This window comes from Pseudochaenichthys georgianus, chromosome 3 (genome assembly GCF_902827115.2).
Source record: "Pseudochaenichthys georgianus chromosome 3, fPseGeo1.2, whole genome shotgun sequence".
NCBI classification, from domain to species: domain Eukaryota; kingdom Metazoa; phylum Chordata; class Actinopteri; order Perciformes; family Channichthyidae; genus Pseudochaenichthys; species Pseudochaenichthys georgianus.
Genome location: NC_047505.1, coordinates 43,212,260 through 43,265,337, shown reverse-complemented (window position 1 = coordinate 43,265,337; position 53,078 = coordinate 43,212,260). Strand labels below are relative to the sequence as shown.

Genomic DNA, 53,078 nt, shown 5'->3' with positions numbered 1-53,078 from the left:
CCTCCAGCAGTGTCGCTCATCTCAGACATGAGGAGAGAGAGAGAGAGAGGGAGAGGAGATGAGAGGAGGAGAGAGATGAGGAGGGAGAGAGGAGAGAGGAGAGAGAGAGAGAGAGAGAGAGACGAGAGGAGAGAGAGAGATAGAGGAGAGATGGGAGGAGATAGAGGAGAAAGTGTTTGCTGAGGTAGGAGGAGCCCGATCTCTCCCAAGAACCCACTCTGAGTTCAGCAATGCATTATTTCTATCACCACAGAGATGGGGGTGTTACTTGGGCTGGGATCAGCCAATCAGAGGGTGGCCTGAGCCATACATTGCAAATGCACTATTGAACGTGCCCAGTATGGAGCCCTGAGGCATGCCTTTAGGGCTTGAGAACAATCTAATGATATGGCTTCAAAGGGCAAGAAATGGATGCATGACACTTCCCTTACTAATGCCATAATGGATGTCATGACATGAACAATCCAGATACAAACATTACATTTTACAATACATGTTACTTGTTAGACGCTTTTATCCAAAGCGACTTACATGCTCAATACTGTGGACAATCCCCACAGGAGCAATTTGGGGTGAAGTGTCTCAGGGACACAACGACATGCTGACTGCAGTGGGGTTTGAACCTGATCCAACACCAAGGCTTTATCCACTGCGCCACACGCCTGCCCCAAACAGTTGCTTTATGATTAATAATCATCATGCCACGCTATCCATTGACCCAAAATAGGGACATTCGTCACCTATTATAACGAGAAAACCCCACACCACGTGGCCACCAGCTCACTTACAGGAATAACAACATCTTATATAATGTGGAGTAGTTGTTGAATTCTAAGGGTTATTAGCTCCATAAACAAGTCATATTTTTGTCTGTGTAAATATAGATATTGTGACATTGTTTATCTGAAGTTTCTTGGATGCTTGAATTAATTATTAATTATATTATAATAATTAAAACAGAGTATGACTGCCTGACAACATAAAGTGCTCGATCAATAGGGTTACATGCAGTTTGCTGTTCCACAGTTTATGTTTGCATTGATCATTCACATCTTTACCTCCAAATTGTAAGACTATTAAAATAATAAATATAAGACTGATGTTAACGAGAAGGACAACATGATGGAAACTTCAGGCAGATATAATCTAAATGAGGGGAGGAAATGTGGAGGTGCTGCCTGAGTGCACAGAGACACTAACACAGGCCTCTGCATGGTGGGACTGTTATGTAATAGCTTGGCTAGCTGAGGTGTATGCCTTTAAAAGTACCCATGTGGGCTTGAGGTCATGCAGAGATATGAGCTGTTGATTCAGCATATGGTCATAGTGTACACAAACAAAGGTACACAAAGTCCATGAACCAAACTGGGAACTGGCATTTAAGTGAAGCAGAAGGACACACTCAAAGACACACACTCTTTCTCACACTTACACACATGAACTGAATGGGAGGGTCATTTGATCACAGTGTTTTTAAGGACATGGGCTTTATTCTTGGAAAGCAACTTAAGACCAGTCAGGTGGACCCTCCTCATCCTTCCTTTTCTATATTTAAAAAAAACCCTCATGACAAAGTTTTACTATTAGAGATTATTCTTAGTAACAATTTACAGTACACTTATTTTCTTTGCCTCTCTCTATAAAGTCAATCCCATAATTTCCCTTAGTTCCACTTTTCTTTATAGCTCTTATTTAGCTCTGCTTAGCTCAGCATTTTTCTGCAACTACTCCAGTGGAACATGGGAAAACCAGGACAAATTCCCTGCCACCTTTTTTATGTAGTCGTTGCATGTAAGTGCAGTTTTCTACATTTAGACAACACAGGTACAGTGATGCTTTTCTATCTTTTATGAGTGTATAGGTAATAGGGCTGGTAATAAGATTGGCAAAATACAAATGAAAAAACCAACATAAAATGATTATAAGACAAAATACTGTTATTTTAATTGTGTTACCCAAGTCCAGCTGCCGTTGAGGCTGTCCTCCTCACTGTGGCTGCTGAAGTCTTGCTCTTCCATGTGGGCCATGGCTCCATATCTTGACTGATGCAGATTGCTGTTTGAAGATCCTACTTCTAATTCTGGTTAAAATCTCTTTAAATGACGGGAAAGCTCTGCTCTTTCTGGACGAGTCCCCTGACTTAAGACTTCAATCTGAGTAGTTGATGCTTGTGCAACGTGCAGTGAGTGTTTTAGACTAAAATTATCAACAAGTGGTTTCTTGGAATGGAGTACTTGGAGGAAATTGAGAGGGTCAGGAGCTGCTGGACTATACTACTGCTACTGGTACACACACACACACCCCCCCCCCGCCCCCCACATACAAACATGATGGATTTGTGGAAATTGAAAACATATGACAACGGCATGCTGCATATTTGTTCAATCTGTTTATTTTTTTATCTTGTAAAATAAACGTTTTTATTTTTAACCAAAGAGTTATGAAATCACTGTTTTTCGCACTCAGGGATCATCTCGGTTCAGCAAAGAGGTCTATGATTAAAGGACTTTGGTTCTATTTGCAGCCTCAAATCTTTCCTTCAAACTGGCGCAGGCCCTGCAGCACCAAGCTCCGTCTGACAGGGACAATATCGTTTTTGTACACTTTAGACAGTTTTGACCAGGCTGCCTTCTATTGTGTATCTTGAAGCTTGTCTGGCAACTGCACTTGGCGGTTATCCTGCAAATAAAGTATTAATTGGAGGACACATCAATGTTGTTTCCATCCTGTTTTTACTTTAAGTGACAATGACTAATTGGTCCAATCCACCCATGGTCTTCGGGCTGCAAAACCTCAAGTCCAAAGTATAAAAGTATTATTAGTAGAATAGTGACTCTTTGTCTCTTTATCAGGAAATTCAGAGTGATTTGTTAAGGTCTGTTTAATTCTTTGTTAAAAACGTAAAAAACACACATGGAAGATATCTAAAATTCTGTACATTTATACAATTAAAAGCATATAAAACTGTTCATTGTTTTTGTTTCTTCAACAATTACATCAATATACAATCTATGAAGAAAAAGGCATAACCAATGTTTTACGTTCAAACAACAAAACAATTTTTCCATAATACAAACTGACAAAATATATTGGTTCATATGAAAAAACATACATGCAAAACAAACCTCTACAAAAAGGAGCCAATAAAAAAGATTGTGGCCAAAAATCGGCTACCATTGCACACAAATGATTGTGTCTACCCTTTTCAAAACTTCTCATATTGTGTGCAGGTGCAAAGAAGTGTGCAGAACTCGATAGAATACAATACAAACTTAAATGCAGATAAACCTGCAAACACATACAAAGAAAGACAAAAGCAGTGCCTGCAATTACTGAGATTATTTGGTTCTTTAACCCTTGTTAAATTACTCAAATTCTAGTAGATCATAAATATGAATCTTTTCAGGTTACAATGAAAGTGATTAATGGGGTGTTGAATAAACCACACTAACTTCAACAAAACCATATCAATAATAGGAAAAGCTTCCTTAAATATCCTGAACGTTTACTGAACATCTCTTGCAAACTCATGGGATAATCATGAGTCAATAAAACCACACAACAGATACATTTTGAAAAATATATTCCTCGTTTCCTTGGCCAAAACATTGTATTGTCCATTCAGAACGTATGTTAGTGCATGTCTTCTTTTTGGCAATTAAAGTGATTTTAATCCTGACAGTGACTCTGTGGAGCCCAGTGAACACATGTGTTGAAGTCATATATGTTTTCCTGTCAGGAAGAAGAGCGGACGGTCCTCCTTTGCGTTGGCCGTCTGAAATTCATCGCTGAGCCTGAACCTCCACTCCTCCTCCAGCTCCAGCCTGCCCACCGTCTGCCTCAAAGAGCTGCGGTCTGCACTGATGACACACAGGGTCGCTCCTACAGGAAGGGAGGGCGATTACAACTTTTATATGATACAGAAATAAAAATGTATGATTTATTACACGATTTATTGAATGACGGAATAGACGGAACTAACGTTATTCGTCATTCTAGTCTGACCCATTAGAGCGGTGCACTCAGGATGATCGTTATGACATCATAAAGTGGTCAAAATCTGATCAGCTCATTTTCAGACATGTTTTTATATAAATGGATCAGGACAAAAATAATCTCTTTACGCAGAGGGGACACATATTTATGTATACAAAACATGACAAAGTGGAGTTTGCATAATAGGTGACCTTTAATGTGTAGCTTGCTCTGTACAGTATCGTTGCTCAAAAATTCTACATTGCGACCACAAACTGGCGTATTTTCAACAGGGTCTGTATTTGGTCTTCCTTTGTACCTTTGAGAAAGGAGAACTTCTTGAGGAACCCAGCAGTCACAAAGGAGTCAGCAAAACAGAGCAGGAGGCCACTGAACAGCAGCCCTGTGGAGCTGATGTTCACAGAGTGAGGTCTGGAACTCACAAAACACACCGTCACCTGCAGGAGGAGAGAAGAAAGTGACTTTAATACACTGTGGGGGGAATTCACAAACAATTGCACGGCTCTTGCGTACGCTAGAGCTGTGCAAATAGGACACTAAGTAACCATGTCATTCTCAGAAGGGGAAAAATCTGCAAGAATGAAAACAGAATCAAAAATGTTTCTACTACTTAAATGAATCACATAATTTGTTACCCTCCCTCTGTGAAATTAGGAAAATGCACTAAAATCCAAAAACTATTATAGTGTGTTTTGCGATGAAACACAGGTATGTGAACTTTTACTTGTGTTCTGAGGTTAATAGCTTATCACAACAAAGAGCATGTGTGTGTGTGTGTGTGTGTGTATACCTCAGGTCCAAGGTTGAGATAGCAGTCCACAGACAGCACAGGGTGTGTGTAGTTCTTTGTGCTGTGTGGAAACAGCTTCTGGCTGGTGTGTTGAAGGTATTTCTCCAGGAGGAGCTGAGCAGGTGTGGCCAAGAAAAGGTGCTTGCTGTCTGGGGCACAGATGTACTGCGAGGGCCCGACTGAGGTGGGAACATCTGTCGTCTGGAGAAATAGAAATGAAAAGTTTAATACCTCTTTGTTGCCATAAAATATTTTTAACAAAGGTATTCACTTTAACTGTTGCATGCACACACACATTCACAGTTATATTGATAACTAGTCAAACGTGTATTAGTTAGCCGACATACTATTACATGTCTTTGAAGCCTTGAGCCAAAACAAGTCCAATATGTATTCTACTGCTTACATTTGACTTGATATGATAAATTATTTGAAAAGATTGTTCTTGTATACTGGCAAATTATACAGTATATGTATTTATTACAAGTAAATAAATGAAATTGTTCTTCAAACTTTTTTCTTTATTCTGCCCTGAGAATGATAATAATAATAATAATAATAATAATAATAATAATAATAATAATAATAGTTCATTACATTTGTATTAGAGCGCAAGACACTCAAAGCGCTATACAATTACACATATTAGACATGTAACAGTTATTACTGTGGACAATACACACATAATGTATGTTGAGTTGTTATGTGTCCTAAGCATCTACCTTGGTCTTGATAATAAACGTTCTGTATCCTCCGATGGCGATCTGCTTCTTCATGACGCTGAAGGCGTTGAACCGGCAGACGAGCAGGCCGGCGCTGTGCAGCCTCAGCGTGAAGTCCACATCGTGACAGGTGAAGCGGTTCTGGTCGTACTGGACGTTCTGGCTCCGGTCGACATTGAGGAGAAGGAAGTCATGAAGGTGACCTCTTGAGAAGGGCTCCCTCAGTTTGTTTTCTGGATAAGAACAAATAAATGCACGTTTATATTAATCATAAAGCAGAGATGTTTGCTTTGAAGTCTACTTTATCATCTTTGTGATTCGTGGCTAAAACATTCAGACATAACTTTGAAATCTCTTTAGCTGTATGATCGTCAGCCTCTATGCTACATCTTGAGGATCTGTGTGGCTGGTTATTTAAGGCACAATGGGGTTTTGTTAGATCTGAGATATTGCTTGACATAGAGAAGTTGTGCTTTAAAATAATATCGGTTCAATCTTTCAGGACAACAAGTTAACACAGAATAGTTGAAGACATAACAATCTGTATCTGCAGTTGAGATCTGAGGCATTTAAGGCATCTTGAGGAACATGCAGTGACTCAAATATTTGTTATGTTATGATCTTAAAGTCTGTACTTTTGTAGTAACTTTTGCTTTCCTGGGGACACCAGATAACAATGAGACTTTCTGGCTGACTCATAAAGTTATTAACATGCTATGTCAAAAGTAACTCAAACTAATCTCGGCATGAGAGCCGTTCATTTTCAAGTATTCAGTTGCAGTCAAATACAAAGGCCTTTCAATAGTTACTACATTAGTTCATCTTATGATGCTACATTATGTGTGTAGGATTACTCATATATGTTCAGTTCATTTGTATTTGCAAAGACTGAAATGCTCTCAAATCCAATCTTGGGTTTTTGTGTTTCTGTATTTCTGACATGGTGACCCCTGACCTGTGAGTCCGCGGCTGCTCCACTTCCTGACCCCACACAGTCCGTAGTGTGCCAGGTCCGGACAGGCCTCCATGTGCTGTAAGATGTGCTTCAGTGACACAGCGTGCTCCACTGCTCCACTAATAACAGCAGAAAGGAAACAGTAGTTATGTTAAAACTAACTCGCAACATGAATCACTTTACAACTACAACTAATACAAGCAACTGCAATTTTGCCTGAAACTTTTTTTCAAATAAATAATGTGCTTGTATGTACTTGCGCGCGTCGAGGTCCACTGCGTTCCACATAACGCAGGAGTCATCGGTCAGGATGATGAAGGGCCAGACGTCGCCGGCTGGGCCCCCTCCCTCCAAACGCCGACTGCGCTCCAACTCCAAGTTGTGATACGAAAGCTCTTTTATCAGGAAGTGAGCAGCACCTAGAGACAGACGTCATGAAGGTGGGGCACTATGAGAAAAACAGCTTATACTGACTTTTGACTACTGTATGTGTCAGTGTATACGTTAAGAAGTCTCACATATATGTAATTATAAAGCAGTAAATACCTATTCCAGCTCCGTTGAAGACAGTGGGCAGAACCAGCATGATGTGGTTGGGCCAGTACTTTTTATACACGGCCATCTCATATTCTTTGACTACCAGGATATGTAGATGTGAGGCTCCATCCATAGCATGGTACAGGTTAAACAGACCATGCTCATGACGACCGGTGGTGGGGGTGAAGATTGGACTTTTGATGCAATCCGGGCTCTAGATAGGGGAGAAACATGATCAAAATATCATGACATCATATTCTAGGATATCATTATTGTGATTAGAGACATTTTAGTCACTTAAAAAAATACTATATTTACAAAACATCCTCTCAACCCAAAGCCAGCTGTGCACAAATCTGCATGAAAACAAATAGGGACCAGGGTACCACAATAAACAATGTTCCCTAAAGCAGGGGTTCCCAAACTTTTCAGCCCGCGACCCCCCAAAATAACAGTGCCAGAGACTGGCGACCCCTGTCAACTCTCGCAGGAATTCCACTTTCGATTGCATGATATAGCCCAGCGCAACACCTTCGTCACACATGTTGCCACTTGTTTGTACCATTTTCAGGCGATTTGTAATCTGTTCTAGAAAAACGATGTGTTTTTGAGGATTTCAAGAAGCATATAGAACAAATAATGGATGTATTTTATGAATAAAGAGGTTCATAAGAGGTGTAAAACTTGAGAGCTTTTTAAATCGTATTTGAACTAAATGCTTATAATCTGTAGTTGTATTTGTATTGTTGATTTATTGTGTGAACGAGGCGATATAGAGAAGGTTAAGCTGTCATCATTAGGCTGTTATGTACTGTTGGAGTGGTAAGCAGGCCTGTTGTTTTTGGATATTTTTGGAGTTAGGTGGTCCCCGAGTGGGGGTCGCGAGATGATTACAAAATAAAAATAGAAATTATTTTTATATAATATCCCCACTTTGGGAACACCTGCCCTAAAGGATGCCATATTCAGGCCTGTAGCACCATCTAGTGGCGTCTAAGGATATTGCACTGTGCCCCACCCAGCAAACCACCACCAATAGTGATGTGTTTTTTTTATGTGTGTACCTGGAAGAGTTTAAGTGAAATACAAACACTGATAATGTTTCAAAGCAGGAAAATAATTTGGTATATCATCATTGTTCTTTTGCAATCTAAGAGAGGCTGAATGGGTGGTACACATAACCTAATCTAATTTAGTTTTTAATTATTTGTATAATATCTTGACATGTTACATAATATTTTTGCAAATATACTGTCAGGGTGAATCTGAGCCTCTTGAGCTACATATATCCTCAAGTATAGTAGTGATTTTCAGCCTAAAATGCCAGTAGACTCCATCATATGTGTTTGCAGGGTTAATACCACAACTTCAAAATGTGTCTGTCCAAAACCAACAATCTAATATCACACACACGTAATGCAGCAATTCTAGCTGTGTGAGGTTTCGGAAAATAAATCTGGGCTTTAGCTACTTATGAGCCAGTTTTTTTTTGTTTCACTAAGGAAGGACTTACCCAATCGGAGGTGAGCGGCAGCCGCATGCTCTCCAGCTGGCCTCCTGATTGGCTGAAGCTGAAGTAGTGCTCTTTAGACTTGGGGATGATGAAGTACAGCTGGATCTCTTCCCCAAGCAGAAGATGGGTGAATGTGAAGGCATGTAGTGTGGACTCATACATCTGAATATAAAGTAAAAGAGGACATACATTATTGCCAAGTCCCTAACGACTTCACTACCACCGCCCTGGTCTTATCAGCAGAGTCATTTAGATTTCAAAAGCAGTGTGTGATGTCAGTTATCAGATCGTGTGTTCTGCTGACCTGGTATCTGGGGTTGATGCCCAGGTACTGATGACACTGTTCACAGTGATGGTATGTGTTGTAAGCCGCATATTTAGACAGCTTGATCCTGGATGTCCGCCTACGTAGGTAAACATCTTCCTGGCGCACAGGGTTTACTTGGAAAGACAACAGGGGCAAAGACAGATAAGGACAATAGCACAACATGCATGTCGGGTCTTAGCAGCAGGGCCGTCCCTGGCCAACTTGGGGCCCCAAGCGACATTGTGAGATGAGGCCCCCCCCCCACCGACAGGAGTTTGGAAACAAAGTACTTTGCAAATATAATTCCTGTTTATTATTATTATTATTATTATCAACAGTTACTTTTTTATACAGTGAGGTAAATGGTAAATGTGCATGTATGTCGTTCAGTATGCGTTAACAGGTGAATACGTCTGCATTTCCTGCCAAATACTAGCCTCAAAAAGATTAAAATATAATTAATGCAAATAAACTACTTCTACAAATAATAATAATAATCATACTCAATTCAATAATATAAATACTGTATTTTATTATAATATAGTTGTAATATAGTCAAGACAAAACATGCTTATTACATGCTCAAAAACTGATATTTCTTAAATCTGTATTCAAATGTAGTTCCCTCTGTCAGCAATGTATCAACTACACACACATGTCTATCAGTATTTCTCTGTGTTGTGGTTGACATGATGATGACTGTTAGAAGTTAAGGGGAGAGGCTGAGCATCACCATGAAATGTGCAAATTGACATAAAAATGAATAAGGGTGGAAAAAATGCTCCACGTTTTAAGCCAACTAGACAGAGAACTGCGCGGAGAACTGCGCTGAGAACTGCGCACAAGCCAAGCTCATAAGCCGAGGCCCCATGCAGCCTGCATGATCGGCCTGTAGGGATGGCCCTGGTCTTAGGATTTGTATTTATAAGTAAGACATTAGAGAACATCAATGTTTTTTAAATATAGTTTAATTGTGTGAGAATATATTGTATTGTGTGTTTGTGTGTATGTTCTAACTGTGCCTACCATCAGCACTTGATTTATATCCAGGGCAGTAGACAGAGCTGATTTCCTCATATTTGGGGTCATGGATGGTGTAGTCAAAGGGCATCGTCTTCACAATGTCTGGGTTGGGCCAGGAAACATTGGATGGGTGGTACAGCACACCCTCAGCCTGACAGCCTTTAGAAACACATTTAAAATGGTATGCATTACATTTGGAGTTTACAGCATGAGGAGACTTCAATATAAGCATATATTCTGAAGACAAATTGACAAAATCCTCAATATATGATCCTATGATTTAGCGGCAACAATAGTGAGACACTGAAAATTAGAAAATAATGAAAATTAAGGTAGATTGGATGGCCAGAGAAACAGTGGCAACTGCAAAAAAAATACTCACTGTAGTTGATGTCTTCTTCATCGTAGATATCCACCTCCATCAACCTGATCAGCATCCGGGACAGAATACCCAGGAAGTGCAGGTATGCTCCTGTCTTACCCACCTGACGATGACAAGAGAAATGTAAACAAACAGACTATCATGAGCTTGAGTTTGAATAAAAAAAGAAATGAAGACAATAAGAACCTGTGGAGGTCCACTGAGCAGCAGCCTGCGAGGATGAAAGTTGTCGCTTCGTCCTTCAGTGCGGTTGCTGCTGTCCATGTGGAAGGAGCGAGGGACCGTCCACTGGCGATAGTACAGTGACTGCTCTGTACATGTCATCATCTTACTCAGCAAGGGCCTGCACACAAAATATTTCGTAATGAATTTCCTCTGAGGTATCATCTGATTTCTCCGTGACACATAATAGGTGAAAGGTCTGGAAGTACCAATCTGTGTTTCAGTCTGTGTTTCAGTCTGGTAGTAATGAAATAAAACAGGATCACAGTAATTAAGCAAATCAACTCAGGCGTACTGTTCAGACTTTTTTACCCTCACAGAATTTTAATTCGAAATATTATTTCACAATGAGCCAATTTACTTTATCTTAAACAGTAAGATGAACATGTGTTGGTCAACAATTTCTGATTGCTACACGCCAGTGGCTGATACATGGTGAGCTTTTATATATTTATATCACACTGTATGTATTGTTGTGTTTCACTTTTACCTGAAGCTGCTTGCCCATGCGACAGACATGTGCGGCAGGAATGATGTACATCGAGGAAGCCCGCTGCTGTCACTGGCTGTGATAATATCGTAGAGGGCCCGAGGGAGGAGCACAGAGGGCGGGCGACTCACACCTCGCGCCCAGGAGCAGCTCAGGTGAGGAGAGGAGGCTTGCGGAGACAAGGAGCCAGAGGAGGTGGATTTGGAGTGTTGGCGACGTGACTGAGCAGAGGGAGGGGGTTGAGGGTTGGGTATTTGCATTTGGGAGTGGGGCTGGGAAAGTGTTTGAGTGTGGGGTTGGGAATTTGTTTGTGTCTGGGAAAAACTCTGCACTTGAGGTTGGTGCAATGGAGCTGGAGGATAGGGAAAAGATTGAGAGGGCTGAGGTTGGAGTTGAGTCTGTGATTGTGAGGGAGGTTGAATGGTGTCTGTTGTCCCTTTCTGGACATTTGGAGAGGTGGTGCTTTGCGCAGGGAAGGGATCTAAAGCTCCACCCTCTGGACATGACTGGAGCTGCTGGCTGCTGGACAGAGGGGAGTCCCCTGGAAACATAAGGAACGGAGTAAGTAGAAAATAATAAGTTGCGAGTGAACACACATTTTTGACATCTCACACTATAGTTCATTGTATCTCACTATTCTCTTGTCCCTCCTCCTCCTCGTTGTCAGTACTGCTGAGTTTCGCTGCGTCACTCTCCAGCAGGTCACTTCCCGGTCCGGGGTTGTGTGGGGGTCGAGACTCTGCTCTCACGAGATAAGCAGCCAGACCTAGCTCTTGTTCCAGTGTGGTTCGCTGAAGGTAGGAGCAGCTTATCACTCTGAGATCACAGTACTTCAATGACCTGAGGGCAGAATACATTCACTGTTTAAACTCCAGATTATATTTACCTCACCGTCTCTGGCTTACCTGGAAGTACACAATGGTGTAATACTTAGAGGAGATTTCATTATTCTCAGGTTTGCTTCAAATAAAACCTGATTTCTTTACATAAAGTTAACATTTCCCAATGGAAAGTGTTGGGAAGATTCGGTTGAGGTTTCTCATGAAAGTCATGGAGTTAGGATTAGAGCTTTTGGTGTGTACCTTGGCATAGATTCCCCCTGGGGCTCGGCTCCTGATAGGATCAGGATGCAGGGAAGGGCCTCCAGCTCTAGGTAGGTCTGAGGAACCCAGTCAGCATCCTGGATCTTTAGCCAAGTCTAAAGGACAGATAATATGCAATTTTCACAGTCATTCAGTGTATGTGTAATTCTCTACGCGTAAAAACACAAATCATTCAAGTATTTATCCTGTATCTCATGATATTATGACCCACTAGCCCACCTTGATCTGATCAGTGAAGCTCTGTCCAATACTCAGAGCCTGGTTTGGATTCCCCAGTATGATTTCAAAAGTGTCCTCCAGACCCAGCTGCCTCCTCACTCTGGAGAGCCGCCGGTGGGCCCATGCTGCCAGAGACTGAGAGGGGATCCGCAGCAGGACCATGTGCCCATGGTGGGTGGGACATTGCTGGGCCGCAGTGAGCAGTGATTGTACAATCTCTAGGGTCTCCACTGATGTGTGTTTGTGGAGATTGTGGGAGCTGCCGATTTTGCCGGATGCAGCCATCAGAGCCACGCAGTAGTGTTGGATCAAAACTGTGGTCCGGATCACAGAGCTGTGCAATTTAGGAAACCTGGGACAAAGAGAGACATTTTAACGGCTTTTACGCTTTTGTGTAGGCAATCAAGTTATTCAGACTTGCTTATGAATAATAGGGTGTTTGTGTTGATTAAATATGTGTTTGTTTTACCTTTCTTCCAGAGCAGATGCCATGCTTTCAAAGGATGAATCATAACGCATCAGAGGCAGACTGCTCCCTGAGCGGGTCGACTCTAAAAGCTCCGACACACCAAAGTAGCGCGTCTTCTCATGATACAGGTCCACATCCTACACAAAATCACACAATGTAACACGTGAAAACTCGCAACCAACGTGCAGATATGTGCCACAATTGTGCGTTTGTATCACACAGAGAATTCAGTCTTACATTACTGAATGCAGAAGGCCAGTGGATCTCATTGTAGGGACTGATGCGGGTATACTGTGTCTGCAGAGCGAAGGGGAAGGAGGTGACGTGGAGAATCAGGATGTTTGAAGCATCTCTGACCTGACGGGAGTTTAACAGCTGATCCACCAGACCCAGTCCACTATCTGAGTTACTGTGGGAAGAACAGAATGAGAGAAAGAGACAGAGAGAGAAAAGGAGAAAATGCACTTTACTGCTTTGTTGATGCTCTTGTTGTACCAGGTTGTCACACACACACACACACACACACACACACACACACACACACACACACACACACACACACACACACACACACACACACACACACACACACACACACACACACACACACACACACACACACACACACACACACACACACACACACACACACACACACACACACACACACACACACACCTGTTGATGTCCCAGTGGGCGTGGTCATGGACCAGGATGTGGAGTGTGTAGGAGTTGCTTTGTGCTTCCTGGATGAGGTTTTCAATTCGTGCCTGAGCGTTCTGGTCCATCTTGACCACATACCGCTCCGCCTCCCGTTGAGACACACACTCCTGGTCTAAACCCCCCAGCTCCTGAAGGACACCTGAGATAAGCAGCCAAAGAAAATAGGATCAACATAAAAACACACTATTTAAAAGACAACAAATGATTGGAAAAATACTGCTATGGAATAAAGAGCTATGTCACCAACCAGAGCTCCAGAGGTGGAAAACAGTTTGCTGAAATGTGACCTCAGAGGGTGGGACCAGGATGAGGAAGCTGACCCGGTCGAAGGAGCCAAGATCCAGGTTCTGTGTACTGGAGTCTGCTATGGCACAGACATGGGACAGCAGCTTTCTGGCCACCGCCAGCTGGATGGGACGAACCTCACGCCACTTTACGGAGTATTCTACACACAGACACAAATTCATGTCATCATATTCAATCAAATATGTATATTAAATATATTGATAGTCCTGTTAACAACTGTGCAAAATGAGAATGGGACACAACAATATATATGAAGATATCATCTATGACTATTCTTCCATATTTTCTATTGAATAAAAATGAATTCCAAGGAAGAGTTGCATCAGCAATTTGACAAAAGGCAAAACAAAGAAAAATACAGGTAAGACTAAACCAAATGGTGTTTAATAAAAAAAATATGAAATCGTTTGGATTACAGTTGTGGAAAAACCTTCTTATGCTCCAAATATCTGGAACAAACTCCCTGAAAATTGCAAACTCCCTGAAAACTGCAAACTCCCTGAAAACTGCAGGTCCGCTGCAACTCTGACTACTTTTAAATCCAGACTAAAGACTTTTCTTTTTGTCGCTGCTTTTAATTGAACTATTCATATCTTAAATGGCACTGTAACTTTTATCCATGTATTTTTTCTTTTAATGTTTATTTTATTATCTTTTCTTTTTAATGACTGATTTTAAATGCCATTTTCTTAATGTCTTTCGTTTTTTGTAAAGCACTTTGAATTGCCTTGTGTTGAAAGGTGCTATAAATAAACTTGCCTTGCCTTGCCTTGCCTTAGAGTCTTGTCAACCTTTCTGTGTCTCACCTGAACAGGTGTCTTTGGGACTTGAAGTTCTCCCTTTAGGGCTGGGTGAGTCTTTTGAATTCTTTGGACTGGGTGTGTCTTTGGGACTGTGTGTAGTTTTAAGACTCTTCTCTTCAGCTGAGTCCAAACAACTGGATAAGGGAGAGGGCTCGTTGCTGTCTAAGGTGGCACTATCCAGCAGGGAATCCAAATCACCGTCTGAGAAACACAAAGGCACACCTCAGGTTTATGAATCGTGCCAAAAAAAACCTGAACATACAGAGAAATGTGATTATAAAAAACGAAGACACACCCTGTCCGAGAGAATTGCAGTAGTGGATGAGTTCCTGGGCAGCACCAAGGGAGAGCTGGTGGTTTATTTCTTTAAGACCCTCATTGGGAGAGTACATACTCTCTGCCAAGGCACGACACTGGTGTTTACCTGCAACACACACAAAGGCAATCAAATAAAAGTCTGCTTATTATTTCTGTTTAACGCTCTGGTCAATTTAACAACATTTACATACAAAAACAAAACTCCCACCTGTGACGACCACACAGGACTGAGTTTCCTGTCCCGGTACAGTGACGATAATGGCCACGTAGTTGGTGTTTTCAAGACGTCCTTCCATCAACCTGCTGACTGTTTGCTGAAGGCCTTGAGCCAAAGAACCAATCTTCTCCCCTAAAACCACCACGCCCTCTCCACAAGACGACGCAGCCAGCTGGGCCAGCCAAGGAAGCTGACTGGGGGTCAAAGGTTGTTGGCTCTGGGGAAGTAGGGACAGATGCTGGGGGAGCCCAGGCAGGATGGAAGAGGTCTGGAGGCAGAGTAGAGAAGAATTAAGCAATGTTTTTTTTTTGTAATATATATTTTATTGACATTTGGCAGCAAACAATTACACAGTGTTTTTTCAAGACACAGTAATTGTACATCTTAAGTTTGTCTGTTTTTCTTTTTTACACAAAGATAAAATAAAAACAGTAAAAAGTACAAACAATACGAACATTAGGGAGTGATCAGGACTTCACAGTAAAATCATACGTTTGTAAAAATAAAATCTGGCCTATGAGGTTTTATGAAATCAGTCCACTTTCTCCATCGTGACACAAATAGTTGAATTTAGCTATGTTTTAATACACATGTGCTGTTACCCAACAATGACTAATTTGTTGTTTGATGTCATTTGCCTTTTAGTATTATTTAAGGATGTTGTCTCATTTATGTGACAAATGTTATGCTCCTGTCTTTGCCAGGACTCACTTGTAAAATAGATTCTAAATGTATTATTATAATATACAGGGAATATTCCTGCTAAAATATACTTAAAAACGATATTCTTTCTATATGATATCATATGTAATGTAACATTTGATAATGGGATAGTCTCAGACATCTGACCTCTATGCCGTAGTGCCTCCCTTGGCTGGCCGGTGTTTGAGGCTGCTGGTACTGTCTGATCTCGCTGAGGTGAGACTCCCTCCATGACCTCATGAATATCTGCTCCAAGTCCTCTATCAGGGGCACCTGGTCAGGACCTGGGATGAATACATGTGGTGGACAACAATGCAAAATACATTAGAGAATTCAATTCAAATTCTAGTTTGGTGATAAACAAAAGAAGGTCATAATATTGATTCATTGTTAAAACCTGCCTCCTAGTGGCCATTATTAAAACAGATATCATGAAGGGTCAATCTTCTGCCTGCTCTTTGGATTCAAGGATTCAAGGCTTTCATTATCATACGTACATAGCTACAGTGTACCGGTAGTTATCACAATGTAATTCTTAGGTCACAGGCTCCTCCAGCAGTGCAACACAATAAAACTGATAGTGCAAGTAAATAAAAAGTAAACAAACACTGAAATAAAGCGAAGAAAATGCAGAGTTGGAGAGGAGCAAAAGACACGGCAGCCCTCATCACCGGCGCCATCTTATGTGAAATGTGTATGTTTAAAGCCTTTCTTCTACAATAAGGTTTTACACGGACCTAGCTGAACAAGGTAGTAGACTGTGAGAAGAATCTGCATCTCTGTTGACAATGGCTGAATGGGTGATGGTCCGTAGTGCTGGTAGACTCTGGGGAGTGTCTGGGAGCTCAGGTAACAGCTCTGGAGCAGAGAACTGAGGAGTACTTCACTGATGTTTCCAGTCAGCTGAGGGAGAGAGCCATGCCCTGTATCAATGAGACGGATGAACAAAGTGAGGAGGCTGGAAATAACTTGGACTCAGGTGGTGGATTTGACAATACACGTTAGCCGATCAAATTCACTTCTGTATGCGTTGTAATGTTTATCCGGAATAACTTGTTCCTAAACATGACAATAGATAGCCAAAAAGACACAATGCAGACATCTTTATGGGTCAATTGCGCCTACGATTCTCTTTTTTGATAAGAAAAGACTCTAAACATTTGTATGATTTGCTATATTAGATTTTGAATTGCTTTGTATTTCTATCAGTTACTTAAAAAAGTCTTGCAATGAACCCAAGTGGAGAACAGTTGTTGTACAGGATTGAGTCGTGGGAAAATGCAGTTCTATCTAATCCCAAGGGACACAGTGGGGTAATAGTAGGAATAGGAATATATAATGGCAGGCACAAAGGGAACTTAAGTGGAACTGACAAGTTTGTTGCTTGGAGAGGTGAAGGGCAGAAACAAACCACTGGGTATAGGTGGTGGTTTGGAGCAGAGAAGATGGAGAGGATGATGAGTTGACAGGTGATACAAAGAGGTGAAAAGGTTGGAGGGCGGGCACATAGACTGAGGAAAGGCCTCAGGAGTTGGCTGACCTCTAACCTGTGAGGAGAGTCACCCTAACCTGACCATCTGTTGGGCAAAGACCTGAAGACATGTTGACCTGCTTGAGAAAGTCCAGTACTTAGAGCTGGTTGTCAAATGATCACCAAACACCAGCTGGTCATTAATGACTTTGACTGATTTGTGAGTCAACTCTGTCACAAGTACAAATAAACTTGTGTAGAGAAAGTGCATTTTATCATCCAATATCAGTGATAAAGTTGCTGATCTGACCTTTGAAGATGACAGGTTGCAGTCTGCAGGTGTGCAGCAGCTGATCAGGGATTGTTACTGCCAGCCCTGGTGGAGAAAGTGAGGTCAAGGAAGCCTGCGAGGAACTCAGCGGGGCTGCAGTCTCTGGAGAAACAAGTACATGTACCTTTAAAAAAAGACCCACTCAAACGTCATTTCTGTTTATATGCCAAATGTCTCTTCTATTATTTTACCTGATCTAGCTCCATTTGTGAGGAGAGAGGACATGGATGATGCTGCTGAGGCTGATGAAGATGGTGGGGTCTTCACAGCGCTCTCCGTCACACTGTTGGCAGAGGACTCAGGCGACCAGCCCTTATGCCTCTTTTTTGGAGGACCAGCGTTTGCATGGGACCCTGCAGAATAGAGAAAAATATCAGGGAGCACATTGGCGTAAATGTTTGTACGTTTAATGTTAACAACATACTAACGGATCATTTTTTTATTTTAATAATTGTTTTAGATGTTCCTATTACAGTTTGTACTCCTTTTTCCTAAGCAAAGGGATATTTTTGCTGCTCCTGCTTTATATTAGTCTCTGCAATTTCATTTTAGGAGTTTTATTTTTTCCCCGCTCTTTCTCAGTGACACACTTTCTACAAAACAGTTTACTGTAAGAATGATTTCCTGTAGAGCAGAGGAGTCACCTTTCTTATTCTAATAACCCATAAATCAACTGAATAAACACTAAATTATGTTTTAGGGTAGGCTTCTGTGGATACAGTAATGCAGTTGTATTTTAGTCATACATTAACCTGTCTCTTCCTCTTCCTGTCAAACTCTGTTGAAATGCAGTAATAGGCAGACACATAAAAGCTCCACTTGTTAAAAGGGTCATGAAAAAAACAACATTGACAGGAAGGAAGCTTTTCATTCAGCGGGAAAGCTAAGAAATGGAAGAGACAGAGAGGGAATTTTATAACCCTGTTTAATAGAGGTGACAGACAGAGGGAGAGGGAGGGAGAGCCGGAGAGACAAAGGACAACCCCCCACACACACTGCAGCTGCCTGGCCCTGTAATGCAGAGTTTTACAACACACACACACACACACACACACACACACACACACACACACACACACACACACACACACACACACACACACACACACACACACACACACACACACACACACACACACACACACACACACACACACACACACACACACACACACACACACACACACACACACACACACACACACACACACACAAACATGTATACATCACTTCAGGGGACATTACATTGACTTACATGCATTTCCTGGAGACTTATCCTAACCTTAACCATAACCAACACATGCCTAACCCTAACCCTTAACCTTACCCTTACCCTTACCCTTAACCTTACCCTTACTCTAACCCTAATCCTAACCAAGTCTTCACCCTAAAATGAATGATTCCCCTCATGGGGACCTCCAATTTGTCCCCATAAGGGAAGCCAGTCCCCACACGTGACTATGTAAACAGATTTAGGTCCCCACAAGTATAGTAATGCTAGAACACACACACACACACCGCACACACACGCCGCACACACACACACACACACACACACACACACACACACACACACACACACACACACACACACACACACACACACACACACACACACACACACACACACACACACAGATAGTGTTTGTTGAAGAAATCAAGGGGAGGGGCTTAATGACAACAGACCACATGTAGTCAGATAATATGGTTAGTTAGTTAGTTAGTTAGTTTTCAGATTCCTTCAATAAGCTCTTTAGTTTTGGCATATTTAAAAAGTGGTTTGACAACAAGTATTTAAACTATTTAATATTTACCCCTGGCTTTATATTTTTGGCATATTTAAAAAAAACACAATATGAAAAGTTGTGTTTTTCTCAAAGGGATTATTTCAGGAATCAAGATGAAATAAAGATTATATAACCTCAAAACCCACACTAACATTAAGTGTAAATTCAAAGTATTAACACTGCGTGTTCATAACACCATTCTGATAAATACATTGTTATCATAACAAAAAGCATCTAAATGTTTTAAAATACATATCACACAAACACATCCTTTTAGATAATAGCAGGATTAAGCAGAGGTATAGCTGTGCACCATGTGTACCAGTAGCTGAGGGTCTCCCAGGCCCCGACTGATTTATAGATGGCTGGGCGACGGAGGGAGCGACATGGATGCCATTTGTCAACGGGTGGGGGGCATCAGCTACTTGTGGCAGATTAACCGGGTCAGAATTTGATCCTGCTGTGTACACATAGAAGAAAATGTTTAAAAAACATGAATTATTATGACTTTTCATAAAAAATAGCCATCTGCTAGTTTAATCAAGAAAGGGTGTCTGTCAAAAAGATTTGCCATATTTATTCAATGATCTCATAGTTCAACTAGAGACTTCAGGCTGGAACAACAAATTATTATTTTCATTATCAATTAATTTGCTATCGAGGTCAATTATTTGTCAATAATGTCAGAAAATAGTGAACCATTTCTATCCCAGAGAAGCATGGTTCCTCTCCACATGGTGTGTGTGTGTGTGTGTTACCTGTGTAGCCACCAGGTGTGTGTAAAGGGAGTGTAGGTGCCGTGTTTGGTGGCGGTTCATCTGATGCAACATGGCCTTCTGGGAGAATGGACACCGTCTGTCTCATCCTGCCATCTAAAACACACACAGACACACAATTTGAGTAAATGTATATGACGAGACAGACAGAGACATTTCCGGAGGTAGTTTGGCACATTAACTTATTTGTGGCGCAAGTGTGTCTGGAAATACTTATGTATATAATCCTCCCTTTCTCCTATTTCATACCCATGAAAAAAGCCAGGAAAAGGGTCACTTATGAGGAATGAGACCAACATGTTCTACTGACAGTGAACACGCAATGTGTTAAACTCCTGTCTGTCTCTGCTCTGCTATCACAAACATTTAGATCAGCCTGTTTAGTTTGATGAATGATAACTGTAGGGCTACAGTAAGGTCTTATGGACACAGAGTAAGCAGAGTTCCTCATTGCTGCATAGCAACAGACTTGTTTTTCTCAGAAACACGTTCCATAATCTCCTCAATATCAGAACCTCTTCACGCTTTGAAAAGATGATCCAAAGAGCTTACTGGCAATAACATGTACTTTCATTGTCAACACCGATACACCAAACATCTTTCTCCGATAAAGAGGACTACATTTGTATTTCCCTCTGCAATAACAGGAGAAAGAATTAAGAACCAATTGGAAACAATATGGTAATGTTAGAAGATTCACATGATTAGTGTGCATTTTACAGAAATGTTTACAAGGCTGTGTCTATAAAAGCATTTTAATTTGATGGGTGACCTCTAGGCTGTGGCCTCTGTGTCACCTTTCATCTGTCCTCAAGGCTTTACTAGCTGTCCATCTGGTCAGACCCATACACACACTGTTTCCCATCCCAATACAAATCAGATTTTTAGACTTTCATGTTACAATGCTAGACCTAAATATAAATACCTTTAATGTAATTCATTGATCAAGCTTTGGCTTTAAGTTCCCACCCATGTTACCAATGTTTTTCCTCACTTGCTTGAGTTCAATAAAGAACCATAGCAGAAGAGATGCACTAATGGCCACTGCTTTTTATCTAATCATCTAAATCAAATCCTAAGAATGTCCACATTTGGCGGGATAAAAGGAATCCAGTTGCCAAATAAAACACGGTATCCATCTCTCACCGTGTCCCCTCCAGCAGATGGGAGCTCCTTTCACCAGCACGCCCTGGTTGTTCCTGTACAGATGGTGCTTCAAGTGCTTCTGTTTCTTGGGCTGGGTGTTGAGCTTCAGGTTAATGTGGTTGGAGAACTCAGTGAAATAGCGAAAGCCTTTCTCTCCGCAGCCCATACAGTTTCCTAAGAAGCCTGGAAGGTGAACACATGCGAAATGTAATGTTTTCAACAGGCTGCATTATATGTTTCTACAGTTGTACATCGAGCAATCTTGGTCCTGTAAAAAATGCATTGTCAACTACTTTAAAGGAATAGTGCACCATTAGTTTTATGAGTGATAGTATGTTTTGAATCTGGAGCGTCTGGGTTGCTGTTTCCCTATGTCTTAGGACTTGTTGCTAAGGTTGTCCCATCTCCTCTGTATTTGAACCACAGACCCAAGATGGAATATCTTAGTAAAGCTATTTACTAAAATGTTGAACATAAAGGAGTCCTAAAGGTTGACACTGTGACTTTTGATCAAACAGTGTTTCTCTGCGAGTCTCCTGCCTCACCTAGCAGTGCGTTGTGACCCCGCTCGTCTGGAAGGAAGCGGCGGTCCACGGCACACACCAGCAGGGTCTCCGGGAGGGAGGGGGACTTCACCCCCACCAACATGAACCCAGCGGACACATCCAAGGGATCTGATGCCAGCGAGGACAGACGCAGGTCCCGGCCTGCCTGACAGAAGCCTGTGGGAAGGAAAAGACAGGTATTTGGTAACTTTTCTTTTAAGATAACTTTAACTTATTACTTGTTAGACGCTTTTATCCAAAGCGACTTACATACTCAATACTGTGGGCAATCCCCACAGGAGCTGTTTGGGGTGAAGTGTCTTGCCCAGGGACACAACGACATGCTGACTACAGTGGGGTTTGAACCTGTGACCTCCTGATCCGAACACCAACGCACAACCCACTGCACCACACACTTCTTATTGTACATCAAGTAAGACGAGCAATGATATGCACGATGCAGACTGCTACTTTTCTGCTTCTATTGTCTCCTGGTGCAAGTAGTAACTGTAATGCAGTGCAGTAAGCAATGTGCATGATGTTTTCTTAGATCTTGTGTGTGTGTACAAACCATCTGTTGTGCAACATCCCTCAGGTGGGGTCTTCATCTGATAGGGTAGTGGAGGACTGTTAGACTCAGAGCCATCTTCATCGTCGTCATCGTCATTCTCTGTACGGCCTATTGGAATACACAAACAAATATTCATATTTTAATGACAAACAAGTGGATAAAGATTTAAGGAAATACACTATTTTGTTGAACATATTATCCACACCTTCTCTTTTGCATCGCTGCAACCCACCATTATGTGTCAATGGCTGCTCTGTCTCGAGGTAAAGCTGTGAGAAAACAGGTCGGGCCACCACGGTGTTGGACCTCAGCGATGCCTCAATGGAGTTATGGAGGACTTCCTCAAAGCGCGTGGTCCGCAGCTGGCCTGCATAGGAGTTCCCCATTGGTGTCCTGCAAAAAATATTCTGTTAACTTTGACCGGAGTATTTGACCACAATTACGTTGCATTGACTATTTAACAAGAGCTCAATGCGGTAAGTGTCTAATGAACTTTACAACAGTCAACCTTTCAAACCTTCAGGTATTCAAAGTATAGACTAACCAGCCCTTCTATTTACTGCATGATTTAGTATTTAAGTAGTTTCAGTTTGAGAAAGAAACAAGAAAAACTGAATAAATACCAGTCATATCTGACTAACTATGTCCTCTTAAGAAAGAAAAAATAATGAAATACACTCTGACAACTAAAGGATGCTGTTGGTCATAATAGTAAACACAAAGAAAATGAAATATTGAAAGTTTAAGCCCTCTGACAGAAGAAGAACACATGTACTGCTTTATATTGTCAAGTCTAAGCCTCACACACACACACACACACACACACACACACACACACACACACAACACACACACACACACACACACACACACACACACACACACACACCACACACACACACACACACACACACACACACACACACACACACACACACACACACACAACTGATGAGTGTTTTGTCTTTTTGTGATATGGACCTTGAGTCTGAAATAAAGATTGGAACACACACACACACACACACACACACACACACACACACACACACACACACACACACACACACACACACACACACACACACACACACACACACATTATGCACCGATGAATAGACACACACATTGAAATCCAGTGAAAGCACACCTCTTTCACATCTCTGGCACAGTAACACACACAGGCCCTTACACACACATTGAGAGTGGATGGCATCTGTCCAGACAGCATGCCATAAAATCAGCTGCTCTGACAGAGTCAGGACACCCTGACCTAGACGCTGCACACTGTTTTTCTCTCTGGTTCGCCTCTCCTCTGCTCTCCAACACAAGAGGAACACGCCAAAAAAGCAATTATTTGAAAGTAAAATGTGAAAATGTGCCCTGAATACTGTTGCGGTTCAACATGAAAAAATGAATACATTTGCTCTAAATAATTAGATTTATTGTTTTAGTCAATGTGTTCAGGTTTTTGTAGTTTTACATTTTCATTGTTCTTAAAATGTGTGTCTGAGGCTTTTGAAAAAAACAACTATTTAGAAGACTTAAAGGAGTGCTGTTCAAATGTTTTTCATTGTGTCATGAAAGCAACCGCCCGACAGATTAGATTTGAATAATAATGTGTTAGCAGTAACGCATGTCAATGCTGCAATAATGCCTCATTTTTAATAAGATGCTAAACAAACAAATGTGTAGTAAAAACAGACTAACCCAAAGCGGCATTGAGTGCTAAAAGAACTGGATCAGTGAGGAGGGAAATAACTGGATTGTAAACAGAAAACACCAACTTAATCCCCATCCTCTAAACCAGTGCTTCTCAAACTTTTTTCAGTAATACACCCCCTTTGAAACATTTTCTCAGCCAAGTACCCCTGACCGAACCCGAACATTTTTGATAGAAAAAGCCTATATAAATAATTACAATATAGTGATGTTCCATCAGTGTGTGATTTATTAACTCCTTCATGTAGGAATTACAACAAACTAAGGATATTTCAACAAGTTCTCCAACTCATACGACCAAATAGGTCGATTGTTCAAGCGCTTAATACGTCCTATAATTACGTTTTAAAGTTTTCGCCCTCTAGTGCTCCCGTTGAATGCAAACGTTACAGAGGGTCGTTTATTCACAAATAACCCTCTCTGTAAAATCCTAAATTGTAGGATAGTTTGGCCATTAAAACGCTTTTTGATTAGATTTCTAGCGAGAAATGTAGATTGTACTTTTAGAATCCACGTCCAGTCGATATATAGGATCTATAGTTTGATAGATATTACGAAGAGGATTTGAGGTTTCACCAGGAGAACGTGTATATGCGGCAGCCTCCATGTAAAGTTACGGGTTGAAAACAGTATTTCCGGTCTTGACGTTTTCATAATAAAACCAATGATCAAATGATTTAACAGTAATATCTTCAGTACTCATCAACTAAAAAACATCAGTTTATCCTTGTTAATTATATGACATTTATTGGTTTAAATTGTGTACAATGCTTTTGTGTTTTTCCCATAGGTTTTTCTCTTTTGATTCTGAGAGACACCTTTCTTTTTTCAGAGGTTTTGATAGGCTAAAACATCGATCGTTTTAGCCGCAATGCATGTCGGGATATGGTGTTTATGGGATATGAAATCGTAAAAACATTAAAAAAATAAAGTGTTCTTGCTTTTCTCTTTGGAAGTCATCACATAACGGCATTGTAATACACGGTTCGGCTGCATTAAATATTACATATCTGCCGTAGATATTTATTTATAGAGCCCTGATCAGAAGACCTTTTGACAAACTGGAAGAGATGCCGCCAAAACTGAATACGTGACGTGGATCATAAATATATCAACAATTAAACAACATCTTCCATTTCTTTTCACACAATACGTCTCCTTGCAGTATCAACACTCATTCGGCTGACCTTTATATTTGATCCAATTAGTAGATAGTCTGTATTTACACCATAAGGGTGCACAGCTGATAGAAAGGGACTTTTTTGTAGTTTTTAAAGATATTACTGATTTTCTGAACTACCTTTCCAACTCCTCATGCAGTTGACTGTTACAGGTCTATACAGGTTCATGGTACAATGCATAAGCTTCAAATCGAGAGACTGAAACTGTATTTTCCTTTACCGTTCTGTTTTAATTTCACAATAAAGTTAATAGTCATATTATGTTTGATATTATTATGTTTTATTAACTACACCACTGGTTTTTTAACCCGCACCGCCTAGTGGTTAAAGCACGTTATTGAATGTTGTTGTTCAATACGTTTTATTTGATGAAAACATTTAAATATTAAGAGTAGCCTACATACAAAATTGAGTTTAGTGCAGGACGTCCACAGATATTAACAGGAGGATGTGCAAAACAGACAAACTAATAAGGCTTTATTTAAACATTAAATAATACTTTAAGTTAAGGTCTTCTTTTGAATAAGAAAAAAATGTTGGGGATATCCACAAATAAATATTAAGTCTGACAAAGAACTTAACGTCTAATATATTGCATAGTTTATTTTGGCACTTGACAATCACCTTCCGTGAATTTGACTCTGGTGTAACTAAAGTCTGATTTAAGGGTTGTTTATATTTCACATCATTAATCAGAATCTGCAAAGTAACTAAAATAAATGTAATGGAGTAAAAATGCCAGTTTAACCTCTGAATTGTAGTGGAGTAGAACAAAGTAGTATGCTGCTGTAACAAAAACATTTCCCAACTTGGGACCCGTCCAATTCCAGTTTTGGAAAGTCTGCCGTGGTTCCATTCCATTTCATTGAGCTGTTTGACACTCAGTGTAACCTTGTCGCACTGCCACTCCAACATCCAATCACAGGGCTTTATGACTAATCACGGGGTTTGTAAAGCAAGACGGATGTTGTAGTCCCAAACGATAGCTGGGGATTCTGGGGTAGTGTAGTGTCTTCGGAAAACTGGAGTGTCTAAACTCCTAAAAAACTATTTGTTTCTCTGAATCGAAGGTTAAAAACACAAAAGCATTGTACACGATTTAAACCAATCAATATTGTGTAATGAACAAGGATAAACTGATGTTTTTTAGTGGATGAGTAATGCAGATATCACTGTGTAATCATTTGACAGTGAGGGGAATATATCCGGTTTATTATGAAAACTTCGAGACCGGAAAAACTGTTTTCACCCACGTTAACTTTACATGGAAGCTGCATACACGTTATCCTGGCGAGACCTCAAATCATTTTCGTAATATCTATCAAACTATAGATCCTACACATGGACTGGATGTGGATTCTAAGAGCACAATATACACTTCTCGCCAGAAATCGAATCAAAAGAATTTTAATGGCCAAACCATTTCACAATTTAGGATTTTTCCAGAGAGGGTTATTTGTGAATAAACGTCCCTCCGGAGCGTTTGCAATGAACAGGCCGGGAATATGTTGTTTCTTACACGACCACTAGAGCACCTCTAGTGGTCGTGTAAGAAACAACATACACTTTAAAACGTGTCTCTGGGTCGTAATAAGGGCATGAACAATCGGCCTATATGGTCGTTTTTTGTAAACAGATTTTTAAGTAATATATGTTTAAACCAATGAACAAAATGATATATTATGCAAAAACTATAAAATACAATACACAAATATTATAATGAATCCACTGTGGTGCCTGATATGCAACTATACCAGCCGGAACCCCATGCATACAAGAAAACAGCATTACATTAGCAGTCTCTACTGTAGTGACCACAATGCATGAAAGGGTTAAAATAAAAACACCTGCGTTGTAACTGAAAAAAAAGTGAAATTATAAACAAACTATGTAATAACACTACACTGACACTATTTAGGAGTAACAGGTCCTCAGCGATCGTGTACGGCTTTGTGGTTTTAGCGATGAACAGTGACACCGCATACGATGCCTCCAGTGCTTTGGCTGATTGTGGAGGTACTGACTGATAAACTGTGTAGCATGAACTCCTTGACATGCAACCTGAAGGTCATCTTAACGAAAAGACAACATAGTCAGATTACAGACTTAGAGCTGTTTGGGTCTTACATTAGATTTAAGCAGGATCACAGCTTTCCTTTCAAATCAGTCACAATGAAGATTTTCTCTGTTTCATAACATGAGTCTCGGAACCAACACATTTACGGCAAAGACAAAGACAATATCAGTCAAACAAAAGCATTTTGATATGATTTTAAGGCACAGGTTTAGATGGACGAGCTAACCGTACAAAGCTGCCTGAAGGGATGAATTGCAACTCTTGACAACTATACCTTTCATATTATATATTTAATTCAAAAAGTATGTAGCCTTTAACAGCGAGCCAAGTAAGTAATTAACACTGCTAGAAAACCCCAAAAATGTGGCGAAGCCTGCGAGCTAGTTCAGGCAGTCAACTCGAGCACCCAATGATACATTAACATGGGACGCACCTCGTCCCTCTAACAACCAACCAAACACATTCTCCTAAACATGCCGCTCTATTTAAGCTGCCAGGTCTTCCTGCCTCTGCCTCGCTATGCTGCTGCTGCTGCTGCTGCTGTTCCCTTGCTATGGCTACATTCATGTTCCTGCTGGCGTGTTTCATGTTGCTGCTGCTTGCCTGCCCCACCACCCCTGCTCCACCCCAGCTTCCACCTGTAGGCTCGGGGGATAGTTATATAATCATCACTCAATGTTCTTTGTAAATTCTGTGGAGTGATGAGGCCCGAGTCTAGACGCCAACACACACACACACACACACACACACACACCACACACACACACACACACACACACACACACACACACACACACACACACACACACACACCACACACACACACACACACACACCACACACACACACACACACACACACACACACCACACACACACATTGTGCCAAAGTTAACAACTCACATATTAAGAACACGTGAGTTGTTGTTGAACTGTCTTTATTTTTTTGGCTTTCTGCATGACCACAGATTTGAATAACTTTGTTATTGTTCCTATTGTGCAATAAGATGGGGGCAAACCAAGGATATCAAAAGCAAAAAAGTCAACCTAAAATTGAAAAAGTGTTGTTAATATTTATGAATTAAAAAAAAGTAACATCCACATTTTTGGTAATAACAACTCACCCTTAGGGAGCATACTTTGGCATTAATCTTTGCAAAAAACCTAAGCGCAGCCACACTGGTTAGCTACATCTGCATGGTATCAAACAATGTTCCACATGATTATCCTGACGTTTTTTTCTTATTTATATATTTTTCTCCTCTTGAAATTCAAGCTGGGAATGGACACACTCTTTTTCTCACCTTACCAGCCACCTTCTGCTTCCACACTTTCATATGTAAAGAAGTGGTGCAGACTTTTAGAGCCTTGCACCACTTTGTAGAGACAAAAAGCTCTGTCATAACACAGCCGGCGCTGAGAGGAAGTAATCACACCTTCTACCAAAGAGCACACTGATCTGTTTACAACCAGAGGAAGAGGAGACAGGGAGGGAAACAGGGAGAAGATGAAAGCAGAGAGGTGTATTCCATATTTTATTGAATCTCCACCAAAATCCTAAATCTATGACCAACTGTCAAGTAAAATAAGTAATATAACACATACTGTAAGTCTTACCGGTAATCTGAAGCCATGTTTTCATTGGATGGTTGCTATTCCTCTGTCTCACATTTCAAAAAGTGTCTTGTGTGGACTTTAAGATATTTGGACAACACTTTTCTGCAGGTATTGATAGAGGATACAGAAGATGCAGGAGTTTATAAGGTCCTTATAATATAAAAATGTGCTTTCAAATCTAGGGGCTGTAAGGAGGCACAAAGAAGCACCTAGTGCTGTGCACATTGTGTTGTTCAGACAAAATGCCAATTCAAAATGTGGCTGCATGTGCACTCTCCCAGTGTTGTTCCACCCCAATGTTTATTAAAGAATAACTCTTCTTAACAAACCAAAAGAGCCATTGCACTTTAAAGAAGACATGTATCAGAGATGAGAGAAATACGCTGAATGTAAAACTTTTAATGAAGCTTTGTTGATCTTTTCTCCTCCCCCTCCTTCCTCTCTCCCTGACATGGACGTGGGAGATCCTTTCATCTCCCCCCTCCTCTTCTTCTCTGCCTGTCCTTCTTTCGCCCTGGGGAGAGACACACTATTGTAGTGTTTAATGACCCCTTGGACCCCTTTCCCACCACCACCCTCAAACACACAACCTCACACATACAAACCTGTAGTTAGGATCCCTTTAAACTCTGAGCCCCATTCTACAATTCCACAAGCTATAGTACCACTACAACAGTATTTCAGCCCTTTTAAGGAGTTTCTACTATAATAAGACTGATTGATTAACTGTCAAAACAATACTGTTGATGTACCATAAACGTTTTAAAATACATTTAACTTTCTTAACCTGCATTGAATAAGTGTAATTCTAAAAAATAAAGACATAGGATAATTTATTATCATCTATTTGTATGCTACCAACAATATCTTATCTGAATAATACACTGGTAAGATATGCAATGTACTGGTTCATGCTACGAGAATACATTTGGGAGGAGGACTTTGCATTTTGCCCTGCTCAGATCATGCTAATACATGCACCCACATAAATCCTCTCACAGTTCTCAGGCCACTGATGTATTAGTTTGAGGGACGTCTCATGACCGCAAGGTCAAAGGTGAGTCCAAATAACAATGTATAAGTAAGACTTTGATGTGGGCTATACTTCTAATACATATTACTCACACACACACACACACACACACACACACACACACACACCACACACACACACACACACACACACACACACACACACACACACACACACACACACCTACGCACCCACCGCTCTCCCATGGGCTCAGGCTCAGTGGACACAAAGGCTTGTCTTGTGGGGTGAAAGGTCATCCTGGGAGAGGTCAGATAAGAACCCAGGCTCTTTCTCTGTTGGCCAGGCCCACACCAGTCTACACACCAAACACAAGTGGCATCCCTGCTATTCTCTCTTTCTTTTCAGGCCGACAAGCTGAGTTGCACTCTTCACCTCCACCATGCACCGTCCATAGCAGATCACATTACACAATCAGACGCACACTCACTCACTCACTCACTCACACACACACAACACACACACACCACACACACACACACACACACACACACCCACACACACCACACACACACACACACACCCACAACACACACACACACACACACACACACCACACACACACACACACACACACACACACACATTTGCCAAAGTTAACAGTTAATCCAATGCATTCGTTTCAATTGTGGCAATTTGTGGAAAAACAATATCATCAAAATCTTGAGTGTTAGGTTTTTTTGTGTGAAGAGAGAGATACATATCTATAGATATATATGATATAGAGAGACATAGAGATATTCTAGATATAGAGAGAATATATATATATATATATCTATATAGAGATATAATAGGCAGAGCAATGTCAGCTGGTCATCTCTTATTAGAGGAGAAAAGGTCCAGCTTTGCAGATGCTCTGTAATTACTGACCCATAGCCAAACACATATGCAAAGGGATGTCAGCTGTACACACACAAACACACAACCACACAAGCAGACCGTCAGATGAGCTAATCACTGACCAGTGACCCATATCAAATGCTCTCATTCACAGTTGTCTCAACAGACACTGGATCGATGGCCAGCTCGCCAACTGGCCAACTGTTCAGCCAGCCATTCAGCTTGACATCCACACACTCATCCACACACTGAGCCGCTCCACCACTCAGCGGAAGGGTCAAACGGCAAGAACCCTCTTACTCATCATTTAGAAACAAACAATGAGTTCTCTCTATACATGCCATTACAAACTGTGAAGCTGATGTGCAATCTTTAAAATGTAAATTCCGTACATGGGAAACACACACTGTCTTCTACGAGCTACAGTGAGACAACACATACTGTATGTCTCTCTTCTGCAGAACACTCAGTGTGTCTACTTACAGAATACAGTCTGCCAGAGTTTGTCTGGAAGGCACAGGTGAGGTCCAACTTCTTGTAAATGCAATGCCTGCTCTGCCTGTTGCTTTGCTATCTCGCTCCACGTCCTTGAGCAACTTTTTCTTCTTCTCTCTTATCTTGCATAACACCAGGGGAACTTGTGTTGTCTACAGGCGTGCAAACTGACTGGAAATGTACGTTGGTATGGATTTCAAATTTTCCAATGACAACCTAAACTAATGTGATGTGAGATATTCACATATCAACTTGGCATTAAATGTTATAGCAGCCTCAGAAGCCAGTAAATGCAACACACCGTGTACACACAACAACTACAGCCACATCATTAAAAGAAAATAAGAGGATCTATTATAGAAATGTATGTACAAATATCAAATTGTAACACATTTCCAATACATCAGTTTTCGTGTTGAAACACTTTTTGGAAAAAATGAACCTATTCGGGTATTTTGTTGTGTTACATAATACCAAGTAGATAAAAATAGCTACACCATTTCAAATGTCTCTTTCGTTGCAGCCCAACATTGCTTTAATCGTTCAATTAATTTAGTATAACTTTTTTGGGAAAACAAGAAATTATTTGAAGAGCTGCATTTGAATATCGGTTAAGGCTTTGAGTCAAATAGGTACTGTATAACATTACTTTATATTACATAACAAAGAAAAAGACCAGGTAGAAATGATCTATAGCTTTGAAATAGTTACACATTGGAGAAGCGTGTTAACCGTTTACAACTAGTTAAAGATGAACCCTAATTATAGGAATGAACATGCAGACTTTGGAGGATATAAACGGATTCCCAGGTAATTCGAAAACTCCACGTTAAAGTATATACGAAGGAAAAGCACTTTAAAGCATGGCGATTGAAGATAAACATGATCAAAGTGTGAAAGACACATACGTAGGCTACCATATTTTCCAGCACAATAGCCTCATTAAACAAAACTATTATGCAGTGCCATAGTTTTTGCACATTTGAAGCATATTTTTTCCTGCATCAGCAACAACTGAACAAACAGTGAAGGACTGTTTTTCATCACCAACAAACAGGGAGGCTAACGTGCTCTACCTGCAGAAAAAACTACGGTAAAACCAACAATGAAAAAACAACATTAAAAGAACTTACCTCTATAACCCAGCGGGAGAAGCAGAGTAACTAATTATTCATGAAAAGCCTGGAAGTTGATCCAACGTGCTGTCACCATGTCTTCGGCGCGAGGACCTACGGGGGACTGGGTGTCGCGCGTGTCATCACCTCTGATCCACCAGAGAGTAAAGGTCCCTCCCCCCTTCCTAGGAAAAATGGTATGGTCCGAGCCGCGGATGACCACTGAACTGCGTTTTTCCCAGTCTATGGTTTTTCCCCAAAACAAATTCAAAGGTATTTACTATTGTAAATCATGTCACAGTCACATGTAGCGAAAAATACACCTGTGGAAAGAAATGTCATCTATACAAATGTAAAATCAGATAGTCCTAACTCTAGAAGTAGAAAGCTAATCTATGACTGTGTGATTCTCACAGGTTTAATAAAGCCTAGGCCTATACCTCGTGTTGTAAGCTTCCTCATATAAAACATGTAAAACGCATTGTTGAAATATGGCGTTACAAAGTCAGACCATCCTGAAAACGTATATCTCCCCACAAGACGTGGAAGATGCAACTTGAATCCGGGCACGCAGTCCTACAATCTCAAATAACATTGAATTCCCTCCAATTTAGGCTACGGTAGACATAAGTCAAACAGAACTATTTATTTATTATTGTGCATCCCTTTTAACTATTGATTTTGAAGTGAGAACAAGCTACATTTTTTGCATAGCCTCTAAAATACAATGTATGTTTATGTATTTTATTTAATTCGATATTAATGTAACTTTTATTATGTTAAATTATTTTGTGATATACAAAAATTCAAACACATTTGATGAATGGCCGAAGAATAAACATTTGTATTAGTTTATATTCTGTACAACATTGCACAGCCTTGGTTGGAGCAAGGGGCAGAAATAACTCAACTAACAATATTTGAGTGGCTAGCAGTTTTAGCAAAACATCTTGATGTTGGCAAAAGTAACAAAAACTAAAAACCATTGAGTTCAAGCAGGGCCTAAATCAGAACGTCTTATGGTCATTTACAGACGTATGTCGCCCTCTACTGGACAACAAGTGGAGTTACAGTGTGAAGGTAGAAGAGGACTGGAGGGGAGAGGAGAGGATGATTGTAACTATTTTAACAGTAGCTTTGTAACAACACGCTTAGCAACACTACGTGGCCAACATATGCAGTTTAATTAAATAGATGGTATATTACGTCGTTGTCTGAGTAGAAGAGATTCTGTCCAACAACATGGGCAGAAGTATGAATATTAAGTGAGTATGTCACAGTCTCAATGGAGGGATCCCACCTTTGTAGCATCACAAAGGTTTATTTCTCACTCAGCACCTCCCCTCTCTCCCAGGCAATCTGTCATGCTGATGGGATGAGATACAGACCCCCCCACCCCCTGTGCTTAATGTTCCTGAGGCCAAAGCGGACCAACAGACAGACAGGTGAGTACGTAAGGGACATTTTAGCCATAACACCCAAGTCTTGCATGTCAAGTTGGTAGAAATGCATGATGAAAAATAGATTTCTCAGTTTTTTTCTCAGTGCATTTAGTGTTTGATTTAGGATGCCTGAGAGATGAATGATATTGCATTTTTAAAATTGCTTGCATAAAGATGTGCATTTCCATATTACAATACTCTAAATCTCATCTGCCACATTAAGTCTTAGTGCTACCAATCACCACATTCTAATGAAAAAAGAAAGAAAGACGATATTTGAGAACACTGTGATCTTTCTTCTTCTTTTGTTGCACCTTGTGAGATTACCATAGTTATTAGGTCACATTAAACACAGAGTAATGGATGCACTGGCAACACAACTATGGTTTTATTGTGCTGTATTATTGAAATCCTTGTATTATGTACTTTGGATGCTGCAGTCTTTGGGAGTTCTAAAAATGAAGTACAACATCACATTTACTTGCAAGATACTTTTGAACAACAGTATTCTTAGATTTGTCCATGCTTTCTGTCTGGCAACATTTCACCCACCAGTTTATTGCTGAGACTTCAGGATGTAACAGCTTTGAAAGACAATGTTTTGCAGTTTTACATAATAGGCCATGAACACGAGAAGTCAGTCAATCACATTATGTTTGCACAGTAACTGAGATCATACTCTGTATCAGAATTACTCTCTAATGATAATGCTTAGCAAATCCATCAGCAGATTAAACGGTTCTTCCATCTGATAAAGTCACAATGTCGTTTTATTCATGATAAATACACAAATGTATTGGTTGTTCAGACCTCATACAGCTTTTACTCCAAAGTGATACCTACATCTATCTGCAGAGGATATTTATAAAAACCACAACTGTGTTCCACTGTGGTCCTCCCTCCTAATTACAGTTTACATTTTGTCACTGGAAATCTCATACTTCATCCTTTGCGCTGCCCCAACTGGGCAGTGCCAATCTGTACAGTGGCATAGCCATGGCACGCCAACACAACATCCCCTGATGGGAGAACAGGTGTTGGACAGGGTCCAGTGGAGCAGAGTAGAGTGGGCTGCCATGATATATCAGATGAACTGGCCAGCACCGTCTCCTCTGGCCCGAGGGAGGGGGACCCAGCCATTTATTAAGTGTGTGTGTGTGCGCGTGCGTGTGTGTGTGTGTGTGTGTGTGTGTGTGTGTGTGTGTGTGTGTGTGTGTGTGTGTGTGTGTGTGTGTGTGTGTGTGTGTGTGTGTGTGGGGGGGGGGGGGTGTGCACAGAGGTTCTGTGAGGGCAGCAGCAGTACAACAATGAGCCCGACTAAAACTGATTGGGACCCAAAGACCCAACAGGGAGGCAGGCTAATCTGGGAAATCCCTGAACAAAAACTGTACACTTTAGCTTGAAGCAATTTCAAAGTGTACAACCCACAGAGGGCCTACTGTTTTGGCATCAGGTAGCTGGACATAAGGCATGCATATGACAATAAATTAAAATTGGGTTTGCGTAGGCCTTTTTATACTTTAGATTAATTAAAGAATAAATATATCTGCCAGCATTGCATAAACAGAGCGGGATTCACCTGACTACCCATCTATTATCTGTCACCTTTACTTAGCTGACATGATGTTTTTTTTGCATTATATCTAAACAAATGTATCCTATCCTTTTTTAGATGGCCTTAAAACAAATCCCAAGACGCACTTCTGTTTCCTGACTCAGACCTTAAGAACATGGTTTATTGGGCTTTTGATGACAGTTTCTTAAGTCCCTTTACTGCTAATTTTACAGCCAATATGACACTTGGTATGATGATTTGCTCAGTCGCTGTGGAGCCATATTGGCCTAGGCAAGGCTTGTATTTCCTGTTAATGGGTTGAATATAATATTTTATGTCCCGTTGCTATAGCCACGGTGCTTAACTTGTGATGTAAAAATAGTCAGGCCCATTCATTTTAGTATAAATACTTCACTTCGCTTCAAGACACAGACTGAGCTGTATGTAAAACATGTCTATTTGAATGTGCCCCGGCAGAGGGAAAAGGTATTGCTACTTTACACATAATGACGGCCCAGGTCGTTTGGCTGAGAATAATGGAGGCTCCGCTGTTAAGCATATCACTCTCATTAGGTTTTTACACACTGGTCCCACCTAACTGGAGATGAACTTGTTTGAACGCACACACACATGCATGCATTCACATAAAGAGTGCACCCTCACAAGCACACAAACACACACACCGTCTCCAAAGTCATTAAATCCCTTTGAAAAGAGGCCTCATTTGAGAGCAGCAATAAAAAATTTAATCATTTTATTACCAAAAGAGTATTTAACAAGTGGGTAATGAAACGCCAAAGGCAGGTTAGCTGAGTTTAACCTTCATAGAGGAAGCCATGTATCACATGCTGCCCCGAGGCATGGTGGGACAGAAATGTCATCCTCCATTATCCACCATACCTGAAGTGTGGCATTGCGCGGCTGGCAGGCAGGCGTCTCGCTCTGCAAGGCGAGGCTGACGGGAAATTAGGGGGAATTCAATTAATGGACGTTTTTTACGCACCAGGGAGAGGGCACAGCTGCACACACACACACCTTAATGCGAGATGCACACACATCGTAACAAATGTAACACTCTTTTGAACACATGCACGCGGACCTTAAAGCATATCCTACACATCTCACACTGTGAGGGGCTACTGATGGGACAGGAGAGCAGGAGGAACACATGTTCTTCCCCTGGTTAACAATCACTCTTTCTTTAGCTCTCTTTTTATTCCTTGACTACATAGTTGGTTCTGTTGAATCCCCTTTTCTCTCTATCTCCCGTGTTGATGTGAAGCATAGCGGGGCAGCTCCACTAGTTTCCCTCAGCTGGTCAATTAAGGGCAAAATGAGCCAGAGGGGGACACTCTCAGTCTGTCACCATAAAGGAACCATACCTCCCTACCTGCCTACCTGCATGCCAATTGCTCTTATAATATACCGTTAAAATGCCCTGCAGTGTAAGTGCGGGTTTGACTGTGTGTGTGTGTGTGTGTGTGTGTGTGTGTGTGTGAGGAGGCAGAGAGCGAGAGTCAGGTAGAATAGCGGAGGGAGGGGTTGAATCACACAGTATATGTACCTGTTAGAGAGTAAAAAAGTGCTATTTCCAGGAAAGCAATCGCCAAGTCCTTAAGGGAGGGGAACTACACCAGCCACCTCTGAGAGCACCAAATACAGGCCCATACATTACGTCTTTCAATTTCTTTGACACACAGGAATAATTTATGGCTGATAACAAAAATACTCTATTTTCAATAACAAGCTTCCGCGGTACTTAGAGGGACTGGCCCCCAAAGTTAATTGAAAAGTGTCCTGGCGCTCATTTGCATAAGAAACACATTTAAAGGTGAAAAATTATAAATAAATATGCGGCCACCTGTGAAATATGGCTTTTGGCCTGCTGGTCATTTATAACTTTGCCTTTAATTACGTGACAGGCTGGGGTTCTGCAGCTGTAATGAGAGGCTGGAGTGATGGAGAGGAGTGTGTGAGAGACAGAGGGCTATAGGTCATTTAGTGTATGAACAGACAAACATGCATGCAGACGCACACAGATGGACGGAGCAGACGCAGCTAGAAAGATATTGTAAATGACACACTCTCACACACACTCTCACACACACACACACACACACACACACACACACACACACACACACACACACACACACACACACACACACACACACACACACACACACACACACACACACACACACACACACACACACACACAACATTTAACATTTGACAGTCTTTCACATACATGACTCTAGGACTGATTTATTTTTGTGATTAGTGAATGACATTTTAGTTATGGATAATTTGGTCGTCATATCCCCTCAATCTAACTGAGTGACAACCTAGTGACAACACATGTTTTGTTTCCCAAGACATCTGACGTTTGTTTCTTTTTCTTAAATCAAAATTCAAAAATAAACAGAATAAAGCGAAGAAAAAAGTTCCCATGCTGCTTCTAACTTGAAGGTATCGGAAAAATGGTGAATGTGGTAACCTTTTCGGATACACGTCACTTTGAGATGTACATATTTAATGTTTTTTCTCTGCAACTGGCTGTTTCCTAAGCTGCTTCTGACTTGAAGGCAACACACACACACACACACACACACACACACACACACACACACACACACACACACACACACACACACACACACACACACACACACACACACACACACACACACACACACACACACACACACACCTGCAGTTATCACTCACCTGCAGTCCTCACACACACACAACTGCACCCCTTACACACACCTGCGACCCTTACACACACCTGCAACCCTTACACACACACATATACACATATACACATATACACACACACACACACACACACACGCGCACACACACACACACACACACACACACACACACACACACACACACACACACACACACACACACACACACACACACACACACACACACACACACACACACCACACACACACACACACACACACACACACACACACACACACACACACACACACACACACACACACACACACAGCCTCTTAAACAGCTTGTCATACCCTACCGTCCCACTAGGGCCATGTGTACCATGAATGCAGGGTTATTGGTTGTTCCCAGAGTCTGTGAAAGTATCATGGGAGCCAGAGCATTTCGCTATCAATCTCCTCTTCTGTGGAATCGGCTTCCAGTTTGTGTTCGGCCGCTAGAAACCCTATCCATTTTTAAGAGTGTGCTTAAGATCTTCCTTTTTGATAAAGCTTATAGTTAGGGCTGCCTAATGTCCCAAATATATATGATACCAAGCCAGCTTCCTTGGAGTTCTTTGTGTGTCTGTAACTTGGCAGATGTCAGCATTGAGGCGTCGCCTTCATCCTGAGTCGTGGCTGTCCCTGTTGCTGTTGTCCTGCCGGACGCTCACCTTACTACTTCTTTGATGGCAGCCAGAAGATTGTTGACATCCACCTGGATCCTTCTTCATCTTCTTCTAAATAGACACATTATGTTTTCTAACGTTTGGCATACCTATGTTGTAAATGTATTATCTTTTCAATTTACACACGACATCTATTGCACGTCTGTCCTTCCTGGGAGAGGGATCCCTCCTCTGTTGCTCTCCCCAAGGTTTCTTCCAATTTTGTTCCCCATCAAATGAGGGGTTTTGTTGGAAGTGTTTCCCTGTCCAATGGGAGGGTCCACAGACCCAGAGGTAACTTTGTAGTACTGTCCTAATGAGCTAATGATTGCGGATGTTATGACAAAGCCAGCTACAAAGCTAAAGAGGTTTTCACAAGTACACATGAGTGTGTTCGCATTAAAAGAGAAGCCTTATGTTGTTTTGTTTTCATATAACCCATCCTGTTCCTTAAATAAATATGCCAAATGAAGGCTGAAGACACAAGGCTGAGTGACGCTTTGCTTAATCTCCATAACGAAGGAATGAAGGAAGACTGCTCATCCATGTTTAACAAACTAGTCTGATGCTAAGGTAATGGGAAGGCAAGTTAATTTATTATTTATATGCTTCGCGAGCGATTACAATAGGGTCTTTTCGCCGACCTCTGGTCTCAGACCCTAATAAAAAACCTATCGATATCACTAATGAATTGTGTGATGTTGGCGCACCTTGTGTGTGTACGCACGTGTGTGTCCCATGTTGTGATTGTGTTTTGCTTGGTTGTCGCTGGCTTCGCGAGCTAATAAATTGATCCTTTGGATATCAATCATGCGAGTTGTAGTGACGTGGGCTGCGCTTTGCGAGCGATTACAATAGGGTCTTCGTCGACCTCTGGTCTCAGACCCTAAATATAGGCTTCCCTGTGATTTACTACATTTCTGCATTTTGAGTTACTTTGTCTTATCAACTTAGAGAAATATCATACTTTGTCTTATCAACTTAGAGAAATATCAAACTGGATATGCTGTTTTTGTAAAAGCATTGCACATTTCCCGCAGAGAAATTGGAAGTATCATACAGACAGGTTATGAGAAAAGTCAGGTAGAGAGACAGACAGCTAAGCATTACAGAACATCAGTCGGTAGTTAGACAAAAGACCGGGTGGTGGATATGCGGCGTGTGGCACTTCTGTCCCAGTATCTCCTCCTCCCTCCCTCCCTCCCTCCCCCTCCTTCTCTTTTATGCATAAAGAAAACAGCTTGCATTGCCCTGCAGGTACTACCAGAGCGCTGTGCCGCTTTCACTTTCACCTTCACACCTTCTCTGCGGTCACTTCCCGGTAGAGCTTGCGTCGCAGCAGCGGCACTTCCTCGGGTGTTCTTTCCCTCTCTCCTCATCTCCTTTTTTTAACCCCTTTTCTCCATCTCTGAATAGGGGAGAAGGGAGGGAGGGAGGCACAAGCATACCCGGGCCCGGCTCACTAAGTCCTATTAAAAGTAGAAGAAGGCAATATTTCACCATTTCACCCCCCAGAAATATTACAAGATAGACAAGCAAGCGGGGGCTAATCCCTGGGATGAAATTAGCAGCGGAGGGGTTAGCGGCAGGATGGAGGGATGATAGAGAGGGGGGGTGGGGTGGTAGCTGAGCCCAGCTAGAGGCAACTCGTCCACAGGGATAATTACAAGATGCTCCCGGGATCTGTCTGTCTGTCTGTCGGCTATGCTGGGCTGGCCTTCATGTTTGATGACTCTATTTTCAACAAGGGGGACTAGTTCTCGCTCTGAATGTGTGTGTGTGTTCTTTTCCCTTTCTTTCTGTGTCTCCAGTGCTTCAGTTACATAGTAAAAGCTATTAAAATTGAAATTGTTCTAGGGGCTGTGAGCGAACGGGGGAGAGAAGCGACACACTCAACCCCCATGATAGACTGTTTTGATATTGGGTGGACTGTGTGTGTGTGTGTGTGTGTGTGTGTGTGTGTGTGTGTGTGTGTGTGTGTGTGTGTGTGTGTGTGTGTGTGTGTGTGTGTGTGTGTGAGCGTGTGGTTGTGGGAAGTGGGCCTATGACCCAACTCAGTGTGAATATTTCTTCTTATTTTAAGCTGCACTCGCCTCTTACAAAAGTAAGAATTAATTAAAGGTTTTGCTAAACTTCAGAATCATGTGGTTGAACGGCATGATTCTGAAATAAACGTATTCTGTTGTGTGTTCAATGCAATACTTCCTGTACTTGTCCGTATTAGAATTATACAAAACAAATATTCTGAATAGTTTAAGCAATAATAGTGAAATAGCAGCCTGTTTTAAACTCCTTATATTACAGGTACTACTCAGTGTCCCCCCCCCCCTTTCCCTGGTCAGTGGTGGGAGGTGAGCATGGCAGCAGAAAGCTTTGACCAGCACACTGACCCCTCTCTAGGGAAACAATGACTTTGAGAGGGCTGGAACACACACACACACACACACACACACACACACACACACACACACACACACACACACACACACACACACACACACACACACACACACACACACACACACACACACACACACACACACACCAAATGAAGAATGGAATGGGCAAACTCATTCATCACTTTAACAAATATAACAGGCTATTGCAGGAGCTTGCGAAATAGAAGACAAAAGCTAAAGTAGTTGCACTTAGGCCAAGCTCTGCATTCACTCAGCTGTTCCCTCCACGTGCAATACACACTCAAGCCCGCACACATAGTCACAACATCTATATGCATAAGCCGTTTGGTGCATTCCTCAAATTTAAATGGATACAACTTATTTTAGAATCTTTCCTCTTAAGTCATTTGTAATAAATAAGCACATTCAAAGTAAACATGGAATCAAATCAAGTTTTATTTATAAAGTACATTTAAAAACGATTTTTGGTCGAGCCAAAGTGCTGTACATCTAATAAAAGCACACGACAATAACATAAAAAAATAGAAAGGACAAGAATTGACAACAGAAAATATAAAGACAAGGCACAGAGAAATGTCAGGCGGCATGCTCAGCTCTGACTAGAAGGCCAGAGAGAAAAAGTGTGTCTTCAGTGAAGAGGCATCATTTTCAAATAAACCAGATTTACCGTTACAGAAAAGATACCAGCCAACAGCAGTTTATAAAAGTTAACAGCCAATATGTTGCTGCAAATGTGCATGTCACAGTAACATACTAAAGCAAGTGACTTCATTGCATTATTTTCTTGTAAGTAGTGCTTTAGTTGTATGTCTTCAGCAGCCAACTGAAAATACATTTGTTTATGTATTACACTTTATTTATATATAATGAGTGCATGTTTGTTGACACTACTCAAACATTACAGTCATTACTTAGTTTGAAATTCCCCTTAAGCATGTGGATGAGTCTAAGACTGATTTGTCTGTTTTAAAACCAGCAAATAGGAGTTTTAGATTTGAGTTGAAGCTGAGGGGATCATCCTCTTAGGACCTGTAGATGGCGCTCTATACAAGGAAATACGGACAGATGGAATGTGGTCCGTAGCGCAGAATAAATGTGTGTGTGAGAGCGAGAGGGAGAATAGGAAAATAGAGCAAGAAAGACGGAAAGTGTGAGAGAGAGAGAGAGAGAGAGAGAAAAGGGAGAGAGATGGGGGTGTACAGTACCTGATGTTACAGAATAGTCTAATGACCGTCCTTCTTTGTCTTTGAGCTGGCAGACAGAGTCATCCAGCACATTCAGCACCAGAATAGCTACAGAACAACCACGCATAAAGTTATAAACAAAAAAGAGCACACTAGATCATGGAGACAGGCAGAGGCAGGATGACACTTTCCCTCTGATAACTGCAACCTCTCACATAATTCACAGATTCATACACATTCTTGGTCTGGAAGCTCCTGTGGGTTCAATTACTTTCGAAAGGTATTGTTTTGCTCCTAAACTTCTATTTAGTATGTGCAGTTAAACGGAACAAGCTGAATATGTAACTGGTTTAAACTGCCTGTATACATCGATAGGAAAGATTACGCAAGCAGAATGTTGTGGTACATTTAAAGCTTAGGGTTGAAAAAGCAAGATGGTCACATAGTCTTTGATATTTCCTAATAAGAATGACTCTGTTTTATTAAAGCCCTATCAGCATGTCATTCCCAGCATCTCCCCCTCTCAAATATAGATATAGGTATAGTGAGACAGTTATTTAATAAAAAATGCTGAACTGTTCTACAGGAACTTATGGAGAAACACAGGACAGGTGGTGTATTTGTCTTGTGGTGTCACTACGTCTAACGGTGTGATTAGTAAATTCAGTCAAGGTCAGGTGAGTAATCGGCCTGGTGGATGCAAACAGCTGTGTCACATTGTGTTACACGTAGTTACATTGTAATTACTCTGTAATCATAGGAACAAATAAAGTGGCAAAATAACTGCTGTGTTCGTCGTACTGAAAGTAATGTGATGACTGTAGTGACTTCATTATTTGTCATGTTGATTCACAGAAATGCATTTCATTTCTTGACAAAATGTATCATAGATTTTTAAGAGCAATTACACAATGGCATATCACAAGCTATTTCCTCATTATAATAATTCACAAATGTGTAAATCGTTAAAACGTATTCATTGAGTAGCACACATGTCATATATACCCCTTCTTCCAGGGGTCAGGACTCCTGGAAGAAGAGATCTTGTATCTCAATGGGACATTCCTGGATAAAGAAAGGATAAAGAAAAGAAAGAAAGACGTTTCAGGGTAGGCTCTGATTATAATTGTGTTTCGGGCAATGACAATCATCTGACTGGGATTCCAGTCTAAATATAGGGTTACAGATGTGACCTAATAACATGCACGGGGCTGCGATGTTACAACAATATGCATGTGTCAGTAGCATGCATTCCCAAAATGCAGAAAATAAAAATAGAAAATAGAAAGAGAGATTGTTTACTAACATATTTGTTGCCACAGCCAAATGTTTTATCTTAATTTGAAAATGCAAGGCTAATAAAATAAATGAATGTAATCACTAGAAATAATAATCAAGTACATCTGGTTTATATATTTAAATTTTTTAGCTGACACTGTCTTTAGTGGCTCTCATTTAAATCAATGATTAAACGTCCGGCTGGTAATCCATGCACAGATTGTACAAAACATTAGATGCTAGATATCTTGATCAAACTGTCTTTTTTGAATTTCTCAACATTTGGCTTGAATAAAACATACATATGCCAAAATTATAGATGTTAGATACTTTGTCTTTTAAGAATTTAGTTGCTGATTAAAAAATGCAGAACACTTTTGGACCATATGCTGTCTTACTGCCGACAGTACAGTGATCATTTAATATAGCTGCAGATGCATGATCGCAAATGTCCTACCCTGAATATAAAAAAGGTGCCCTTCAAAATGACTCAGCCTTTCTGAATTGATGCTTTCTGTACTTTTACTTATTTAATTGATCTTTCCTTAGAGATGTATTCTGTGTTCTGTACCAGTGTTAGTAGGTAAAGCATGGGGCTAAAATGTGATTAAAAGCATTCAAAATAGTTTCGCTGACAAGGGGCGATATATTCTTCTTCAAATAATTATAAAAAAACAATTCAGACGTTGCTCATACCTTATATGATACTGATAATATTACACAGCTGCTATTCCTGTGATGATGTGTGTGTCCACAACATATTCTCTTAAAAGGTATTAGGAACATTTAGCATTTTAATCTTTCATTCTTGTATGGGTAGCGTATTTCATTGACTGCCTCCAGGGAGGTCAGAGGGAAAGGTTAAATATGAAATGGCACTCATGGGAACCTTGGCGGGTCCAGTCTCTTGCTCAAGGACACTACAGCAGCTTGCTCAAAACACAGCAGGGAAATTGCCTGAAAATAAAAAACCCTGTGTGTGTAAAAAAGCCTGAACTGCCGAGACACATCCGTAACAATCCTGTTATACACACAAGACCAATCTTTCAAAAGCAATGGCGCTCGTCTTTTCTGCACAGCAAGACTTTGGTTCAAAAAGGCGATTTAAAAACACTTGGATTTAATATTTCTCTCATGATAAATAAATAACATAATTAGTGCGCATGTCACTGAAAATATGTTTTAATTTTAGTTTCCTTCATCTTGTTTATAGTTCAAAATAGGCTTTGACTTGACCATCATCACCTTCATACCCCCTCAAGGTGTCTCTCACATACAAGGGCTTGCATATGCACACACACACACACACACACACACACACACACACACACACACACACACACACACACACACACACACACACACACACACACACACACACACACACACACACACAATTCCACTGTTTAGCATGTTCCACTCAGCAGTGTATGAAAATAAAGACAGCGCCCTTGACAAAGACTCTCCAATGTTGCGAATCCGCTCTGTTTTCTTTCAAGTTTTCTGATTAGATTCTTTTCTCAACGCGGCTTTAGAAAAACTACAAGACTTGTCGAATTTGCTCCTCCCCTTTTCTATAAAATGAATTTTTTTTTTTTTTTTTTTCAAAACAAGAATACATATTGAGAATGAACTCCATTTACTGTCTAATTTATTATTATTGATATTATTATTGATAGTAGTAGTAGTAGTAGTAGTAGTAGTAGTAGTAGTAGTAGAAGTACTGTATTGCAAGGGATAATAAGGATTATTAGGTGTGTTTCAGATGTTTGATGATCACATTGGATTTAAAGACTAAACCAAAATTAAGAAACAGAAAATTAGGTATAATATTACATAATAATACATGTGATATTGGAGTGTTTTAAATTATATATTTATTTGTTTCCACTGTGCTGTGTAATAGCATTTTTATTTAGATCTTTTTTTGTATGTATGATTTTTAATAACATTTCATCTGATGCATTTCTATATAATATTTTTCTGCAATGTAACTTAGAATAATGTGATAAACAAAATCTCAATAATAGATGAATAGATGCGTGCAGCTGCACATTCTTCCTCTGTCTCTACGCTCTGACTTTGTTGTGTGCGTAATAGTTCCTAACGGTTACAACTAATGAATTGACCAGCCTCGGGGAGGTATATATAAACCTATTAGCTTTAATAAAGTCTGAAGGTGTACAATTACTCTCTGAGGTATTTCACTATACACTTAGTACTCTCTCCAACCTAATAATACCAGCTTCTTTCCCAAGTACATTGTACCGCACTTTGATTGCATTCTGGGGTCTGTCTGCACAATTATTTTCAATTTAACCACTTAGAGGACATAGGAGAGAGAGAGAGAGAGAGAGAGAGAGAGAGAGAGAGAGAGAGAGAGAGAGAGAGAGGGTGAGATATAGTGTCCCCTGCTTTGAGATGCACATAACCTCAGAGTCAACTAGGAAATGGAGAGAGGTGAAAGCGGAATGAGAGTGGGATCAAGAGGATTTAAACAAATAGCCGGAAATAGAGAATAACAGAGAGGGACTGATTAAGAGAGTGTATGACAAAAGAGAGACGAACGCAAATGAAGAGACGAGGAAATATGAATTCCCTCCAGTTAGCTGAGTGCGCTCATTTGGCTGCCTCCTAATCCCTGATTTAATTTCCAGCCTTTAAACCTGACGAATTACATTCCTGTCCTTACCTAATGCTTTTAACACATCCCTATAAGAGGCCTTAATCAGGTGAGGTGGGCCCCAATGCTGCTGGCTGTACACACACACACACACACACACACACACACACACACACACACACACACACACACACACACACACACACACACACACACACACACACACACACACACACACACACACACACACACACACACACACACACACACACACACACACACACACACACACACACACACACACACACACACACACACACACACACACTGATTAGCCTAGCCACGGTGCTAGCCACCATGGATAAGCCACCAGGTGGATAATGTGCTGCTTTAGCGCCTTAATTACGCCATAATCTGTTCAGCGACTCAACCCCCTGCACAGAAGGACAGAGAGGGGGGGTGGGGGGGGATGGCGGAGGTGGGGGGTATGGCGGAGGTGAGGGGGACTAAAAGACGGGCGAGAGAAGAGTGGGTGGAGGGAGAAAGGGAGTTGGGAAAAGAAGCCTGGAGGCACTCAGCTTCTTAACCTGTGCCTTCTCCCCCCCTCGTCTCATCTTAATAATATCTCTGGTGGTCCTGCGTTTTACCTGCTTGTATTGTGTCTTTCATTCTCTCCTTCTTACTCTCCCGACATGCTTCCTTTCTTCCCAAATTCCTTCGTACACCCCCCTAGACACACTTTTAAACCCGTTTTGTTGCCTAACAGACCTCAACTCTTTCTGGCCAGTCTCCCTCTCCTTCTGTTTCCTGTGCGTCTTGAAGCCCTACTGTATTTCATGTCACCCTCCCTCCCTCCTTCTTTTCATCCCCCGGCCGTTCTCCCTCCGTCCACCTCTCTCCTTTAGTTTCTGTGTGTCTCAGTATCTCGGGTCCTCCTGTACCCTGTACCTGTCACCGTGCGCAGCCCTTTGACAAATCACGTGAAGGGCAGACTGAGTTTTGTAGGACGAGACAAAGCTTAAACATATGGCTGCCGTGTCCCCAGGTGCTCTGCTGTGTGCGGTACCAAGTCCCAGGGAGTCCTTATATATAACATTAGCTACCTGTCTGTCCACCTGGATATAGCTGCCTATGTCCATTTGTCCGTCTTTCTGTCTATTGTACGCATAATCTAACTATGAGCATTACGACACCTTTCCTTTCTGTTAGGCCTAACGTTGGCTGTTCGATATCTGCAGTGGTAAACACATTGGTCCACATTTAATAGAAATTATAAAAATAATATATTCTCTGTAGATTCTGTTCGACTGCAAGTCAGACAAAATCTCTGGTTTATGAAAGTTTAGTTATATAGTCCAACATTTTTACATTATTTTATGCAAGATATCAAAAGTGTATTTTAACAGATGATTTAAACCTAAATATTGTTTAATTCAAGCAGATGCAATATTGTTGTTCTTTTAAAACTGAAGGAATTATGTTACATTTTTCATTTGATACCTTGTAACTACAACTCTGATACAAAATAGACATGTGACCCAGTAATATGTTTTTATCAACGCCTGTTGGTTACTGTTTCTTTTAAAGTACCAACACTCACAAGCATCAGTTGTTCCCACTAATGAAGATGAAGTGAGATATGAGTGTTTTCTCACTGCGCTCGATGCCAATAAAGTGCCCCATTTAATGCCAATTAGCCACTGCACCTCAATTTGTGTCATGTTATTTATTCTTCTGAGTCTTTCTTCCCGTAATTTCAGTCTACACAGGAGATTAACTCTCTTTCAAAGTTGTTCTAAGCAGACACAGACATGTTACACACTCTAATCACACTGAAGTGTTTACCTCAACACATCACATACAGTGACCTGACACTTGAACAGTTTCTCTATCAGTTTCAGTTACTGCCCTGCTTCTAGTGTTTTCTTCATCCATCAATTTGACTTTACAGAAACTATCATTTCCCATATCCTCCCATGTGTATCAATACTACTCATTTTGTGCTGGTTAGTAATTGTTCTCCTTTATTCTCTGGTCATAGACGCATCTAGATAGATAGATTTAAGAGTGAAGGAAAAAAGGAAAAGGTAGGCAGCAGGGGAAAGTGAGAGAAAGCTCGTGTTTGTCCTACAAAGTTATTTCCTTTTCCAAACTGTACTTGTATTTGCTGTCATGCAGAATAATTTTGGGCTTTGCTCGTCTCCGGGGCAATGGCCTCAGGGGCAGGCAGACCCCCATGGGGGACAGGCGTCAGGCAGGTGTGTGTACGTGGGAGAGAGAACGCGTGTGTGTGCGTGTCAGTGAGTAATGGCGCTATCAACGGCCTCCACAATCCATCATGCGCGTCCCTGGCCTCACACCTCTAGGGCCTGGGTGCACGGGCACACACACACACACATTTAAATAAGCGCACACATACGCTATATGCACATAAATACACGCCTACACAAGCAGATGTACTTAAGCATGAAACACTGAACAAACCAATCAGATGATGCAGCAGAGAGATTCTATCCACACTGCACACACAGTCGGGGTTACAAACGATGTGTACATGGTCCGTCACATCAACTTATTAACACGTAGGTTAAATAGAAAGGTCAGAGAAAGTATTTTTTAAGTTAGGTTGTTTTATGCGTGTCTCACTCACACACTGCAAAAACTGCATCTCCATGAGTGGAGGGCAAACATTTCAAGTGGTGGTCTCGGTTTAAAGAAGGCTGTCAGGATTCTCATGTGATGTCACGGTTGTAGTTTTGTATGTCTGGTTATGGGTGTTTTCCTCCTGGGTTATTGTCTGGTCCTCTTCCCTGTGTTTTTCCTCCTCGTTAGTTTCCCTGGTGTGTCTAGTTGTCTGATTGTGTTCACCTGTGGCCCTTGTGTTTCTCCTCCCCTGCCCTTGTGTTTCTCGTCTTGTGATTACCCCTCCCTGTATTTAGTCTTGTCTCTTCCTGTGTTCAGTGTTGGTTCGTCTTTTGTTTGTGACCGAGTTCACCGGTGAGTGTTCTGGTTTGTCCAAGTTATTATTTTATCCTTGAAATAAAGGCAATATCAGTGTAATCTGCTTTTGGGTCCTGCTTGCTTCACCCACCGAAACAAAGGCAAACCCGTACACTGGGAAACTGCCATGCTACTATCAACTACATTTAACACTAATCTGGAACACTGTCGTATTATTTAGTTAGTTTGAGTTCAAGTATAAAAAATAAGCCATTTAAAATTCTCACTACAATACATAACCTTCCACTTCCTGCTATTTTCTCTCAGATCATTTATTTTTGTCTCTTTTGTTTCCCCGTCATTTCTCACTTTGTCCGCTGTCTTCCATTATGTAGAGGAAAATCTTTCTGAACAAATCGTCCTGTTCAGTTATTATCTCAACGGGGGAGGCTGGTATTATAATTAACAAAACAATAAAAGTTTATTAATGAACATTAAAATGCAAAATAGCAGGAAGAGAAGACGATGGGTGCTATCAATCAAAAAGAAGTGACTCCCCCGCTTTTTTGAGTCTTAATTAGCCGTCCGCTCATTAATGGCCTGAGTGTGTTTGTGTGTGTGGGTGCAGGGGAGGTTACAAAAGGACTTTAATTGATCAGTGGCCCCTAAATGGTTTATCAGCAAGTTGGAGACAAAAAAATAAGTAATTTATAGAACGGTGTCAGTTTTATTTTCAAAGAACTAATTATAAATGCCAAGGAGTGCAGCTTTTACTTGGTTGAGGTCCTCGTCCAATCAGCCAAAGGCAGTGGGACCATTAAGCAATACGTTAGACTGCAAGTAACCATAGCAACACAATTAATGCTTTACACTATGATAGTGGTTAAAGTCATTCAAAGTTCAGCCCATTGATGTTCAAGGCCATAACAAGAACAAAACAAAATTGATTATTATTTTTTTCTCTTTTTGTATTGTGATAAAAGCAATGTTCATGCCCCAACCTAGACCTGTCTGGACTTTTTATTGCATGTCACACCCGAACTCTATTTCCTCACATCACGTCTCTCTTCACGGTCAAATAAAGGCATCAAATGTACCCAAAAAAGATGAAAAGGCTACCAACAAAAATCTACAAAAAGTTGTAAAATGGTATGACCGGTGACATGACAGTATTTGTGAGTAAAGTGCAGAATATCGCAACATGCCATGCACCTTAAGCCAGTAAGGCTGCCCTGATAAAGCTATATTTAACACTATACTTTGAACCAATCAGAAGCTGCCTCCCTTTCCCCCCTAGATATCTCTCTCTGCCTCCCAGGCACACAAACCCACACATTATTACACCCACACCTGAACACATATACTACCCAGCTCGATTTATAATAGTTGGCATGACCCGGTGCCCCCTCTCCGGGAGGAACTAAGAGAGTTCAAATTGTGGCCTAATTACGCCCCGCTCCGCTTCGCTCCCTCCGCCCTGCGCTCCCAGAAAAGTAGAGCGCATGGCTGCAGCACACACAACACGCTCACATGCTCTGCTTTCAGAACAGACGGCCTTTCAGAATAAACTCCCCTGCTTCTATCACACACACGCACGCACGCACACGCACACACGCACGCGCGCGCGCACACACGCACGCGCGCGCGCACACACACACACACACACACACACACACACACACACACACACTGGGTCAACCTACATTGTATCCCTCGGTGACTGTACTGACATTTTATTAAGTGTAAATTCACATGCTTGAAAAATAGGCCAAAAAAACGCAAAGCAGTCACAGCTGATACTTACATTTATAAATGAGAATTTAATTAAGTTAGTTAGTTAGTTAGGTTGATGTATAAGTCAGGTGCTTTAATTGGTGTCAAGAGCCGAGAGAGGACCATGAGTTCAAACATTTGTCATTCTTGAAACAACTATTTCTGTCACTTTGAGCGTGTGGCTCTGAGTGCAACACTGTCATGTTCTGTAAGGCAGTCTCAATGTGCATACTGTTACCCCCATATTCAAACATTATCGCTCCCCCTCTCTATAAGGGCACAAACTCTAAACCTGGCTTAGAGTTTTTCGGTTCCTAATATGCTTATTAACTCACGTGTTTCATTTTGAAGGTATAGGGAAAAAAACACATTAGAGCAAAAATATCTTGAATCATAAACATTTTCAGGACATGATTTATATCATACAGAGCATAATCACAACGAAAGAAGGGTGCTGCTTCAGGTACTCGTAAAACAATGTGATACAATCAACAATATCCAGTGGTATTAATAGATACACGATGAAGGCATAGATACCAAAACACTGTTACTAATAATATCTCGTGATACCTTGCATTATGAGTATGCTTGCATGTATTTGATAAGCTTATGAGGCTGGATAATGTGCAAACAAAATTCAAGCCTTCAAACTCAATGTTCTGAAAGTATTTTATACAACAATAGTCTCTATAAGAGGTTTGCCACTAAAGGCCGCAGATGTCTGCAGTGCTTCCTAACAGTTTACTGACAAGCTCCAGTTTCCAGGAAACAAAAAACTAAATCTGGGTTCTGACTAATGTTCCTTACCCTCAAAATGTAGTTGAAGGAAGGGGGAAAAAATACAATCACTAGAGGCGTTAAATGTTCCAGACCTCTCAATGTCACAACTTTCCAGACTCAAAGCTTTGGTTTCGAGCCTGACTGCGTTTGAGGATTGGCACGCTTCAAGTTGGGAAAATCTGCCTGCAGAAGTTTAATGTTCATTCACTATCAAACATGCACATACAGGTAATCTTTCTTCGTGTGAGAGAAATGAGCAGACCCGATGAGAGAGAGCAGAAGTACATTTGAGTGTTTGATAACTTCATTTCTTCTTCTCCTTACATTGTTGCCATATTGATCTGTAAATACAAATATAATAAAGACATACAGTAAAACAGAGGGGCAACGGGGTAAACAAAAGCGGTGACTGAGATATGCAGTGGAAATTGTGCACGTGTGTTTATGTGTGTGTGTTTATGTGTGTGTGTGTGTGTGTGTGTGTGTGTGTGTGTGTGTGTGTGTGTGTGTGTGTGTGTGTGTGTGTGTGTGTGTGTGTGTGTGTGCTGCTTTGGTCTAGCCAGAGTCGCAGCAACTCGACGGCTCTATTCTATTTTTGCCTTTTTTCTCTGGCCAGACCCACAGGCTTTTCCCACATAGCTGCCACAATACATACAGTATACCTCCACTATACATGTGTGTCTGTCCCTGTGTGTGTGTGTGTGTGTGTGTGTGTGTGTGTGTGTGTGTGTGTGTGTGTGTGTGTGTGTGTGTGTGTGTGTGTGTGTGTGTGTGTGTGTGTGTGTGTGTGTGTGTGTGTGTGTGTGTGTGTGTGTGTGTGTGTGTGTGTGTGTGTGTACGACTTTTACCTGTCCTTGAAAAGATGTGGCTTCCACTGAAACTGCCGGGAGAGAGAGAAACAAAAGAAAGAAAGAGAACGAGAAAAAAAAGTAGGAAAAAAAGGAAAGTAAGAAACTTAACTAGCACACTTTTTTCCCTTAGCGATACACATGTTGTATCAGGCAACTTAGAGTTTTTGAGATTCAAACAATAATCTAAAAAAGAGAAAACACTTCTGTTCACAGCGGGTTGGAGTTTCAGGCAACTGCAAGATGAACATGTAGTCACGAGTGCTTCAAACATTAGTGATAGTGGCCACATGCTCAGCGCACAAACACTT

The 53,078-nt window shown here is 41.1% G+C and overlaps 1 protein-coding gene across 2 annotated transcripts; it reads right to left on the bottom strand.

Moving 5' to 3' along the window:
- Positions 1 to 2,414: 2,414 nt before the first annotated feature.
- Positions 2,415 to 32,623, bottom strand: greb1 (growth regulating estrogen receptor binding 1). Of its 2 annotated transcripts, none has more exons than XM_034075739.2 (34): positions 32,537 to 32,623; positions 22,630 to 22,817; positions 22,425 to 22,532; positions 21,854 to 22,030; positions 21,309 to 21,491; positions 20,145 to 20,258; positions 19,709 to 19,846; positions 17,791 to 17,952; positions 17,579 to 17,701; positions 16,535 to 16,720; positions 15,945 to 16,081; positions 15,087 to 15,363; positions 14,856 to 14,984; positions 14,564 to 14,761; positions 13,699 to 13,896; positions 13,407 to 13,590; positions 12,966 to 13,137; positions 12,729 to 12,865; positions 12,260 to 12,611; positions 12,020 to 12,135; positions 11,572 to 11,777; positions 10,938 to 11,478; positions 10,412 to 10,568; positions 10,226 to 10,328; positions 9,847 to 10,002; positions 8,818 to 8,954; positions 8,514 to 8,675; positions 7,010 to 7,214; positions 6,720 to 6,882; positions 6,464 to 6,582; positions 5,509 to 5,741; positions 4,787 to 4,987; positions 4,295 to 4,433; positions 2,415 to 3,882 (listed from the first exon to the last, which is right to left on the bottom strand). In XM_034075739.2, exons 2-34 carry the CDS (start codon positions 22,808 to 22,810, stop codon positions 3,719 to 3,721), a joined length of 5,958 nt encoding a protein of 1,985 aa, XP_033931630.1. In that variant the 5' UTR covers positions 22,811 to 22,817; positions 32,537 to 32,623; the 3' UTR covers positions 2,415 to 3,718. The 2 variants fall into 2 exon arrangements, with proteins under 2 accessions (XP_033931630.1, XP_033931638.1); XM_034075747.2 differs by having other exon boundaries at positions 22,657 to 22,817.
- Between the last annotated feature and the right edge of the window lie 20,455 nt (positions 32,624 to 53,078).

Excerpts from the sequence above, each read along its gene's own strand:
- greb1 (XM_034075739.2), bottom strand. The coding sequence starts at position 22,810 with ATGGGGAACTCCTATGCAGGCCAGCTGCGGACCACGCGCTTTGAGGAA. Across the intron at positions 19,847-20,144 it reads CACACCTGGTGGCTACACAG|CAGGATCAAATTCTGACCCG; the intron begins GTAACACACACA and ends ATGTGTACACAG. Across the intron at positions 4,988-5,508 it reads CGTTTATTATCAAGACCAAG|ACGACAGATGTTCCCACCTC; the intron begins GTAGATGCTTAG and ends CTATTTCTCCAG.